The following is a 69,421-nucleotide window of genomic DNA, read 5'->3' on the forward strand; positions in this document are numbered from 1 at the left end:
TAACTGCTACTGCATACTCAAAATATTGCTAACCAGATGATGATACCTAAAGAGCTTGGATTTTTCTCTTTTTTCCTCAATGTGCGCCCATGAAGGGGTTGACGAGGACGAGGCGTTTGTCGTCCAAGAAGGTCAGGCCGCCGCAGGATGAAGGAAGAACAGGTGCGGAGATGAAGGGAGGAAACTGCGTTGGATTTGGTTGGACCCGGCCAGAAGGTGCGCGTACGTTAAAAGTCTCCTTCCGATCGGGCGGGTCTGGTGCCACGCACGCATCACGTCGTCCTCATTCTGATTTACACGCACGCACACCGCAAAGGAAGGAGGGAAAGTCAACCACGCACGCCACAATGCAAGCAGACCTCGCAGTACGTACGCTACTCTATCTAGTACACGTGTGTGTTGGTGTGTGTGTGTCTTGACGTCATGCTGCACACGTAGTACGTGCGTACCGGAACTCCGTGGCCAAAGCTCGACGCGCACGTGCACAACATAACATCTTTTCTTTCCTCCACCATGGCTGATATCTTGACACACACACAACTTAACGCACATAATGGGATGCAGGAAGAGTGTAATTACCTGGGAATGGTATGGCATCACCTCATCTCCTCTCCCCCGCATCATTGCAATAAGCGAGCACAAAGATGAGATCTCATCTTCCTCCTCCTCTCTCTCTCCTGCCGCATCACCGTCGCTCAAGTCCTAAGTCATAAGTCACACGCGCATCCCGCACACGGATAAATGAATCTTTCTAGTATATATAGCAACATAGATGGCCTTACAAGGAATGGTGGAGAGAAGGAGGAGGCCGCGGTGCCATGGATCAATGAGGTGGCACAAACAAGTCCATTAATTGCTTGATGACTCGTGGGCATCCCCAGGGCAATTAATCAAATGACGATGACGACCCGTTGGTTTCCAAGAAAGGGAATTATTAATCATGGCTTTGACAATAATCTCAAGAATGGAATGATGTACCGAGTTCGAGTTTCTCTACTTTTGAGCCAGCTTTCCAACTCAGTCAAGCTTTCTTCAAGGATTGTCAAGAAACAGACGAGCAGTTTGTTCATTTTAATGTTTCTAATGCTCAAGCCTTCTTGATTTCAAAAGAAGTCTCTTTTCTCTTTATGTTTCATAAGAAATACAAGCAAATGGATTTGGTAACATACCCATCCATCCATAGGCATGGATGGATCCTCAAACCAGGACAAACTGATTATGCGTGATCAACAATCCCTTTCGATCGTCAACTTAGATAGAAACATTATATTTGGTCTGAGTGCATCTTCCAAAGACATAGCAACGTTGCATGACATGGTAGACATTAATTCTCATCAACCTTATCCTCACATTTATTTGTTGGCACATGTCCGTAACAAGATATATAAATGGAGAACAACTCTCCAGAGACACATGCATCACCCCAGGAGCCAACGAGACAAAAGATAACTTCCATAAGTGATGAATCACACTTATTCTTTCCTGCGCGTGGTCAGGATGCAAATTTACACGAAACTAGTAAGTGTGCACGTGCAACGCACGTCTATTTGGACTAATAAGTGTGCACGTACAACACGTGTCTATTTGGATTAACACACTATACTAAACTTAATACAAGACAATTTATTCATAAATTTGAAATTTTCCTATAAAGTACACAATCTCTTATTCCCAACTTGTACAAATAATTTGAAATATTGTTTCTCCTTAATCAACATGCCTCCTGTATTAAAAGACCACCCACTTTTCACAATGTAGAAAACTCAAAATTATTTAGAAGATTTATCATGATTCTTCATATGCACACATTTATGCAAGTATAATCACACATGAAATTGCCACTTAGGACAAGCTAAGGAAGTGTTTCAGTGCCAACAAACTCCAATCAAGAATTATTATTACAATTAAGTGTCAGCCATAATAGTGGGAAGAGACATCTATGGTTTGTTGAAAAGAGGAAGCAATTGTCAGATAGAGAAGTGTAGAGATGTCTTGACTGCCTAGAATCAGCTATGAAACAAGACAAAAAAAATGCTAGTTGGACCATCCGATTCTACTATTGCACCACAAGTGTCGTAATGTCTGCAAGCAAGAAAAGTGACTTGCTTTATTATGAAAATAGAACATGTAAACCAAATAAAAATTACAGTGATAAATTGCATAATTATACTTGTTATTCACCTAACAAAATCATTAATATGACAACTTCGAACAGTTACTTGAGTACTACACATTTCTTTAAGGGCTCAACATTCTAAATTTTTGAGAATATAAGAAATATCCTGTCACTTTGTAGTAATAATGATACGAAGATAAATAATTTGGAAATGGTCTTCAACATGCGTAGGCTACCACTTGTAAGAATAACGGTGGCAAAAAGGCCAACAAATGCCGGTTTAGAAAGAAAAAAACTGCATACATGCTTCCAATTTTAGCAACTCTAGTGGATAAAACATACCTTACGTCTCAAGTCAGGAAATAGTCAAATGAAAAAATGTACTTCTTATAAGTATTAGAGATGAAGTCATAAGGATCATGATTCAAGATATTTGGAGAAACATGGTTGGTCTTTTCACTAAAACTTATGCAAACTTCTAGGTTTTTTCCAGTGAAACGTAATTTCATGACTGCAAGTAAGGTCTAGGTTCAGTGAATTTGTCTATGAGTTCACTGTGTAGTGGTGAGTTGGCCATGTAATAACTGGTAGTCAGTACTTAAGAAAACATGGATATCTATCACAGGTATGCGAAAATCAGAGAAAAAAAAGAAAAAAAGAAGGCATTGGTTGCCTGAAACCCAACTGTGTGTGCTCCAGCACTCCTCTGTTTCTCATTGCCTCATCTCTAGTTCTTGTACTTCTAGATGTATCACCACCGGCGAGGTAGCGATGACAGTAAAAAAACAACACTCGATACTTACCTGATTAGTGCATGCATGCGATGCGTTCACGTGAAGGCGAGCGTCTCCGTCGTTCAATCCTGCGAGCGGCCGCGGCGACCGTGTCCTCTCACCAGCTAGGTGGCGTTGTCAACGCAGGTGAGTCAGTCGTCCAACTTTGAGGCGGCGGCCTCCACGCACCAGGGCGTGGGGAGTTCCAACGTCCGACGAAGGTAGAATGTCTTTGGACGACGTCATCCACGCATGAGTACTGGACAAACGTGTTCAACGGAGCAGCACGCGTCAGAGTTGAGGGAGTCGGCGGTGGCTTCGGGCGAATGAGATGGGGCCGTGATTAGCTTCACCTGCTGCACAATGGCCGAGACCTGCGCCACCCTGGGGACGATGATGGTTGGCGACCAGGCGAATCTACATGCATGCCCGCTTATATTGGTCCAGGATACCCAGCGTTGCCCCCACTTGAAGGGCGTCGGCGGTGGGTGGTTGTTAGCGTGGGTGTTGTGGACGCAGCTGAAGTCGACGCGGATGCCGGTGGTTCCCGGAGAGCATGCCCAGGACGTAGGCGAAGTCGTTGCAGTCAGTAGAAGAATGACTTGGCCTCTAAGCAGAAGATGAAGGCGACGACGGATGTGTGTGTGTTCGGAGGAAGCCACAAATCCTCCTCGCGTGTCTCCCACTATGGCTTGCGTGGGTGGTGGGCTGGTGACGGCAGGCGACTCGCGATCGCGATTCCCTGATAGGAGACGATAGGATGCGCTCGCGATTAGTTTCCTACTAATAATTAGATGTGTTCGTGATTAGTTATCTAATAGGATGCGCCCGTGATTAGTTTCCTAATAATTAGATGCGTCCGTGATTAATTTCCTAATAGGATGCGCTTGTGATTATTTTCTAATAATAGGATGCATGCGTGATCATTTTCCTAATAATAGGATGTGTCCGTGATTAGTTTCCTAATAATAAGATACGTTTGTGATTAGTTTCCTAATAATTAGATGCGCTCGTGATTAGTTTCTTAATAGGATGTGTCCGTGATTATAGTTTCCTAATTGACCAGGCGCTTTCATATTTTCCTCTACGGTGAAGTACGGTCAGTCAATGTAAATTGCTAAGTGCACACAGAGAACATATTACGTTAAGGCTAGTCGTTAGATTGAGTTTAGTGGGACTAATCATGCGGTGGTCATGTATCCGTATACGTTTTGTGAGGTGCACTTAGAGAAAATAATGTTTGCTCTTTTATAAGTAGTATAGATAACATGGAACTCTCCTGTTAACCATATGTAATACACTAATACTACCTTCTACTCTTGTAGCTCATAGTTAAACCTCACGCCACACTTTTCTAATAGCTCATCGCTCCTTCACGCCATTCCTTGCATTTGTCAATTGACCGGTCGCACCACTACCTCCAAAAGCTCTCGTTGTTCCGAGCAGAGCATCCAATGCCTCCAGGGAGGAGGTCAAGAAGCTCCAATTGAAGAATCGGTCCTTCTGCGAGGATGATGCACAGTTCCTATGGGTTGAGCTCTACTGGCTGAGCGCTAGCCAGGTGCGGGCGTGTAGGCGAGGCCAGACGGCGGGGGCCGCTGCGATGGCGGGTGGCGGCGGGGGGGAGCGGGGGCGAGGGCCTCCTGTCCGCAGCGCGGCGCGACGGCGCCTGGTCAGCGCGGGCCACCCTGGCCGCGACCTGGCGCCGGAGCTCACCCTCCGGGGATGGGCTTCGGGGCCTCTTGCAGTCCTTGGAGCTGTGGCCGGGTCCACCACACCGGAAGCAAACGATGTCGTTCGTACAATCTCGTCGGAAGTGCCCCTCCTCGAAGCACCTGAAGCATAGGCCTGCGACCTTCGGCGTGACCTCCCTCCTCGGCCGTGCCGAGGTCTCCCCATGCGCAGCATGCCCCCGAACACTGAGTCAGCGCCTCCACATCTCCTTATTACGCGTCAGCAACGGCTGCCTCCAAGAAAGCCGCGTCGTCCAGCGCGACCACCGCACCTGTGGCCGGTGTGGGAGGGGGGGCACGACCCATCGCCTCCGAGCCCGCCGAGCTCGAGGATAGGCCGAGGCCGGCACCACCGGGCGCTCACCGGAGGGATGGAAGGTGGAGTTGACTGAGCGGGGGCTCGTCGCCATGGGAGCGAGGGGACGGACGGGGCGACGGTCAGGGGACTAGCGGAGTGGGCGGTGGCCGGCGGGGTCGAAGTGACCGACGACGGGAAAGGTGGACCTAAGGAAAATGGTAACCTAAGGATGCAAGGATAGCCTTTTTCTCGAGAAAGGAAAACGCGATTTTTTTCCATTCAACCACATGATATTATGATATTGTAACGATTACATCAAACATGTGTAGTTTTGTTTGAAAAAAAAACAGCGTCCACAATGTGGATCTAACTTTCGCGGGCCGATGGATGGATTTTGTAGGCCCATAAGGCCACCAACCCATATGGTGCCAAAAGGCGAGGACTGATTGTACAAGAAAGGCTAGAGGGAGAGCATGGAAGTGGTGATAACGCATCAGCATCGGGCAACACGGGTAGTGAATGGACTAAGTTATGGAAGACGGATGTGCCATCGAAGGTGAAGCTGTTTTTATGGCGTTTAGCACGCAGCTCTATCCCAAAAGCGGAACTACTCCACCATAGAAACATGTCGACTACTTCTACATGTGTGTTTTGCGGTGCCAGGGATTCATGGAGACATACTTTGCTTGAGTGCGCGATGGCAAGCAGTGTGTGGGCGCTATCTGACGATTCTCTTGTTGAACAGATGAGTCAGCATGATGGTGAGAATGCAAGGGAATGGATTTTTGCTCTGAAGGATGCTCTCTCGCATGAACGTTTTGTATGCATGACGGTTACCTTGTGGGCAGTGTGGGCAGCTAGAAGGAAAGCTATATATGAGGATATATTCCAGAGTCCGCATGCAACACACATATTCATTAACTCGTTCTTGAGCGATCTTCAAGTGATCAAGAACGTGACCAATACTGTTGTGCAGGCCAGAACGGCGCGACCAACTCATTGGCTGCAGCCGCCGTTGGGCACATCCAAAATTAATGTTGATGCAGCCTGCATGGAGAGTTCAAGTGTTGGTGAGGTAGCAGCGGTGTGCAGAAGCAGGGAGGGTATCTTTCTCGGTGCGTCCACTGTCGTGTTCAAGGGCATCTCTGACCCTACGACACTGGAAGCAATGGGAGTCAGGGAATCGATGGCACTAGCAGAGGATCTCCACTTACAAGCGATTCATGTGGCAACGGATTGCATGGACGTGGTGAACGGTATCAAGCAGAGGAGTAACCCGATCTATGGGGCCATTATACATGAGATCATAGAGTACTTTAGTAGCTTTAATTCTTGCACTTTTGTTCCTGAGTTTAGGAGCTTGAATGTCGAGGCTTACAATCTAGCGAAGCATGCTTTGGGAGTGGGGTTTGGTCGCCATATCTGGTTAGGCCACCCCGATGATCTTACTTTCGTTCCTATAAATATTGTGACGGTCTAATAAAAGCTTCGCTTGATTGTCTCAAAAAAAAACTTGAAATACTCCGGCTTGGCGCCCGAAGGTAACCGTCTCAACCAACCGAACAGCTTTGGCTTCCCATCTTCTCCCCGTCGCCGGAGCGCCAAGAAACCAAGAACCCACTCCCCGTCTCCAACGCGCAGAGCCCAAGCGACCGATGGAGCAGTTCCACGAAGGCCACCACGTTCGGCTGCGCAGCAGCCAGCTCGTCACGTACCTGTACGCCGACGACAACGGGCTTGGCGTCTCCCTCCACCACCGCCGGCGTCGGTGAACGCGGCGTGGGAGGTGCGCTTGCACCATGGCGAACACGAGGTCTATCTGTTTCTCTGCAGCGCCGCCTACGGGCTCTACCTCGCCGCCACGGCGCCGCGCGGCCGCCGTGCGCGCCGCGTCGTGCAGCACAACTACAACCATCCGGAGTTGGAGGCAAAGGTTTGGTCTGCCACCCTGTCAGAATCCGGGAACGAAGTCCTCCTCAACAACTTCGAGGGCGGCTGCCTCCGCGCCAACGCGACGGCGCCGTACCTCGACCGGAACAACAGCGTCAGCGTCCTCGACATCGGAAACGTCACCACGATGATGCACTGGGTCGTGGAGCCCATCCCCGCCAGGGAGGGCATGCCTCCCCTTCCACCTCCGACTGAGGTGAGTCCGCCATGCTCGCTTCTTGATTTCTCCCGAATTTGCACGAATTGGTCTCTTGGATGTTGTTAACATGCGTGATGCGTCGGAAGATTGCAATTTTGCAAATCGTGTTAATTTCATTCATCTCGGAGCCAAATCCTGTTAATTTCTTGGCTCTCTTCTTGCCAGATTTGAGATTCTTGGTTGCCAGTTGCCGCCACTGTTTCTTTGGCTTCTTGCGCCTCCGCATCTCAGATTCGGATTTGATATCTCCTGGCAAGAGATGGTTCTTTGCGACTCAACTGCAGGTTGCCTTCCCGGCCGCCGCCATGTTGCATCATTGGCGGGCGATCCAGTACGTGTGGCCGAACGTCGACCGCGGCTCGTTCTGGTTTTGGGGGAGGTCCGTGTTCCACCTGAGGAACGAGCTGGCCAGCCGGCTGGCCATCGACGTCGCCAACCTCGTCATGTGCCTCCGCACAGATATTGCCTGGGTTACCCCACTCCTCGTCGACCTGCCGAGAAACCACCAGACCCTCCTCATCGTCGTCGTCGTCGCGGGCACACCTGGTGAGACTCGTATATGCACACTAGTCTTGAAGTTGTCCACATGTTTTGGGTTTCAGTGCTAATCTGCATTGTGCTTTGGAAAGCGTTCCAACCTGTTGCAAATCTCAAAACAGTTTACTGAAACTTCTGCTTATCTGTTTCAGTTAGGAGTTAGAACCATTCGGAAATATTCTGAGCAGCATGATGTAGGATTACAGGCATCAGTAAAAGTTGCTGAATCAAATCCACACTGAACCACACTGAACATTGATATAGAAAGAACCACAGCACATTACATTGTTTTGATGTTTTGTACAGCAGCTTTCCTTTTGATATTCGTATTTAAACTTGTTTGACTATTTTTCTGCTAATTTCAGTCCATGCGGCGCTGCGGTACCCGGATGTCGATGCAGAGTAGAGAGATACCGGAGCCAGGACTCCTAGGAGTACGGTTTGCCTCTTCGGAAGTGTCAGCCGCCTACTGTTGAGATATGGGTTCAGGAGAACCTAGCAGTTCTTGTTTTTCTGCTAGCTAAACTTGACTTGTTCTCCCTGCAGTATAGGAAACCTATTTGCGCTGGCAGGCATCACGGTTCGAAAATTCTGAAACTGTTTGAACAACGGTGCGGTGATATTAGTCTGTAATGCATTTGACAATGGCCACTACTTCAACGTTGCTAGCTGCATTTCTCTTAGGTGTTGACACAGATGTGGTGGTTCTTGCAGTCATAGCTTAAAAAACCGGACCGGACCGGCGGTCGAACTGGAAAAAACAGAAACCGGGAGGCTCAACGGTTTTTTAAGCAAATAAGACCATTGTGCAATCAGACCGGAGAAAACCAGTCGAACCGGCCGGTTTTATGGAAAACCGGCAAAAAAACCGGGCCATTAAACCGGGAAAAAACAGGAAAATGTTTTAGTAGAAATTGGGAGAAGTGGAATTTGATCCCAGGTCGTGTGAGCAGTACGCGGGGCCTGCCCACGGCCCAATAAACAACTCAGTTGTGATACTTTGTTGTCCAGTACATGGAAATACTTTTATTTGACCATGTTTCACACTATATTAGCGCACATATTACTCAACATATATTATTTTATTGCTTAAAAAACCGATAAACGAACCGGTGAACCGGCGATCCGACCGATAAAAACCTGAACCGACAACCTTTTCGGTTCAATTTCCGGTTCGGTTTTTTAAACTATGCTTGCAGTGAGTTGAGCACTTGAGTTTTGTTATTCTGCTGAAAGTTACAGTCCATCAGCATAAAATAAATTTCTGATTCGACAACTATCCGAATTCTGAACATGGCGACCCTAATGCGCTTGGACACTCTGCCTATAAGTTTCAGTCTATTTTCACTAGCACCTACAATTCTGAACATGGTGATGCTGATGCACCTGCGATTACTCAATTGAAAGCAGAAAACCGAAACTGAAAATGCTACTGCACCTATCATCTGAATAACACGTGAACAAAGTTCAGGTTTTATACCTGGCCCTAACACTATAAGAATACTAATTTCTGCAGATTATATTGTTCTCATGCTTTGTGCATCAACTGTCCTGTTGATCTGACACTTTTGTTTAGCAAAATTATGAGATTTTTTTTATATGCAGCAATAGTTGAATGACAACTTTTGGTAAGAACTCGCGGAGCATCTTTTGCTTGCTTCTTGTTTCTCTCACAACTTTCAGTAAGAACACCGAACAGTCACAGGGGTTGTAAAAGCCACACGGATTTTGTCGTCATATTTTAAGTTCTATTTTCAACAGATTGACTACAGTTTGGTAGAAATTTAGGACAGTTGAAGGATAGTGTAAATTTTTCTAGAGTTCAAGGGATGACATATCGGATCGAGCCCCCATCATCCTCCGCCACTAGCCAACCGCCCCGCGCCTTCCACCGGGGATCGCCACTACTGCTAACTTTGGGACTTTAAAAGCAAAACCAGTCAGGCCGCCGGAGTTGCTAGGACTGCGGAGTGCTGCGAGCTGGTGCTGCCGGCTTTCTTCGATGCCATCGGAGTTTGGTACGCAGGCGAGAAAGTCTGGATCGCATGGTCTAGAAGGTGGATGTTGTTTTGATTTCCTACATCCGTGGAGCCTAGCTAGCAGCCGCCGGGGAGTAGAGTCAGATGGTGATGACCACCGTAGCTTTTTGATCCATCGGTCTCACATTCCAAATCTTGGCACGTATGCAAAATCTTTTAGACTTGTAGATGAAAGAGCTTCTTCCTAATGAAAAATATTTCCATTTCGCAATCTTTCATTATCACACACAGACACACATACAGACACACACACACGCAATAATTATCAAAGTCAAAAATAAAAAATTCATTCTATATTTTTCTGTAATTTCATGGTGCACCTGCTATCACCTAAAATTTCATCCGTTGGGAATAAAAAGAAGTGAAGTAAATATCGTATGTGGTATCATCTGTAGTGTCTATTCAGCTGCAAATCCTCTTGGCTGCTCGCTCGTTGGTGGTATCGGCTGTGGAGAGATGTTTCTGGGTCCGTATCGTCTCTAACAAGACATTCTCAAATTGTGTGACCGTCTCCTCATCTTCGGATGGAGGCGGTAGAAAGATGAGAGGCGAGAGTAGATTGGAACGGTAGCCACTATAAATTGCCCATCGACGGCAGATCTTTTGTGGAGTTGGCGGGAGTATGAGTTTCTGACTCCATTTCATAGGCTCCTTGTTGGCAATTAGCGAGTGGCCGCATATGTTGTACTTGTACAACGTGTCGCCTAACATGTAGCACAAGATCTCACCGTCTTCAAGCCAAGCGCCCCGGGGTGCATTGCTCCGAATGCCACGGGAAACTTTTTCAGAATCAAGGTCGAAGCTGTAGAGCAGATCCCAGTTTAGCTTGGTGTTATCGTCATTGGTGGTGGCGTCGAGCCAATCTAGCGGCGGCATGACCCGGAGCTGGACCTTGGGGTGGTGCTCCCATTCGCCGGTGTTCACGGCCAAGCACAACCGGCCACGTAGTTCGAAGGCGTTCACAGGCGTGTTGGCCTCGATGCGTGGGAGATGGTACGTGCAATGCATCTCGCTCGCCACGTCAATTGCCAGTATCCTGTGAGTCCGTCTGCCGTTTCCATTGTTCTTGTCAATCAACACATATAGCTCGCCGTTGACGAGCACCGGCAGATGGCTGCCGTGCACGGGGCTGAGCTGGGAGAGGTACGGGCGTCGACGCCACCCGCTGGACTCACCCAAGGTGTATACGTCCAGGTATTTATTATCAAGCGTCCTTGAGCCCGTACACCGGAACAGTTTGAGCTCCTTGGTGGTCGGACTGAATCCCAAGGCGACGAGATCGTCCAAGCCGTACCCAGGCGGCATGGGGAGTGCCAGCCTCTCGCCGGTGGCGGGGTTGCAGACAAACACCGGCGGCACCTCCCTGTTGATCGTCGCCGGCGCAAAGCAGAGGAAGGCCCCGCAGACGTTGGTAAGGCGGTACTCCGGCGGGAGGGTGAGTATGGGCGGCACATAGGCTTTGCCAGCGAGACGTTGAAGATGATGGCCTCGACCAAGCAGCAACGCTTCTCCTGACGCTCCGACACGAGCAGCACCTCCCACGGCGCGGCCACGACGGCATGGCTGGCAGCATGGAGTTTGCGGAAGGTGGAGTAAATTGCATGAAACCACCACTTTGAAAGCTAGCTTTGCAGAAAACACTATAATACATTTTTTTGGCAGAAAACACTACGTCTTCGATAATCTTTTTGCAAAAACCACTGATCGGCGGATCTAGCTCTGTTAAGCGTGTTTATGATAGATGGGGCCCATTTCCTGCTTACGTGGCACAACGGTTTAGGTTTAATGCAAAAACACCCTCCAACTTTCTCCCCCTGCTTCCTAGGCCCTCCAATCACGCCACAGCCCTTCCCCTCGCTCCCAACCTCTCTCCCTCCGCAGCCGGCAAGCGTGCACACGAGCTCAGTGCCGCCCCTCCATCCCCGTTGACCATGGGGCGGCGCCGGGATGAAGAAGAAAAGGCCAGGGTCAGCGCCAGAGCCCGACACCGGCAGGACGGCCGCCATTGGGAGTCGTCGTTGTCGATTGTCGTTCCTCCACAAGGACGCTGTGACTGAGGCAGTCGGGTCAGTGAGCGGAGGAGCAGGGGCATCCTGGGGAAGAAGAGGGCGGGAGGGCAAGGGAGACGACCTGGGAAAGAAGAGAGCGGGAGGGCAAAGACTGGAGCAGCAGGGGCGGTCACCGATGCACCAGGACGGCGTGTGCATCTAGCTGGCGGCCGGCAGGCCGGCGACGTCTACCACGGAGGAGCAGTTCCACCACTGATGCACCACGGCGTACTGTAGCACGACGGCAGGGCGGCGACGCCCACCATGACGGCAGGACGACGGTGCCCACCACGCCAGATCTCGTCGGGGAGGAGCAGTTTGACCATGAAGGAGGACGAGGACCCCCGATCCAGATCTCGTCGGGGAGGAGCGGTTCCACCACGGAGGAGGACGAGGACCCCCCGATCCAGATCCTCGTCGGGGAGGAGAAGCTTCACCACAGAGGAGCATTGGGGAGGAGAAGGACGACATGTGGTGGTGGGGAATCGCCGGTCGGCCATGGTCAACGTGAGGTCGAGGGCGGGATGAGGCTAATTTGCACGAGCTCCAGTGGTGGTCAATTGCGTTTTTCATTTTTTTTATTTGAGGGTGTTTGTGTAAAATTTGAGGGTCTAGTTTGTAATTTTAGATTAAAACCCATCTAACACAAAAAGTTACCCATCTAACAGAAAATGGGCCCCATCTGTCATAAACACTCTTAACAGAGCCAGATCCGCCGATCAGTGGTTTTGCAAAAAGATTACTGAAGATATAGTGTTTTTTGCAAAAAAAATAAAATAAGTATTGTAGTGTTTTTCGCAAACCTAACCTTCAAACTGGTGGTTTTTTACAATTTACTCCAGAAGGTGGGGTTTTTGACGACGAAGAACCATTGCCATGAGACAGAGGAACACCGCGTGACGTCCCTGGTGGGCAGCCTTAGTAGAATATCACGTAGGATCTCAGCAGGGATCTCCCGGTTGCCCTCGGCAGAGTTTGGTTCCGCCATCGATCAGATCGGCTCGTGCAGGGTGAACAGCAGAGCTCCTTATTTATGTCCTACTGTATTATATATAATGCGCAGGCGCCGCTGCTCTAATTTGTATCCGACAGATAATCGACTAATTGAGTCCGAAGGTAGCAGTGGCGGAGCTAGCGAGATATTACTGAGGGGGCAAATAGCCAAATATAACTGTCTGGAGAGGCCAAATACTATATTTATCTTACTTTATGTCATCCTAAACAGTGTTTCTTCACAAAATATTCATGGGCTGGGGGGCCATGGCACCTGCAGCACAACACATAGCTCCGCCGGTGGAAGGCAGCATGGGGCAAAATTATACTCCGTATATCCTTTTGTTTTTGACAGGTACAGTATTACTACTACTGAACGTGTAGATGATGTTGGCCTAGTCTCTGCGAGAAACGACTGGATTTCTGCAAAGCTCCGAACTATGGCCCAGTTTCCTGGAACACGGCACAAAACGTACGTAAAACAAGAGTATCATATAGATGCCACTGTTAGCTCCCCGAACAGCATGGACTGGCGCCTCACTTGCGTTTATGGGGAGGCCCAGGTCGGAGAGCGGTATAAAACTTGGGATACGCTAAAATCTTTGGTCTCGGCTATCCCTCTGCCCTGGCTGTGCTTAGGTGACTTCAATGAGGTATTACATGCCCATGAACATGTCGGATCAGAGCAAAGGCGTGCCACCCAGATAGCTGGCTTTCGGGATGCGATGGACGTCTGCGCTCTAGATGATTTGGGTTACCAAGGGCGACCCTGGACCTTTGAGAAGAAGACAGCAGGCGGCACATATTGCCGAGTACGGCTTGATCGTGCTATGGCAAACAGCGACTGGATTGCTATGTATCCTCATGTCATGTTATTTCATGAACATGCAGCCACTTCTGACCACTATCCCATCCGGCTGCAGCTAGAACCACGCCCTGTTCCTAGCCAGGGGAGAAAGATCTTCCGGTACGAACTGTATTGGGAGAGGCACGCTGATTATAAAGCCGCTCTTGACAGCCTATGGGCGCAGGAACCAGGAGCGAATACTGTGGCCGATTTGAATAAGAAGCTTACAAACTTGTCTGTTTCTCTGACCCAATGGAGTGGTGCCACGATTGGGCAAGTGTCCAGAGAAATTAAGAAACTGAAGAAAGCCCTTGCAAATTTCCAGAATGACCCCCAGAGAATCTCACCGTCGCATGCAGAGGTCAAGACGGTGGATAGGCTCGTCGAGCTTTTTCACATGGAAGAAATCATGCTCCGTCAGAGATCCCGGGTGGACTGGCTTACGGACAGCGACAAGAACACAAAGTACTTCCAACGCCGAGCTAGCATGCGGCGACGGAAGAACCAAATAAAAAATCTCCAACGTGACGATGGTTCGACGACGCAGGATGTGCCCGAGATGTCGAACTTGGTGAACTCTTTCTACAAAAACCTTTTCACCTCTGAGGGCACGTCGGGGATGAATGAGGTTCTGGATACTGTCCCGTATAAGGTAACAAGCGAGATGAATGAAAACCTGACCGCTCCGTACACATCGGAGGAGGTCAAGACGGCCCTGTTTCAAATGTATCCTACGAAGGCACCAGGACCAGATGGATATCCTGCTCACTTTTTTCAAAGGCATTGGGCTTTATGCGGTAATGAGGTGACCGATGTGGTTCTTCGGATTCTTCAGGGAGAGGAGAGCCCGGAGGTTATTAATGAAACTATTTTAGTTCTCATCCCAAAGGTAAAGGACCCTACACAGCTCACGCAATTCCGCCCCATAAGTCTTTGTAACGTTCTTTACAAGATTGCTTCAAAGGTTTTGTCCAATAGACTTAAAATCATTCTTTCTGATATTATCTCCAAGGAGCAATCTGCTTTTGTTCCAGGAAGATTGATCACCGACAATATCATAACGGCATATGAATGTTTGCACTTCATGAAAAGGAACAAGGCACAAAGAAACCGGTTTTGTGCAGTTAAGCTGGACATGATGAAAGCCTACGGTAGAGTCGAGTGGAGCTACCTGGAGGCTATAATGTTAAAGATGGGGTTTGCTCCCTCTTGGGTGGCTCTGATCATGAGAATGGTGAGTTCGGTAAAATTCTCAGTTTTATTCAATGGCAGCAAACTCGAAGAATTCTTGCCATCCAGAGGGATCCGATAGGGGGACCCAATTTCTCCATACCTATTCTTGATTGCAGCGGAGGGCCTTTCGTGCCTATTAAAAAATACAAATGAATCATCGCACCTCAGTGGTATTCGAGTAGCTCCATCGGCACCGCCGGTAAGCCACTTGCTTTTCGCAGATGATAGCCTGCTGTTTGTCAAGGCCAGTGTTGACGGAGCAAATGAGTTGTCCTCCTTGTTAGACTCTTATTGTCATGCCTCGGGTCAGAGAGTCAATCTTTCAAAATCTTCGGTATTCTTCAGTAAGGGATGCCCAAACAATATCAGAACCGAAGTAAAACAGGTACTCAATATAACCAACGAATCCCTATCAGAAAGATATTTGGGTATGCCCTCTGATGTAGGCAATAACAAGAATGGTACTTTCAAGTTTCTGAAGGATAGAGTGTGGAACAAAGTTAAAGGTTGGCTTGAAAAAATTCTTTCCGTAGGGGGGAAAGAATTCCTGATCAAATCAGTGGCTCAGGCCGTTCCGGTTTACTCAATGTCATGCTTCAAACTCCCTCGGGGACTTTGCGAGCATTTGAATTCTCTCATAAGGAAATTTTGGTGGGGCAGCAAGGACGGCAAGAGAAAGGCACACTGGGTGTCCTGGAGTACCATGACTAGGCCTAAGCAGTGCGGGGGTCTTGGCTTCCGAGATATCGAACTGTTTAACCTCGCCCTTCTCGCGAGACAGGCGTGGCGCATCTTATCGGAACCACACACCCTAAGCGTGAGGATTCTAAAGGCCAAATATTTCCCAACAACAGAATTTCTTCATGCTGAACTTGGATCTTCTCCATCGCAAGTGTGGAGAGCCATATTGGAAGGGAGGGACACATTGTCACAAGGTCTTATACAACGGATCGGAGACGGCGAGACTACGAAGATATGGCACCACAACTGGTTGCCGCGTGCCCACAATATGAGGCCGATCACGAGCAGGATCCCTAATCCACCGCAGCTAGTTGGTGAATTGATTTTGCCGGATGCGTCATGGGATAGACAGACTATCACTCAAGTTTTCCTGCCAACTGATGCAGCAGCCATCTTCTCAATCCCACTGTGCACCAAGCATATTGATGATTTCTGGTCTTGGGCTCATGAGAAAAACGGAGTTTTTTTTAGTCCGTTCGGCGTATCGCATGCTAGTCACCACAAAACACAGCCGCGAAGCTTGGCTGGAGGGGCGCTCAGATTCTTCCAACTCTGAAGGTGAACAAAAGTCATGGTCCAAGTTATGGAAAGTAGATGTGCCTTCAAAGGTCAAAATTTTCCTCTGGAGATTAGCCCAACAGTCGATTCCGACAGCGGACGTGTTACATCATCGGAACATGTCGACAGTGGACACTTGCGGGCTGTGCGGTGCAACAGATTCCTGGCAGCACTCCCTTCTTCATTGCCATGTTGCTCGTTCTGTTTGGGCTTTGCAACAGCCGGAGATTTTCCAGGTACTAACTGATGTTGGCTATCGTAGTAATTTCAAATTTTTCCTACGCACACGCAAGATCATGTGATGCATAGCAACGAGAAGGGGGAGTATGATCTACATACCTAGTAGATCGACAACGGAAGCGTTTGGTTGATATAGTCGTACGTCTTCACGATCCGACCGATCAAGCACCGAAACTACGGCACCTCCGAGTTCTAGCACACGTTCAGCTCGATGACGATCCCCGGACTCCGATCCAGCAAAGTGTCGGGGAAGAGTTCCGTCAGCACGACGGCGTGGTGACAATCTTGATGTGCTACTGCTGCAGGGCTTCGCCTAAGCACCGCTACAATATTATCGAGGACTATGGTGGCTGGGGGCGCCGCACACGGCTAAGGAATAGATCACGTGGATCAACTTGTGTGTTCTAGGGTGCCTCTGCCTCAGTATATAAAGGACCAAAGGGGGGAGGCTGGCCGGCCACATAGGGCGCGCCAGGAGAGTCCTACTCCCTCTGGGAGTAGGATTCCCCCCCCCCCCCAATCCTAGTTGGAATAGGACTTGTGGAGGGGGAAAAGAGAGAGAGGGGCCGGCCCCCTTTCCTTGTCCAATTCGGACCAAGGGAAGGGAGGGGCGCGCGGCCCATGTAGGGCTGCCTCTTCTCTTTTCCACTAAGGCCCATCATGGCCCATTCAGCTCCCGGGGGGGTTCCGGTAACCTCCCGGTACTCCGGTAAAATCCCGATTTCACCCGGAACACTTCCGATATCCAAACATAGGCTTCCAATATATCAATCTTTATGTCTTGACTATTTTGAGACTCCTCGTCATGTCCGTGATCACATCCGGGACTCCGAACAACCTTGGGTACATCAAAATGCATAAACTCATAATATAACTGTCATCGTAACCTTAAGCGTGCGGACCCTACGGGTTCGAGAACAATGTAGACATGACCGAGACATGTCTCCAGTCAATAACCAATAGCGGGACCTGGATGCCCATATTGGCTCCTACATATTCTACGAAGATCTTTATCGGTCAGACCGCATAACAACATACGTCGTTCCCTTTGTCATCGGTATGTTACTTGCCCGAGATTCGATCGTCGGTATTCCAATACCTAGTTCAATCTCGTTGCCGGCAAGTCTCTTTACTCGTTCTGTAATACATCATCCTGCAACTAACTCATTAGTTGCAATGCTTGCAAGGCTTAAGTGATGTGCATTACCGAGAGGGCCCAGAGATACCTCTCCGACAATCGGAGTGACAAAACCTAATCTCGAAATACACCAACCCAACATGTACCTTTGGAGACACATGTAGTACTCCTTTATAATCACCCAGTTACGTTGTGACGTTTGGTAGTACCCAAAGTGTTCCTCCGGTAAACGGGAGTTGCATAATCTCATAGTTATAGGAACATGTATAAGTCATGAAGAAAGCAATAGCAACATACTAAACGATCGGGTGTTAAGCTAATGGAATGGGTCATGTCAATCAGATCATTCACCTAATGATGTGATCCCGTTAATCAAATAACAACTCTTTGTCTATGGTTAGGAAACATAACCATCTTTGATTAACGAGCTAGTCAAGTAGAGGCATACTAGTGACACTCTGTTTGTCTATGTATTCACACATGTATTATGTTTCCGGTTAATACAATTATAGCATGAATAATAAACATTTATCATGAAATAAGGAAATAAATAATAACTTTATTATTGCCTCTAGGGCATATTTCCTTCAGTCTCCCACTTGCACTAGAGTCAATAATCTAGATCACATCACCATGTGATTAACTTCGATAGTTCACATCATCATGTGATTAACACCCATAGTTCACATCGCCATGTGACCAATACCCAAAGGGTTTACTAGATTCAGTAATCTAGTTCACATTGCTATGTGATTAACACCCAAAGAGTACTAAGGTGTGATCATGTTTTGCTTGTGAGAGAATCTTAGTCAACGGGTCTGCCACATTCAGATCCGCATGTATTTTGCAAATTTCTATGTCAACAATGCTCTGCTTGGAGCTACTCTAACTAATTGCTCCCACTTTCAATATGTATCTAGACCGAGACTTAGAGTCTTCTAGATCAGTGTCAAAAACTTGCATCGACGTAACCCTTTACGACGAACCCTTTTTTTCAAGTCCATAATCGAGAAACATATCCTTATTTCACTAAGGATAATTCTGACCGCTGTCCAGTGATCTACTCCTAGATCACTATTGTACTCCCTTGCCAAATCAGTGCAGGGTATACAATAGAACCACTACCCAAACCACTCACCTAAGCCTAACATCAAAAGCCGGAAGCCCCAGCTGAGCCACATACCGGGTCTGGGGCACAATCCGGTCAGACGCACTCGTGTGTCGTCGCCGCCATCTTCCACAGGTCCGTCTTTAGATCATATTGAGGTTTCTACCTTGTCTGGCCACTCTGCATCGACGTCACCATGACGCCAGACAGCTACCTCCTCCTGCGCGAGTCCATCTCCGCGCATCGGACGCCGAGCCTCCACAGCGCCATGCCGCCGATCTCCGCCGCCATCAATGTGTGAGATGACGTACCGCTCCACCATCCCCCAGCCATCATTTGCTCCAAAACGATGCCCCCGGGAGGGAAAGCGATAAAACGCCATCATCGTCCAATCCGGAATACCCAGATCTAGGGTTTCCCCCAGAGCATCCCGAGCCTGATGACGCAGACTGCAACGACGATGCCTCGACAAGGGAACGACATCTAAGACGCCGTCATCGTCCGCCATGACCGCAGCCAGCACGATTTTCATCGGCAGTTGCTCCACCAGACGTGCGCCACTGACGTCACTGGTCCCTTCAACCAGAATAAACTCCAAAACGATGCCCTAAAGAGGGACTACGACGCAAAATCGCCGTCATCGCTCGATCCCAAGGAGATCTAGAGTTCCCCCCGGAGTTGCCCGCGCTGTCAAGGAACAGACAAGGGTAGAATCCCAGCGGATCTGCCCAGCTGACGACGAGTCGCACCCGCCACCGTGCCGACGGCGGACCAACGATCAAGGCCCACGCTTGGGTATAGATCCGGCCGCGCCGCCGCGACCCGGTCCGGTCACGCCGCCGCCGTCCTTGATGACTGCGACGCACCAGATCGCGAGGGCTCCTGCCGCGGGGGAGTGAAGTCGCCGAGGCGCCGCCACCACCTGCCGTGGCGTCCGGCCCGCCGCCACGCTCCGGCCCAGGGGCGCCGGCCCGCGCCAGCCCCACGCGAGCGAGAGCTGTCAGACGCGATCCCATAACCCTCCTGCTGCCGATCTGATCGATGACAGGACATGGTGCAAACTCTGCCGACGGCAGGGATCCAGGGACGTCACGTGCTGCTCCGCCGTCTCATGGCAATGTTTCTTCGCCATCAAAAACCCCACCTTCCGCAGGCTGCACGCCGCCAGCCAAGCCGTCGCGACGGCGCCGTCGGAGGTGCTGCTCGTGTCGGAGCGTCAGGACAAGCACCGCTGCTTCGTCAAGACCAGCATCAACGTCTCGCTGCAAAAGCCCATGTGCCGCATTTCCTTGCCACCGGAGTACCGCCTTACCAACGGCTGCGGGTGTTCCTCTGCTTTGCGCCAGCGACAATGCACATGGAGGGGTGGCCAGTGTTCATGTGCAACCCCATCACCGGCGAGAGGCTGCCACTCCCCAGGCCGCCTATGTGCCGCTTGGACGATCTTGTCGCCTTGGGATTCAGCCCGTCCACCCAGGAGCTCAAGCTGTTTCGGTATACTGGAACAGGGTTAATGACGACTGATAATAACAAATACCTGGACGTATACACCTTGGGAGAGCCCAGCGGGTGGCGCCAATGCCCCAACCTCTCCCGGCACAGCCCCGTGCATGGCAGCCATCGGCCGGTGCTCGTCGACGGCAAGCTATATGTGCTGATTGACAGGAACGATAGAGATGGCAGACGAACTTTGCAGGATACTGGTGATTGACGTGGCGAGCGAGACGCACTGCACGTACCGTCTCCCACGCATTGAGGTCAACGCGCCCATGAACGCCCTTGAACTACGTGGCCGGTTATGCATGGCTGTGAACACCGACAAATGGGAGTACCACCCCAAGGTCCAGCTCTGGGTCATGGCGCCGCCAGATTGGCTTGACGCCGCCACCACCAGTGACGACAACACCAATCTAAAATGGAATCTGCTCTACAGCTTCGACCTTGATTCCATAAAAGTTTCCCGCGAGCTTTGGAGGGGTGCACCCCGGGGCATCTGGCTTGAAGACAACCGTTAGCATTCATTCGTGTCATAGACAATCTAGGTGCATATTTGTTTTTCTTTTCTTGTACGTGTCCATGCCGTGGGCATGTTGCATAGCTGCGTGCGTGTGTGTAGCCCGGGTCGTGCGCTAGGCAGCCCGGGGCACTGGCCACTACCAGTTCAACGTGGGATGGCACGTTGTGCGTGCTGGGAGTGCCGGAAGTATAGGATCAGCTGTTAGCTTAGTCTGCATGTAGCTCAAGTTATAAGGAATAAGGAGAAAAACAGAAAAGCCGCAGGAAGTGTGCGCGGCACAAAAATCTCTTGTCATCGTGTTTCAGTTACAGAGAGCGTGAGAGTCCATCTTCAGTGAGAGAGAGAGAGAGATCGCCGGCGACGACAAGTGGCATCAGAGCCCCGTTGACATCCTGTGGACATGGCCGGCGGCAAGGCGGCCGGCAGCAAGGCGCCGGCTGATGCGGCCAAGGCGGGCGGCTCCAGGTCGAAGACGCCGCCACGGTCGCGGTCCCCGTCACGGTCGCCCTTGAGGCGCGGCCGGAGCCGCACGGTGCGCGGGCGCGAGCTCGCGGCACCTGTGGTGCAGAAGGTGATCCGGGAGTCCGGATCGACAAATTGGCCGATGCTCACGAAGACGAACTACAACGACTGGTCTCTGCTCATGAAAGTGAAGCTGGAGGCGCGTGGCTACTGGAACGCCATCGAGCGTGACGACGTCGACTTCCACGAGGACCGCATGGCGATGGAGGCCATACTTGGAGCAGTGCCGCCCGAGATGGTGGGGACACTGGACGTCAAGCCGACGACAAAGGCGGCGTGGGATGCGATCGCCACCATGCGCATCGGCGGTGACCGGGTGCGCGCGGCCAAGGCGCAGTCTCTAGCGCGGGAGTTCAAGACCATCGAATTCCGCGACGGCGAGTCCGTGGACGATTTCGCGATGCGGCTCGGGTCCATGATCACCAGCCTGAACGTCCTGGGCGACAAGGTCACCGAGGAGAAGGCGGTGCGCAAGTTCCTTCGTGTGGTGTCGCAGCGCTACGCACAAATTGCTATGTCCATTGAGATGCTTGTTGATCTCTCTACTTTGAGTATAGAGGATTTGACAGGGCGCCTCAAGGCTGTCGAGGAGCGCCTCGACCACGGGAGCGCCGGCCGCACCGGCGGGCAGCTGATGCTGACCCACGAGGAGTGGCTGGCACGCACTAAGTCACAGGCCCCAGGCGAGGGGTCATCTCGCGGCAAGCCATCAGGAAGAGGCGGCCGCGGCGGAGGCCGTGGAAACGGCCAGCGTGGCGGAAAAGGCAAAGATGGTGGCGTGTCCAGCGGCGGCGGGCAGGGCTCGTCGGGCGGCGGCCATCATTTCAAGGGGACTTGCCACAACTGTGGGATCCACGGGCACATGGCCCGGGATTGCTACAGGCCCAAGCGCGAGCGCAAGGAGGAGGCAAACCTCACGCAGGCTGCGGAGGAGCAGCCGGCTCTACTGATGGCAGTCCACGCTGGGCTGGTGCAGATCGCCGACGAGCCAGCGCACGAGCATGTCAACCTGAACGAGGAGAAGGTGATCCCTACGGCGAGCCCGACTGATGTGTGGTACCTCGATACGGGGGCCAGTAATCACATGACCGGAGACCGCAACATGTTCTCATCCATCGACGAGACCGTACTGGAACCGTCAAGTTCGGTGACGGGTCGGCCGTCGACATCCGCGGCAGAGGCTCCGTCATGTTCATGTGCAAGAACCAAGCACACCGCGTCCTCACGGAGGTATATTTGATTCCCGGATTGCAAAGTAACATTATAAGTCTAGGACAGCTTGATGAGGTGGGATGCAAGACCGTAGTTGAGGCCGGCGAGATGTGCATCTTCCACGCCGAGCGCATGTTGCTGGCGAGGGTGAGGCGATCACCCAATCGCCTGTACAAGTTGCAGCTGCAGATCACCTCCCCCGTCTGCCTCCTTGGGAAGGCGGACGACGCACTGTGGCGCTGGCATGCGCGCTACGGGCACCTGCACTTTCGTGCCCTGCACGACCTCGCCGCACGAGACATGGTCATAGGCATGCCCATGCTTGATCGGGAGCAGCAGCTGTGTGATGGGTGCGCCATCACGAAGATGCACAGGGCTCCGTTCCCGCGCACATCCTCATATCGCGCGGAGCAGGGGCTAGAGCTAGTCCACGGAGACCTGTGTGGCCCCATCTCACCGGCGACACCGAGCGGGAATCGGTTCTTCTTGCTGATCGTCGAGGACTACAGCCGGTTTATGTGGGTCGAGATGCTGCGCACCAAGGACGAGGCCTTTCGCTTCTTCCGCAAGATCAAGGCGCTCGCCGAGACGGAGCACCAAGTGAAGCTGAGGGCGTTCCGGAGTGATCGCGGTGGCGAGTTCAACTCCCTGGAGTTCAAAAGCTACTGCGATGAGAACGGCATCAAGCGGTACACGACGGCTCCCTACTCTCCGCAGCAAAATGGAGTGGTGGAGCGCCGCAACCAGATGGTGGTGGAGATGGCGAGAAGCCTACTCAAGTCTATGCAGGTTCCGGCGCGCTTCTGGGGTGAGGCGGTGAAGACCGCTGTGCACATTCTGAACCGGGCGCCGACGCGTGCGCTCTGCGGTGTCACACCGTACGAGGCATGGCATGGACGGAAGCCGTACGTCTCCTACCTGCGCACATTCGGCTGCACCGCATTCGTGAAGAAGGTCGGGCCGGGCGTCACAAAGCTCTCGGACAGAGCGGCGCCAATGGTGTTGGTGGGGTACGAAGACGGCAGCAAGGCATATCGGGTCTATGATCCGGCAACGCACAAGCTGCACGTCACCCGCGACGTCGTCTTCGACGAGGGCAGGCCATGGAGCTGGGAGACAGCGCCTACTGATGCTGTCGCAGCCGCGACACATGCTGCACCGAGCACTTTCACCGTGGAGTACACGATCACCGCGCCCTCCGACGACGACCCCGCAAGCGAGGCAGGGAGCGGTAGCGCGACACCGGCGACACCAGAAGAGCTGTGTATGCCGTCCCCTGGTACACCGGCTGCACCAAACGAGCCGGCGTTCATCATGCCTCCCACCGGCGAGTCTTACGACTCCGAGGGGTTGCCGCTCCGCTACCGCACGTATGAGGAGCTGATCGACAACACCGACCCGTACGAGCTGGAGTACAGCGGGCTGTGTCTCGTGGCGGCCGAGGAGCCAGCCACTGTCGATCTGGCGCTGGAAGAGGCGTGCTGGAAGCGCGCCATGGACGAGGAGATGAACTGCATAGAGGGCAACCAGACTTGGGAGCTCACCAATCTTCCTCAAGGACAGCATGCGATCGGGCTAAAGTGGGTATTTAAGGTGAAAAAAGACCCACAAGGTAACGTGATTAAGCACAAAGCTCGTTTAGTTGCAAAAGGCTATTCACAGAAACCAGGAGTGGACTTCGACGAGGTGTTTGCACCCGTGGCGCGCGTCTGTGCGGGTGCTCATCGCGCTCGCTGCTCGGGGCGGCTGGGAAGTCCATCACATGGACGTCAAGTCCGCGTTTTTGAATGGAGACCTTGCCGAGGAAGTGTATGTCCGGCAGCCGCCGGGCTACATCGACGACAAGAACAAGCACATGGTGCTCAAGCTGCGCAAGGCGCTGTATGGGCTTCATCAAGCTCCTCGCGCATGGAACGCGAAGTTGGACAGCTCTCTGGTGGAGCTCGGCTTCGAGCGGAGTCCCTTGGAGCACGCAGTCTACAGGAGGGCGAAGGAGAATGACTTCCTGATTGTGGGGGTGTACGTTGATGACTTGATCATCACCGGCTCCCGCGCGTATGACATCGTCGAGTTCAAGGAGCAAATGAAGGCGATGTACAGCATGAGCGATTTGGGCCTCCTCTCATATTACCTCGGCGTCGAGGTGAATCGGACGGAGGAGGCGATCACTTTGTGCTAGAGCAGCTACGCGCGGAAGATCGTCAAGTACGCGGGCCTGGAGGGTTGCAACCCTTGCCACACACCCATGGAGAACAGGCTGAAGTTGATGAAGAATGACGGCAGCGACGCCGTCGATCCCACTGAGTACCGGAGCATTGTTGGGAGCTTGTGGTACTTGGTGAATACCCGGCCGGACATCTGCTACGCTGTTGGACTCGTCAGCCGCTACATGGAAGCTCCAACAGCTCTGCACATGGCGGTTGTGAGGCATATACTGAGGTACGTCAGCGGCACGGCGACGTACGGCTGTCGTTATGAGCGGCATGGTTCGTCGCGTCCACGGGTGGTGGGCTACAGCGACATCGACTTCGCTGGTGATCCGGATGACCGCAAGAGCACCACCAGCACAGTTTTCTTCTTCGGCTCCAGCTGTGTACTTTGGGCATCACAGAAACAGAAGACGGTGGCTCTCTCGTCATGTGAGGCGGAGTATATTGCAGCAGCTACGACTGCCTGCCACGGTGTGTGGCTCGGCCGGCTGGTCGGAGAGCTCCAAGGCCAAGCACCCATGGAGGCCAAGCTCCTCGTCGACAACAAGTCCGCGATTACGCTGTGCAAGAATCCGGTTCACCATGACCGGAGCAAGCACATCGACACTCGCTATCATTTCATACGCGAGTGCGTCGAGGAGAAGAGGATCAATGTTCAGCACGTGAGGACGGAGGAATAGGTTGCTGACCTTCTGACCAAGTCGCTCGGGCATGCAAAGTTCGTTGAGTTCAGAAAGAAGCTCGGCATCGTCGACGTGAAAGGAGCAAGCCACGACTGAGGGGGTGATTTGTTAGCATTCATTCGTGTCATAGATAGTCTAGGTGCATATTTGTTTTTCTTTTCTTGTACGTGTCCATGCCGTGGGCATGTTGCATAGCTGCGTGCGTGTATGTAGCCCGGGTCGTTCGCTAGGCAGCCCGGGGCACTCGCCACTACCAGTTCAACGGGGGATGGCACGTTGTGCGTGTTGGGAGTGCCGGAAGTATAGGATCAGCTGTTAGCTTAGTCTACATGTAGCCCAAGTTATAAGGAATAAGGAGAAAAACAGAAAAGCTGCAGGAAGTGTGCGCGGCACAAAAATCTCTTGTCATCGTGTTTCAGTTTCAGAGAGCGTGAGAGTCCATCTTCAGTGAGAGAGAGAGATCGCCGGCGACGACAACAACGCGATCTTGTGCTACAGGTTGGGCGACACGTTGTACAAGTACGACACATGCGATCACTCGCTATTTGCTAGCAGTGCGCCTATCCAATGGAATCAGAAACTTCAGCTTCCCCCGACTCCACAAAAGATCTACCGTCGATGGGAAATTTATAGTGGCTATCATTCCAATCTACTCTCACCTCTCATCTTTCGACCGCCTCCGTCCGAGGAGGAGGAGAAGATCACACAATTTGATAATGTCTTGTTAGGGACACTACGACTCAATAAATCGAAAGGTCTCTCCACAGCCAATACCACCGATGAGCCAGCAGCCAAGAGGATTTGCAGCTGAATAGACACTACAGATGCTACCACGCCAGATATATACTTCACTCTTTCTATTCCCAATGGATGAAATTTTAGGTAACAAGAGGCGTTCCAGAAAATTAATAAAAATATAGAACGAAAATTTTATTGATGTCTTTGGTCATTATTATATACTATAGCACATATGCTTGTGAATTGTAACTGGAGAAAAAACATGTGTGTATTTAAATTTAGCTATAATTGTATGAGCAAAAGACAATGATAGTTCATGTGAAATTTAGTGCTTACCAAGAGGATCTATAGCAAAGTCCTATGTCCAAATACTACCAAGCAAAGACAAACTGCATTGTCTACTCTCCAAATCCATGACATTCAAATTGAACGCCGTGTGAAGGAGGAGCCGGCCACCCTGCCACGCCACCGCATGAAGGAGGAGCTGGCCTCGCAGCCTTGTTGCTAGCCAGGCAACCGGTGAATTTTTTTTTCATTGACACGTCCAAACTTGTCCGTGGATATTTGGTGATCTTCATTTCACGACCCTCGCTGGAGATGCCCTGAGGGCATAGATAGCCCAATATTCCGTGACCCTAGTCGTGGTGCTGGTCGCGGTCGCCACATCACTTGTATCCTTCTAATACATTGATGTGCAAAGCTTTTGTGTGTTTGAAAAAAAGAAAAAGAAAAACCCGACTTCCTTCTCTCGTAGCACAGTTGTCCATGAAAGCAACGCATGAGCTGCTGGTAGTGCCGGCATGATGTCCTCCTCCTCTCTGAAAGCAACGGATGTGCTGCTGGCAGGCATGCATGATGGCCTACGCGTGTGCCTAACCACCAGGACGGCGAAGGGGACCTAGTAGATTAGAATGGATAACATCACCAATCTGACGATTGTGGAAACGCTATATCTTCTTGTTTGAGCTCGTGGTCGTGTGGTGCAGCACTCATGGAAGGAGCCATCTCCAGCCGGCCAAACAAGAGGTTAGCCTACCTACCCATTCTTTGCTCTTGACGCCGCGATGTAGGTTTGCCTCGAAGCAGTATTGCTCATTTGCTCTGATCGGCGGCGCGTGGTTGCTAGGATCGCCGTCGTCACCGGCGGGAACAAGGGGATCGGCTTCGAGGTGTGCCGACAACTAGCCAGGGATGGAGGAGTCACGGTCGTTCTGACAGCTCGGGACGAGACGAGGGGCGCGGGGGCGGCCGAGAAGCTCAGAGCGCTGGGGGTCACCGACGTCGTCTTCCATCAGCTGGACATCACAGACGCTTCGAGCATTGCTACGTTAGTCGATTTCCTCGAGGCCCGTTTCGGGAAGCTGGACATCCTGGCAAGTTTTCCATTTGCTTTCTTCATGCTAATGCTCTGTCACCGAAGGTTTGAAGCAACCGTCCGGTGTAATTTGTAGGTCAATAATGCCGGCGTTGGTGGGGTTGAGTACCCCCAAGAACTCGATGCCAACGACGAGAAGGTGAGTTCACGTGGCTCTGTTGTTGTGCAGTTGCTCGGACATATATGCATCCTGGTTGAACAAGTTCATCTTATCTGTGCATCAGTTCGCCGGCCTCGACTCCAACCAGAGACTTGAATGGATGGTGAAGAATGTCCGGGAGCCCATCGACGCCGCAAGGAAAGCCGTGGAGACAAACTACTATGGCACCAAGCATGTAACCCAGGCCCTGCTGCCTCTGCTGCTGCAATCTTCCTCCCAGGGAAGGATAGTGAATGTCTCCTCCGAATATGGACTGCTAAGGGTAACTTAATCATGTTCTTTCCAATCTCCATCGATCATGCTATTGCTACACCGGTATTGAATCAAATATATAAAGGGAACTTTGATCTATCCATGCAGCTTATTAGGAACGAGGAGGTGAGGCGGGACCTCAACGATATCCACAACCTGACACAGGAGAGGCTAGACGAGGTGCTGGACAAGTTCTTGCAAGACTTCGAGGCCGATGCGCTCGAGGCGCACGGGTGGCCCACGGGGTTCTCGGCATACAAGGTGGCCATGGCCGCCACCAACGCCTACACGAGGATCTTGGCCAGGAGGCACCCCACGCTGCGCGTCAACTGCGCGCATCCGGGCTATGTCAAGACAGACATGAGCATGGGCTCAGGTGTCCTGACGCCCGAGGAGGGAGCACGCGGCGTGGTGAAGGTGGCGCTGCTGCTGGACGGTGGCCCAACCGGCAAGTACTTCACCAAGGGCGAGGAGGCGTCGTTCGTGTGAGGTGCTGGCTGGCGGTCGTGAGCTAGCTCGCCAGTTCGTCCGCCGTGCACTGTCCGGTTTGAGATTCAGAATAACAGACGGGATTTGCCATTTCCTTTAAATGAATAATAAGCTGATGCACTTTACCCTTGCATTGGAAAATGATAATAAAGCAGTAAATTATGCACGTAAGCAATGCTATGTTAACACTGCAACATGCCGAGGAAAATGCATGGTGGGGTTACTAACACGAAGTAGGCAGAGATATGCTGCAGAAAAACAGAAAAAGTTAATCGGATGATGCAGCTGGGTTCTCCAGCAACGTCAAAGATTAAAACTAGGGGGTATCAGCACCAAATTAGAAGAAGAAAAAACGGATCAAATAGAGCTCGTCGTGTCTCTAGTTGAACTCTTGAATCCGTATAATATTGTTGAATTCATTGCCAGTCACGCGGACAACTGAATTCGCCTTAGCTAAGCTGAATTCCTTCAGTACCGGCTCTCCTACCCACTGCCAACTGTTTGGTAATATCTTGTAATAGCACATATGCACACACACCGTTTTCATCACACAAAATTGTTCCCCAAAACCAGCCCTGGTGCGAGACAAAGAACCGAGCACTGCTACGCCTGGAGTAAATTGCACAAAACCATCACTTTGAAGGCTAGGTTTGCGAAAAACACTACAATACATTTTTTTTGTAAAAAACACCACGTCTACGGTAATCTTTTTCGCAAAAAACACTAATCGGCGGATCGGGCTCAGTTAATTGAGTCTATGACAAATGGGGCCCGCCAGTCAGGCTGACGTGGCACCAGTTTCTCACACCGTTACATGAAAACATTTGCTGAATGTGGGGCCCACTTGTCAGCCTATCAAGCCTCTCTTTGGCATTCCATCGAACAGTTTGAGTGCAGTGCACACGCCGGCGGACAAAGGTCGGCGTCGCGAGTCTCAGCCAGGCGAGGAAGGTCAAGGACGGCAAGGACCGTGGCGCCGGGATGCGGCGGCCGTGCTCAAGGATGGAATCCGTGGGGGAGCACTGGTGGCGGGGAGGTCTCTGCCTCGGCTGAGGGCAGACGAACGGCGGCATCTGCCTCGATGCGGCAACGACGATGGCAGGCTCTGCCTCGACGCAGACCTCGCGTGGCTCGCGAGGGCGCAGGGATCCCGTTGCCCCCTCGCAGTCCTCAACTCCTTCCCCAAGCCTCAGAGCTCCTCCCCCCTCCAATGGCCAAGGTGCCGCCGCCCGTCCCGTTGGACAAATTCCTGGCCAGCAGCCCTCCCCTCCCTTTCCTTTGGCGTAACCAACTCCTTTGGATGCCCTCGAACTGCTGCCGCCCCCGAGTTCCTCCAGGGAAGCCCTGCGGGCGCCGCCATCGCAGCTCTTCAACCGTCGCGGCTTGGCCCATGGCGGCAACGCTGCAGGCTGTCCCATTCGACCCCGCAGCCACCCCCCGGACGCGGCGCGGAGCGCCTGTTCCAGAGCCGTCACAGGCGAGCTCCCTCGGGCCCCAGTCGACTCCAGCGCCGGCGGCCACAGCGCTCCTCTGTCCAGCGGCGGGAGGTTGACGAGCACGGACCACCAGCTTTTTTTTCTTTTTTCTTTAGATGACAGGTAGACCTCACAGGGCCACACGGGATGATAACGTTTGCCAACGTCGCAATTACTTAGCCGGTGCCACGTCAGCCTGACTAGCGGGCCCAATCTGTCATAAACATGCTCAATCGAGTCAAATCCGCCGATCAGTGCTTTTGCAAAAACATTACCATAGAAGTGATGTTTTCTGCAAAAAAAAATGTAGTGTAGTGTTTTTCGCAAACCTAGCCTTCAAAGTGGTGGTTTTGTGCAATTTACTCCTACGCCTGGGAACAGAATTTGTCTGATACACCTTTTTCCAGCAAAACAAGCCTACAAGTACAATGCATGACAAAGTTGGAGGATACATTAATTTCTGCTACATCTTGTTTGATACGACAGAGGTTTTCCATTACATCGGCCGATGCAACATAACCGCCGCTCCCCATATAAGTAAACACCCTATACACTGCTAGGATTCTTTTTTCTCCTTTTTCTGATTTTTTTACTGCCCTAGACAATTTACTAGGAGCAGACGCAAGGAGCTAATTCCGGTGCTGCATATTGTGTTACTTCTCTTTACATGTCCCCGCGCACGAGCTTAATGAAAGAATTCGGATGGCATAATTTTCAACTCTGCTATTGTATTTTGTTAATACAACTCTGTTTTTCATACAGAAGTTGTGTGCTTGGAGTTGATTATCCGGCCTCTAGCTGATTTATGTTTTTGTAGATTTTAGAAAACTCGGTTAGTACAGCTCTGTTATCCAATACGAACTCAACCGTTTGGAACTGAATGTAAATGCTTTTGATTTGAGTACTGATTATTTGTTTTTTGCCTAATGCTTTCATGTTGTATTAATCCGATCTATTTCATAAATCAAGCATGAGATAGAAGGATCTGGGCTGGCTATTTTTCTTGAGATGTCAGATCTAGATGTTCGAGGCAAAGGCATGTGGCTGTTGACAATAAAAATGCCAAAACTGTGAATGAGAAGTCCAATTTTGAAGGTTTGAAGTCTATGATGACAAACTATTTTTATTTGGTAAAAATAGAAGTACATCAGTGAACATGAAAGTTGATACAACTGATGCAAGACTCGCGAATAAAGACCTGATATAGGGTTTCACAGTCTTCAGACTTGCATGCACTTCAATTGTTATTTGGCCCAGGTGGCCTACCCAATGATTTTATGTGGCATGTTTATATCATCACAATGTATCTCACAATTGTGGTGTCAAACATATTATTGTATGGCAATGTGGCTTACTCCCAAGTGTTTTATAAATTCCCAGTAAGTTGAGGGAAGTCTTAAAAAAACTAACATAAATAAATGGGTATATAGATTTACCATTCTCTACTTCTGAATTTAAAATCAATAGCTTCGTATCTGTGGCTGAAAATAGCAACAGACAGAATCGTGTAAAATAGGTGATCAGCTTTCTTTGCCCTAACAGAATGACTACTATGTACATCCAACATCCAATTCATAGAGCGAACTCTCAGTGTTTCAGAACAAGAATTACCTATAACAAGTCAAGAAATAAACAAACACATGTTCCAGCCAAATATACCAGTGAACGTCTCTTTTATAACTTCACCAATTCTCTCACCGGAAGATTTTAAATATATGAATTAATGAGCGTACCTTTTAAAAAAGCGTTCGAATAGTAGGGGGCAAGGAAGCAGGACTATAAACAAGAAACATACTAAGCAAGAAAGGAACAAACAAACATAAATCTAGGAAAATATATAGAAACTAATACACAAACATATTAGCGAAGCGTGGCGTGCTGCCGCGCACAGGCATGGCTAGTCACATGCAAACTGAGGAAAATCCTCGGTTCCACGGTAATGGATTATGGATCTTAGTAACACCCAAAGCAGCACCAAATTAAGCAAGCATCAAATTTAGCAAGTTCATGCGCAACCACATTACAAGTTCTACTACAACAGAAATACAGTACATTAACTACATCAAACTGTCGCCAGTACAACACAACACGTTACCTTCCAGATGAGTTCTGAGAATTTGATCCTAGAATACTTCGACCCACGCCAAACTGGAGCACCACCTGCAGGGTTGCCACAACCGCTAACTTTTCTGCTTCATAGTAGCGTCTTGGAGGTTTATAAGCCTTCCTTTCCATCACCAGCAACACCTGGACATCTTGATTTCACACAATTGCCTCCCATCCTCCTGGCATTCTATCAGCATAAAAGAAGTGATATGTGTTAACAATTAAGTAACTGCTACTGCATACTCAAAATATTGCTAACCAGATGATGATACCTAAAGAGCTTGGATTTTTCTCTTTTTTCCTCAATGTGCGCCCATGAAGGGGTTGACGAGGACGAGGCGTTTGTCGTCCAAGAAGGTCAGGCCGCCGCAGGATGAAGGAAGAACAGGTGCGGAGATGAAGGGAGGAAACTGCGTTGGATTTGGTTGGACCCGGCCAGAAGGTGCGCGTACGTTAAAAGTCTCCTTCCGATCGGGCGGGTCTGGTGCCACGCACGCATCACGTCGTCCTCATTCTGATTTACACGCACGCACACCGCAAAGGAAGGAGGGAAAGTCAACCACGCACGCCACAATGCAAGCAGACCTCGCAGTACGTACGCTACTCTATCTAGTACACGTGTGTGTTGGTGTGTGTGTGTCTTGACGTCATGCTGCACACGTAGTACGTGCGTACCGGAACTCCGTGGCCAAAGCTCGACGCGCACGTGCACAACATAACATCTTTTCTTTCCTCCACCATGGCTGATATCTTGACACACACACAACTTAACGCACATAATGGGATGCAGGAAGAGTGTAATTACCTGGGAATGGTATGGCATCACCTCATCTCCTCTCCCCCGCATCATTGCAATAAGCGAGCACAAAGATGAGATCTCATCTTCCTCCTCCTCTCTCTCTCCTGCCGCATCACCGTCGCTCAAGTCCTAAGTCATAAGTCACACGCGCATCCCGCACACGGATAAATGAATCTTTCTAGTATATATAGCAACATAGATGGCCTTACAAGGAATGGTGGAGAGAAGGAGGAGGCCGCGGTGCCATGGATCAATGAGGTGGCACAAACAAGTCCATTAATTGCTTGATGACTCGTGGGCATCCCCAGGGCAATTAATCAAATGACGATGACGACCCGTTGGTTTCCAAGAAAGGGAATTATTAATCATGGCTTTGACAATAATCTCAAGAATGGAATGATGTACCGAGTTCGAGTTTCTCTACTTTTGAGCCAGCTTTCCAACTCAGTCAAGCTTTCTTCAAGGATTGTCAAGAAACAGACGAGCAGTTTGTTCATTTTAATGTTTCTAATGCTCAAGCCTTCTTGATTTCAAAAGAAGTCTCTTTTCTCTTTATGTTTCATAAGAAATACAAGCAAATGGATTTGGTAACATACCCATCCATCCATAGGCATGGATGGATCCTCAAACCAGGACAAACTGATTATGCGTGATCAACAATCCCTTTCGATCGTCAACTTAGATAGAAACATTATATTTGGTCTGAGTGCATCTTCCAAAGACATAGCAACGTTGCATGACATGGTAGACATTAATTCTCATCAACCTTATCCTCACATTTATTTGTTGGCACATGTCCGTAACAAGATATATAAATGGAGAACAACTCTCCAGAGACACATGCATCACCCCAGGAGCCAACGAGACAAAAGATAACTTCCATAAGTGATGAATCACACTTATTCTTTCCTGCGCGTGGTCAGGATGCAAATTTACACGAAACTAGTAAGTGTGCACGTGCAACGCACGTCTATTTGGACTAATAAGTGTGCACGTACAACACGTGTCTATTTGGATTAACACACTATACTAAACTTAATACAAGACAATTTATTCATAAATTTGAAATTTTCCTATAAAGTACACAATCTCTTATTCCCAACTTGTACAAATAATTTGAAATATTGTTTCTCCTTAATCAACATGCCTCCTGTATTAAAAGACCACCCACTTTTCACAATGTAGAAAACTCAAAATTATTTAGAAGATTTATCATGATTCTTCATATGCACACATTTATGCAAGTATAATCACACATGAAATTGCCACTTAGGACAAGCTAAGGAAGTGTTTCAGTGCCAACAAACTCCAATCAAGAATTATTATTACAATTAAGTGTCAGCCATAATAGTGGGAAGAGACATCTATGGTTTGTTGAAAAGAGGAAGCAATTGTCAGATAGAGAAGTGTAGAGATGTCTTGACTGCCTAGAATCAGCTATGAAACAAGACAAAAAAAATGCTAGTTGGACCATCCGATTCTACTATTGCACCACAAGTGTCGTAATGTCTGCAAGCAAGAAAAGTGACTTGCTTTATTATGAAAATAGAACATGTAAACCAAATAAAAATTACAGTGATAAATTGCATAATTATACTTGTTATTCACCTAACAAAATCATTAATATGACAACTTCGAACAGTTACTTGAGTACTACACATTTCTTTAAGGGCTCAACATTCTAAATTTTTGAGAATATAAGAAATATCCTGTCACTTTGTAGTAATAATGATACGAAGATAAATAATTTGGAAATGGTCTTCAACATGCGTAGGCTACCACTTGTAAGAATAACGGTGGCAAAAAGGCCAACAAATGCCGGTTTAGAAAGAAAAAAACTGCATACATGCTTCCAATTTTAGCAACTCTAGTGGATAAAACATACCTTACGTCTCAAGTCAGGAAATAGTCAAATGAAAAAATGTACTTCTTATAAGTATTAGAGATGAAGTCATAAGGATCATGATTCAAGATATTTGGAGAAACATGGTTGGTCTTTTCACTAAAACTTATGCAAACTTCTAGGTTTTTTCCAGTGAAACGTAATTTCATGACTGCAAGTAAGGTCTAGGTTCAGTGAATTTGTCTATGAGTTCACTGTGTAGTGGTGAGTTGGCCATGTAATAACTGGTAGTCAGTACTTAAGAAAACATGGATATCTATCACAGGTATGCGAAAATCAGAGAAAAAAAAGAAAACAAGAAGGCATTGGTTGCCTGAAACCCAACTGTGTGTGCTCCAGCACTCCTCTGTTTCTCATTGCCTCATCTCTAGTTCTTGTACTTCTAGATGTATCACCACCGGCGAGGTAGCGATGACAGTAAAAAAACAACACTCGATACTTACCTGATTAGTGCATGCATGCGACGCGTTCACGTGAAGGCGAGCGTCTCCGTCGTTCAATCCTGCGAGCGGCCGCGGCGACCGTGTCCTCTCACCAGCTAGGTGGCGTTGTCAACGCAGGTGAGTCAGTCGTCCAACTTTGAGGCGGCGGCCTCCACGCACCAGGGCGTGGGGAGTTCCAACGTCCGACGAAGGTAGAATGTCTTTGGACGACGTCATCCACGCATGAGTACTGGACAAACGTGTTCAACGGAGCAGCACGCGTCAGAGTTGAGGGAGTCGGCGGTGGCTTCGGGCGAATGAGATGGGGCCGTGATTAGCTTCACCTGCTGCACAATGGCCGAGACCTGCGCCACCCTGGGGACGTTGATGGTTGGCGACCAGGCGAATCTACATGCATGGCCCGCTTATATTGGTCCAGGATACCCAGCGTTGCCCCCACTTGAAGGGCGTCGGCGGTGGGTGGTTGTTAGCGTGGGTGTTGTGGACGCAGCTGAAGTCGACGCGGATGCCGGTGGTTCCCGGAGAGCATGCCCAGGACGTAGGCGAAGTCGTTGCAGTCAGTAGAAGAGTGACTTGGCCTCTAAGCAGAAGATGAAGGCGACGACGGATGTGTGTGTGTTCGGAGGAAGCCACAAATCCTCCTCGCGTGTCTCCCACTGTGGCTTGCGTGGGTGGTGGGCTGGTGACGGCAGGCGACTCGCGATCGCGATTCCCTGATAGGAGACGATAGGATGCGCTCGCGATTAGTTTCCTACTAATAATTAGATGTGTTCGTGATTAGTTATCTAATAGGATGCGCCCGTGATTAGTTTCCTAATAATTAGATGCGTCCGTGATTAATTTCCTAATAGGATGCGCTTGTGATTATTTTCTAATAATAGGATGCATGCGTGATCATTTTCCTAATAATAGGATGTGTCCGTGATTAGTTTCCTAATAATAAGATGCGTTTGTGATTAGTTTCCTAATAATTAGATGCGCCCGTGATTAGTTTCTTAATAGGATGTGTCCGTAATTATAGTTTCCTAATTGACCAGGCGCTTTCATATTTTCCTCTACGGTGAAGTACGGTCAGTCAATGTAAATTGCTAAGTGCACACAGAGAACATATTACGTTAAGGCTAGCCGTTAGATTGAGTTTAGTGGGACTAATCATGCGGTGGTCATGTATCGTATACGTTTTGTGAGGTGCACTTAGAGAAAATAATGTTTGCTCTTTTATAAGTAGTATAGATAACATGGAACTCTCCTGTTAACCATATGTAATACACTAATACTACCTTCTACTCTTGTAGCTCATAGTTAAACCTCACGCCACACTTTTCTAATAGCTCATCGCTCCTTCACGCCATTCCTTGCATTTGTCAATTGACCGGTCGCACCACTACCTCCAAAAGCTCTCGTTGTTCCGAGCAGAGCATCCAATGCCTCCAGGGAGGAGGTCAAGAAGCTCCAATTGAAGAATCGGTCCTTCTGCGAGGATGATGCACAGTTCCTATGGGTTGAGCTCTACTGGCTGAGCGCTAGCCAGGTGCGGGCGTGTAGGCGAGGCCAGACGGCGGGGGCCGCTGCGATGGCGGGTGGCGGCGGGGGGGAGCGGGGGCGAGGGCCTCCTGTCCGCAGCGCGGCGCGACGGCGCCTGGTCAGCGCGGGCCACCCTGGCCGCGACCTGGCGCCGGAGCTCACCCTCCGGGGATGGGCTTCGGGGCCTCTTGCAGTCCTTGGAGCTGTGGCCAGGTCCACCACACCGGAAGCAAACGATGTCGTTCGTACAATCTCGTCGGAAGTGCCCCTCCTCGAAGCACCTGAAGCATAGGCCTGCGACCTTCGGCGAGACCTCCCTCCTCGGCCGTGCCGAGGTCTCCCCATGCGCAGCATGCCCCCGAACACTGAGTCAGCGCCTCCACATCTCCTTATTACGCGTCAGCAACGGCTGCCTCCAAGAAAGCCGCCGCGTCCGGCGCGACCACCGCACCTGTGACCGGGGTGGGAGGGGGGGCACGACCCATCGCCTCCAAGCCCGCCGAGCTCGAGGATAGGCCGAGGCCGGCACCACCGGGCGCTCACCGGAGGGATGGAAGGTGGAGTTGACTGAGCGGGGGCTCGTCGCCATGGGAGCGAGGGGACGGACGGGGCGACGGTCAGGGGACTAGCGGAGTGGGCGGTGGCCGGCGGGGTCGAAGTGACCGACGACGGGAAAGGTGGACCTAAGGAAAATGGTAACCTAAGGATGCAAGGATAGCCTTTTTCTCGAGAAAGGAAAACGCGATTTTTTTTCCATTCAACCACATGATATTATGATATTGTAACGATTACATCGAACATGTGTAGTTTTGTTTGAAAAAAAACAGCGTCCACAATGTGGATCTAACTTTCGCGGGCCGATGGATGGATTTTGTAGGCCCATAAGGCCACCAACCCAGATGGTGCCAAAAGGCGAGGACTGATTGTACAAGAAAGGCTAGAGGGAGAGCATGGAAGTGGTGATAACGCATCAGCATCGGGCAACGGGTAGTGAATGGACTAAGTTATGGAAGACGGATGTGCCATCGAAGGTGAAGCTGTTTTTATGGCGTTTAGCACGCAGCTCTATCCCAAAAGCGGAACTACTCCACCATAGAAACATGTCGACTACTTCTACATGTGTGTTTTGCGGTGCCAGGGATTCATGGAGACATGCTTTGCTTGAGTGCGCGATGGCAAGCAGTGTGTGGGCGCTATCTGACGATTCTCTTGTTGAACAGATGAGTCAGCATGATGGTGAGAATGCAAGGGAATGGATTTTTGCTCTGAAGGATGCTCTCTCGCATGAACGTTTTGTATGCATGACGGTTACCTTGTGGGCAGTGTGGGCAGCTAGAAGGAAAGCTATATATGAGGATATATTCCAGAGTCCGCATGCAACACACATATTCATTAACTCGTTCTTGAGCGATCTTCAAGTGATCAAGAACGTGACCAATACTGTTGTGCAGGCCAGAACGGCGCGACCAACTCATTGGCTGCAGCCGCCGTTGGGCACATCCAAAATTAATGTTGATGCAGCCTGCATGGAGAGTTCAAGTGTTGGTGAGGTAGCAGCGGTGTGCAGAAGCAGGGAGGGTATCTTTCTCGGTGCGTCCACTGTCGTGTTCAAGGGCATCTCTGACCCTACGACACTGGAAGCAATGGGAGTCAGGGAATCGATGGCACTAGCAGAGGATCTCCACTTACAAGCGATTCATGTGGCAACGGATTGCATGGACGTGGTGAACGGTATCAAGCAGAGGAGTAACCCGATCTATGGGGCCATTATACATGAGATCATAGAGTACTTTAGTAGCTTTAATTCTTGCACTTTTGTTCCTGAGTTTAGGAGCTTGAATGTCGAGGCTTACAATCTAGCGAAGCATGCTTTGGGAGTGGGGTTTGGTCGCCATATCTGGTTAGGCCACCCCGATGATCTTACTTTCGTTCCTATAAATATTGTGACGGTCTAATAAAAGCTTCGCTTGATTGTCTCAAAAAAAAACTTGAAATACTCCGGCTTGGCGCCCGAAGGTAACCGTCTCAACCAACCGAACAGCTTTGGCTTCCCATCTTCTCCCCGTCGCCGGAGCGCCAAGAAACCAAGAACCCACTCCCCGTCTCCAACGCGCAGAGCCCAAGCGACCGATGGAGCAGTTCCACGAAGGCCACCACGTTCGGCTGCGCAGCAGCCAGCTCGTCACGTACCTGTACGCCGACGACAACGGGCTTGGCGTCTCCCTCCACCACCGCCGGCGTCGGTGAACGCGGCGTGGGAGGTGCGCTTGCACCATGGCGAACACGAGGTCTATCTGTTTCTCTGCAGCGCCGCCTACGGGCTCTACCTCGCCGCCACGGCGCCGCGCGGCCGCCGTGCGCGCCGCGTCGTGCAGCACAACTACAACCATCCGGAGTTGGAGGCAAAGGTTTGGTCTGCCACCCTGTCAGAATCCGGGAACGAAGTCCTCCTCAACAACTTCGAGGGCGGCTGCCTCCGCGCCAACGCGACGGCGCCGTACCTCGACCGGAACAACAGCGTCAGCGTCCTCGACATCGGAAACGTCACCACGATGATGCACTGGGTCGTGGAGCCCATCCCCGCCAGGGAGGGCATGCCTCCCCTTCCACCTCCGACTGAGGTGAGTCCGCCATGCTCGCTTCTTGATTTCTCCCGAATTTGCACGAATTGGTCTCTTGGATGTTGTTAACATGCGTGATGCGTCGGAAGATTGCAATTTTGCAAATCGTGTTAATTTCATTCATCTCGGAGCCAAATCCTGTTAATTTCTTGGCTCTCTTCTTGCCAGATTTGAGATTCTTGGTTGCCAGTTGCCGCCACTGTTTCTTTGGCTTCTTGCGCCTCCGCATCTCAGATTCGGATTTGATATCTCCTGGCAAGAGATGGTTCTTTGCGACTCAACTGCAGGTTGCCTTCCCGGCCGCCGCCATGTTGCATCATTGGCGGGCGATCCAGTACGTGTGGCCGAACGTCGACCGCGGCTCGTTCTGGTTTTGGGGGAGGTCCGTGTTCCACCTGAGGAACGAGCTGGCCAGCCGGCTGGCCATCGACGTCGCCAACCTCGTCATGTGCCTCCGCACAGATATTGCCTGGGTTACCCCACTCCTCGTCGACCTGCCGAGAAACCACCAGACCCTCCTCATCGTCGTCGTCGTCGCGGGCACACCTGGTGAGACTCGTATATGCACACTAGTCTTGAAGTTGTCCACATGTTTTGGGTTTCAGTGCTAATCTGCATTGTGCTTTGGAAAGCGTTCCAACCTGTTGCAAATCTCAAAACAGTTTACTGAAACTTCTGCTTATCTGTTTCAGTTAGGAGTTAGAACCATTCGGAAATATTCTGAGCAGCATGATGTAGGATTACAGGTATCAGTAAAAGTTGCTGAATCAAATCCACACTGAACCACACTGAACATTGATATAGAAAGAACCACAGCACATTACATTGTTTTGATGTTTTGTACAGCAGCTTTCCTTTTGATATTCGTATTTAAACTTGTTTGACTATTTTTCTGCTAATTTCAGTCCATGCGGCGCTGCGGTACCCGGATGTCGATGCAGAGTAGAGAGATACCGGAGCCAGGACTCCTAGGAGTACGGTTTGCCTCTTCGGAAGTGTCAGCCGCCTACTGTTGAGATATGGGTTCAGGAGAACCTAGCAGTTCTTGTTTTTCTGCTAGCTAAACTTGACTTGTTCTCCCTGCAGTATAGGAAACCTATTTGCGCTGGCAGGCATCACGGTTCGAAAATTCTGAAACTGTTTGAACAACGGTGCGGTGATATTAGTCTGTAATGCATTTGACAATGGCCACTACTTCAACGTTGCTAGCTGCATTTCTCTTAGGTGTTGACACAGATGTGGTGGTTCTTGCAGTCATAGCTTAAAAAACCGGACCGGACCGGCGGTCGAACTGGAAAAAACAGAAACCGGGAGGCTCAACGATTTTTTAAGCAAATAAGACCGTTGTGCAATCAGACCGGAGAAAACCAGTCGAACCGGCCGGTTTTATGGAAAACCGGCAAAAATACCGGGCCATTAAACCGGGAAAAAACAGGAAAATGTTTTAGTAGAAATTGGGAGAAGTGGAATTTGATCCCAGGTCGTGTGAGCAGTACGCGGGGCCTGCCCACGGCCCAATAAACAACTCAGTTGTGATACTTTGTTGTCCAGTACATGGAAATACTTTTATTTGACCATGTTTCACACTATATTAGCGCACATATTACTCAACATATATTATTTTATTGCTTAAAAAACCGATAAACGAACCGGTGAACCGGCGATCCGACCGATAAAAACCTGAACCGACAACCTTTCGGTTCAATTTCCGGTTCGGTTTTTTAAACTATGCTTGCAGTGAGTTGAGCACTTGAGTTTTGTTATTCTGCTGAAAGTTACAGTCCATCAGCATAAAATAAATTTCTGATTCGACAACTATCCGAATTCTGAACATGGCGACCCTAATGCGCTTGGACACTCTGCCTATAAGTTTCAGTCTATTTTCACTAGCACCTACAATTCTGAACATGGTGATGCTGATGCACCTGCGATTACTCAATTGAAAGCAGAAAACCGAAACTGAAAATGCTACTGCACCTATCATCTGAATAACACGTGAACAAAGTTCAGGTTTTATACCTGGCCCTAACACTATAAGAATACTAATTTCTGCAGATTATATTGTTCTCATGCTTTGTGCATCAACTGTCCTGTTGATCTGACACTTTTGTTTAGCAAAATTATGAGATTTTTTTTATATGCAGCAATAGTTGAATGACAACTTTTGGTAAGAACTCGCGGAGCATCTTTTGCTTGCTTCTTGTTTCTCTCACAACTTTCAGTAAGAACACCGAACAGTCACAGGGGTTGTAAAAGCCACACGGATTTTGTCGTCATATTTTAAGTTCTATTTTCAACAGATTGACTACAGTTTGGTAGAAATTTAGGACAGTTGAAGGATAGTGTAAATTTTTCTAGAGTTCAAGGGATGACATATCGGATCGAGCCCCCATCATCCTCCGCCACTAGCCAACCGCCCCGCGCCTTCCACCGGGGATCGCCACTACTGCTAACTTTGGGACTTTAAAAGCAAAACCAGTCAGGCCGCCGGAGTTGCTAGGACTGCGGAGTGCTGCGAGCTGGTGCTGCCGGCTTTCTTCGATGCCATCGGAGTTTGGTACGCAGGCGAGAAAGTCTGGATCGCATGGTCTAGAAGGTGGATGTTGTTTTGATTTCCTACATCCGTGGAGCCTAGCTAGCAGCCGCCGGGGAGTAGAGTCAGATGGTGATGACCACCGTAGCTTTTTGATCCATCGGTCTCACATTCCAAATCTTGGCACGTATGCAAAATCTTTTAGACTTGTAGATGAAAGAGCTTCTTCCTAATGAAAAATATTTCCATTTCGCAATCTTTCATTATCACACACAGACACACATACAGACACACACACACGCAATAATTATCAAAGTCAAAAATAAAAAATTCATTCTATATTTTTCTGTAATTTCATGGTGCACCTGCTATCACCTAAAATTTCATCCGTTGGGAATAAAAAGAAGTGAAGTAAATATCGTATGTGGTATCATCTGTAGTGTCTATTCAGCTGCAAATCCTCTTGGCTGCTCGCTCGTTGGTGGTATCGGCTGTGGAGAGATGTTTCTGGGTCCGTATCGTCTCTAACAAGACATTCTCAAATTGTGTGACCGTCTCCTCATCTTCGGATGGAGGCGGTAGAAAGATGAGAGGCGAGAGTAGATTGGAACGGTAGCCACTATAAATTGCCCATCGACGGCAGATCTTTTGTGGAGTTGGCGGGAGTATGAGTTTCTGACTCCATTTCATAGGCTCCTTGTTGGCAATTAGCGAGTGGCCGCATATGTCGTACTTGTACAACATGTCGCCTAACATGTAGCACAAGATCTCACCGTCTTCAAGCCAAGCGCCCCGGGGTGCATTGCTCCGAATGCCACGGGAAACTTTTTCAGAATCAAGGTCGAAGTTGTAGAGCAGATCCCAGTTTAGCTTGGTGTTATCGTCATTGGTGGTGGCGTCGAGCCAATCTAGCGGCGGCATGACCCGGAGCTGGACCTTGGGGTGGTGCTCCCATTCGCCGGTGTTCACGGCCAAGCACAACCGGCCACGTAGTTCGAAGGCGTTCACAGGCGTGTTGGCCTCGATGCGTGGGAGATGGTACGTGCAATGCATCTCGCTCGCCACGTCAATTGCCAGTATCCTGTGAGTCCGTCTGCCGTTTCCATTGTTCTTGTCAATCAACACATATAGCTCGCCGTTGACGAGCACCGGCAGATGGCTGCCGTGCACGGGGCTGAGCTGGGAGAGGTACGGGCGTCGACGCCACCCGCTGGACTCACCCAAGGTGTATACGTCCAGGTATTTATTATCAAGCGTCCTTGAGCCCGTACACCGGAACAGTTTGAGCTCCTTGGTGGTCGGACTGAATCCCAAGGCGACGAGATCGTCCAAGCCGTACCCAGGCGGCATGGGGAGTGCCAGCCTCTCGCCGGTGGCGGGGTTGCAGACAAACACCGGCGGCACCTCCCTGTTGATCGTCGCCGGCGCAAAGCAGAGGAAGGCCCCGCAGACGTTGGTAAGGCGGTACTCCGGCGGGAGGGTGAGTATGGGCGGCACATAGGCTTTGCCAGCGAGACGTTGAAGATGATGGCCTCGACCAAGCAGCAACGCTTCTCCTGACGCTCCGACACGAGCAGCACCTCCCACGGCGCGGCCACGACGGCATGGCTGGCAGCATGGAGTTTGCGGAAGGTGGAGTAAATTGCATGAAACCACCACTTTGAAAGCTAGCTTTGCAGAAAACACTATAATACATTTTTTTGGCAGAAAACACTACGTCTTCGATAATCTTTTTGCAAAAACCACTGATCGGCGGATCTAGCTCTGTTAAGCGTGTTTATGATAGATGGGGCCCATTTCCTGCTTACGTGGCATAACGGTTTAGGTTTAATGCAAAAACACCCTCCAACTTTCTCCCCCTGCTTCCTAGGCCCTCCAATCACGCCACAGCCCTTCCCCTCGCTCCCAACCTCTCTCCCTCCGCAGCCGGCAAGCGTGCACACGAGCTCAGTGCCGCCCCTCCATCCCCGTTGACCATGGGACGGCGCCGGGATGAAGAAGAAAAGGCCAGGGTCAGCGCCAGAGCCCGACACCGGCAGGACGGCCGCCATTGGGAGTCGTCGTTGTCGATTGTCGTTCCTCCACAAGGACGCTGTGACTGAGGCAGTCGGGTCAGTGAGCGGAGGAGCAGGGGCATCCTGGGGAAGAAGAGGGCGGGAGGGCAAGGGAGACGACCTGGGAAAGAAGAGAGCGGGAGGGCAAAGACTGGAGCAGCAGGGGCGGTCACCGATGCACCAGGACGGCGTGTGCATCTAGCTGGCGGCCGGCAGGCCGGCGACGTCTACCACGGAGGAGCAGTTCCACCACTGATGCACCACGGCGTACTGTAGCACGACGGCAGGGCGGCGACGCCCACCATGACGGCAGGACGACGGTGCCCACCACGCCAGATCTCGTCGGGGAGGAGCAGTTTGACCATGAAGGAGGACGAGGACCCCCGATCCAGATCTCGTCGGGGAGGAGCGGTTCCACCACGGAGGAGGACGAGGACCCCCCGATCCAGATCCTCGTCGGGGAGGAGAAGCTTCACCACAGAGGAGCATTGGGGAGGAGAAGGACGACATGTGGTGGTGGGGAATCGCCGGTCGGCCATGGTCAACGTGAGGTCGAGGGCGGGATGAGGCTAATTTGCACGAGCTCCAGTGGTGGTCAATTGCGTTTTTCATTTTTTTTATTTGAGGGTGTTTGTGTAAAATTTGAGGGTCTAGTTTGTAATTTTAGATTAAAACCCATCTAACACAAAAAGTTACCCATCTAACAGAAAATGGGCCCCATCTGTCATAAACACTCTTAACAGAGCCAGATCCGCCGATCAGTGGTTTTGCAAAAAGATTACTGAAGATATAGTGTTTTTTGCAAAAAAAAAATAAGTATTGTAGTGTTTTTCGCAAACCTAACCTTCAAACTGGTGGTTTTTTACAATTTACTCCAGAAGGTGGGGTTTTTGACGACGAAGAACCATTGCCATGAGACAGAGGAACACCGCGTGACGTCCCTGGTGGGCAGCCTTAGTAGAATATCACGTAGGATCTCAGCAGGGATCTCCCGGTTGCCCTCGGCAGAGTTTGGTTCCGCCATCGATCAGATCGGCTCGTGCAGGGTGAACAGCAGAGCTCCTTATTTATGTCCTACTGTATTATATATAATGCGCAGGCGCCGCTGCTCTAATTTGTATCCGACAGATAATCGACTAATTGAGTCCGAAGGTAGCAGTGGCGGAGCTAGCGAGATATTACTGAGGGGGCAAATAGCCAAATATAACTGTCTGGAGAGGCCAAATACTATATTTATCTTACTTTATGTCATCCTAAACAGTGTTTCTTCACAAAATATTCATGGGCTGGGGGGCCATGGCACCTGCAGCACAACACATAGCTCCGCCGGTGGAAGGCAGCATGGGGCAAAATTATACTCCGTATATCCTTTTGTTTTTGACAGGTACAGTATTACTACTACTGAACGTGTAGATGATGTTGGCCTAGTCTCTGCGAGAAACGACTGGATTTCTGCAAAGCTCCGAACTATGGCCCAGTTTCCTGGAACACGGCACAAAACGTACGTAAAACAAGAGTATCATATAGATGCCACTGTTAGCTCCCCGAACAGCATGGACTGGCGCCTCACTTGCGTTTATGGGGAGGCCCAGGTCGGAGAGCGGTATAAAACTTGGGATACGCTAAAATCTTTGGTCTCGGCTATCCCTCTGCCCTGGCTGTGCTTAGGTGACTTCAATGAGGTATTACATGCCCATGAACATGTCGGATCAGAGCAAAGGCGTGCCACCCAGATAGCTGGCTTTCGGGATGCGATGGACGTCTGCGCTCTAGATGATTTGGGTTACCAAGGGCGACCCTGGACCTTTGAGAAGAAGACAGCAGGCGGCACATATTGCCGAGTACGGCTTGATCGTGCTATGGCAAACAGCGACTGGATTGCTATGTATCCTCATGTCATGTTATTTCATGAACATGCAGCCACTTCTGACCACTATCCCATCCGGCTGCAGCTAGAACCACGCCCTGTTCCTAGCCAGGGGAGAAAGATCTTCCGGTACGAACTGTATTGGGAGAGGCACGCTGATTATAAAGCCGCTCTTGACAGCCTATGGGCGCAGGAACCAGGAGCGAATACTGTGGCCGATTTGAATAAGAAGCTTACAAACTTGTCTGTTTCTCTGACCCAATGGAGTGGTGCCACGATTGGGCAAGTGTCCAGAGAAATTAAGAAACTGAAGAAAGCCCTTGCAAATTTCCAGAATGACCCCCAGAGAATCTCGCCGTCGCATGCAGAGGTCAAGACGGTGGATAGGCTCGTCGAGCTTTTTCACATGGAAGAAATCATGCTCCGTCAGAGATCCCGGGTGGACTGGCTTACGGACAGCGACAAGAACACAAAGTACTTCCAACGCCGAGCTAGCATGCGGCGACGGAAGAACCAAATAAAAAATCTCCAACGTGACGATGGTTCGACGACGCAGGATGTGCCCGAGATGTCGAACTTGGTGAACTCTTTCTACAAAAACCTTTTCACCTCTGAGGGCACGTCGGGGATGAATGAGGTTCTGGATACTGTCCCGTATAAGGTAACAAGCGAGATGAATGAAAACCTGACCGCTCCGTACACATCGGAGGAGGTCAAGACGGCCCTGTTTCAAATGTATCCTACGAAGGCACCAGGACCAGATGGATATCCTGCTCACTTTTTTCAAAGGCATTGGGCTTTATGCGGTAATGAGGTGACCGATGTGGTTCTTCGGATTCTTCAGGGAGAGGAGAGCCCGGAGGTTATTAATGAAACTATTTTAGTTCTCATCCCAAAGGTAAAGGACCCTACACAGCTCACGCAATTCCGCCCCATAAGTCTTTGTAACGTTCTTTACAAGATTGCTTCAAAGGTTTTGTCCAATAGACTTAAAATCATTCTTTCTGATATTATCTCCAAGGAGCAATCTGCTTTTGTTCCAGGAAGATTGATCACCGACAATATCATAACGGCATATGAATGTTTGCACTTCATGAAAAGGAACAAGGCACAAAGAAACCGGTTTTGTGCAGTTAAGCTGGACATGATGAAAGCCTACGGTAGAGTCGAGTGGAGCTACCTGGAGGCTATAATGTTAAAGATGGGGTTTGCTCCCTCTTGGGTGGCTCTGATCATGAGAATGGTGAGTTCGGTAAAATTCTCAGTTTTATTCAATGGCAGCAAACTCGAAGAATTCTTGCCATCCAGAGGGATCCGATAGGGGGACCCAATTTCTCCATACCTATTCTTGATTGCAGCGGAGGGCCTTTCGTGCCTATTAAAAAATACAAATGAATCATCGCACCTCAGTGGTATTCGAGTAGCTCCATCGGCACCGCCGGTAAGCCACTTGCTTTTCGCAGATGATAGCCTGCTGTTTGTCAAGGCCAGTGTTGACGGAGCAAATGAGTTGTCCTCCTTGTTAGACTCTTATTGTCATGCCTCGGGTCAGAGAGTCAATCTTTCAAAATCTTCGGTATTCTTCAGTAAGGGATGCCCAAACAATATCAGAACCGAAGTAAAACAGGTACTCAATATAACCAACGAATCCCTATCAGAAAGATATTTGGGTATGCCCTCTGATGTAGGCAATAACAAGAATGGTACTTTCAAGTTTCTGAAGGATAGAGTGTGGAACAAAGTTAAAGGTTGGCTTGAAAAAATTCTTTCCGTAGGGGGGAAAGAATTCCTGATCAAATCAGTGGCTCAGGCCGTTCCGGTTTACTCAATGTCATGCTTCAAACTCCCTCGGGGACTTTGCGAGCATTTGAATTCTCTCATAAGGAAATTTTGGTGGGGCAGCAAGGACGGCAAGAGAAAGGCACACTGGGTGTCCTGGAGTACCATGACTAGGCCTAAGCAGTGCGGGGGTCTTGGCTTCCGAGATATCGAACTGTTTAACCTCGCCCTTCTCGCGAGACAGGCGTGGCGCATCTTATCGGAACCACACACCCTAAGCGTGAGGATTCTAAAGGCCAAATATTTCCCAACAACAGAATTTCTTCATGCTGAACTTGGATCTTCTCCATCGCAAGTGTGGAGAGCCATATTGGAAGGGAGGGACACATTGTCACAAGGTCTTATACAACGGATCGGAGACGGCGAGACTACGAAGATATGGCACCACAACTGGTTGCCGCGTGCCCACAATATGAGGCCGATCACGAGCAGGATCCCTAATCCACCGCAGCTAGTTGGTGAATTGATTTTGCCGGATGCGTCATGGGATAGACAGACTATCACTCAAGTTTTCCTGCCAACTGATGCAGCAGCCATCTTCTCAATCCCACTGTGCACCAAGCATATTGATGATTTCTGGTCTTGGGCTCATGAGAAAAACGGAGTTTTTTTTAGTCCGTTCGGCGTATCGCATGCTAGTCACCACAAAACACAGCCGCGAAGCTTGGCTGGAGGGGCGCTCAGATTCTTCCAACTCTAAAGGTGAACAAAAGTCATGGTCCAAGTTATGGAAAGTAGATGTGCCTTCAAAGGTCAAAATTTTCCTCTGGAGATTAGCCCAACAGTCGATTCCGACAGCGGACGTGTTACATCATCGGAACATGTCGACAGTGGACACTTGCGGGCTGTGCGGTGCAACAGATTCCTGGCAGCACTCCCTTCTTCATTGCCATGTTGCTCGTTCTGTTTGGGCTTTGCAACAGCCGGAGATTTTCCAGGTACTAACTGATGTTGGCTATCGTAGTAATTTCAAATTTTTCCTACGCACACGCAAGATCATGTGATGCATAGCAACGAGAAGGGGGAGTATGATCTACATACCTAGTAGATCGACAACGGAAGCGTTTGGTTGATATAGTCGTACGTCTTCACGATCCGACCGATCAAGCACCGAAACTACGGCACCTCCGAGTTCTAGCACACGTTCAGCTCGATGACGATCCCCGGACTCCGATCCAGCAAAGTGTCGGGGAAGAGTTCCGTCAGCACGATGGCGTGGTGACAATCTTGATGTGCTACTGCTGCAGGGCTTCGCCTAAGCACCGCTACAATATTATCGAGGACTATGGTGGCTGGGGGCGCCGCACACGGCTAAGGAATAGATCACGTGGATCAACTTGTGTGTTCTAGGGTGCCTCTGCCTCAGTATATAAAGGACCAAAGGGGGGAGGCTGGCCGGCCACATAGGGCGCGCCAGGAGAGTCCTACTCCCTCTGGGAGTAGGATTCCCCCCCCCCCCCCAATCCTAGTTGGAATAGGACTTGTGGAGGGGGAAAAGAGAGAGAGGGGCCGGCCCCCTTTCCTTGTCCAATTCGGACCAAGGGAAGGGAGGGGCGCGCGGCCCATGTAGGGCTGCCTCTTCTCTTTTCCACTAAGGCCCATCATGGCCCATTCAGCTCCCGGGGGGGTTCCGGTAACCTCCCGGTACTCCGGTAAAATCCCGATTTCACCCGGAACACTTCCGATATCCAAACATAGGCTTCCAATATATCAATCTTTATGTCTTGACTATTTTGAGACTCCTCGTCATGTCCGTGATCACATCCGGGACTCCGAACAACCTTCGGTACATCAAAATGCATAAACTCATAATATAACTGTCATCGTAACCTTAAGCGTGCGGACCCTACGGGTTCGAGAACAATGTAGACATGACCGAGACATGTCTCCAGTCAATAACCAATAGCAGGACCTGGATGCCCATATTGGCTCCTACATATTCTACGAAGATCTTTATCGGTCAGACCGCATAACAACATACGTCGTTCCCTTTGTCATCGGTATGTTACTTGCCCGAGATTCGATCGTCGGTATTCCAATACCTAGTTCAATCTCGTTGCCGGCAAGTCTCTTTACTCGTTCTGTAATACATCATCCTGCAACTAACTCATTAGTTGCAATGCTTGCAAGGCTTAAGTGATGTGCATTACCGAGAGGGCCCAGAGATACCTCTCCGACAATCGGAGTGACAAAACCTAATCTCGAAATACACCAACCCAACATGTACCTTTGGAGACACATGTAGTACTCCTTTATAATCACCCAGTTACGTTGTGACGTTTGGTAGTACCCAAAGTGTTCCTCCGGTAAACGGGAGTTGCATAATCTCATAGTTATAGGAACATGTATAAGTCATGAAGAAAGCAATAGCAACATACTAAACGATCGGGTGTTAAGCTAATGGAATGGGTCATGTCAATCAGATCATTCACCTAATGATGTGATCCCGTTAATCAAATAACAACTCTTTGTCTATGGTTAGGAAACATAACCATCTTTGATTAACGAGCTAGTCAAGTAGAGGCATACTAGTGACACTCTGTTTGTCTATGTATTCACACATGTATTATGTTTCCGGTTAATACAATTATAGCATGAATAATAAACATTTATCATGAAATAAGGAAATAAATAATAACTTTATTATTGCCTCTAGGGCATATTTCCTTCAGTCTCCCACTTGCACTAGAGTCAATAATCTAGATCACATCACCATGTGATTAACTTCGATAGTTCACATCATCATGTGATTAACACCCATAGTTCACATCGCCATGTGACCAATACCCAAAGGGTTTACTAGATTCAGTAATCTAGTTCACATTGCTATGTGATTAACACCCAAAGAGTACTAAGGTGTGATCATGTTTTGCTTGTGAGAGAATCTTAGTCAACGGGTCTGCCACATTCAGATCCGCATGTATTTTGCAAATTTCTATGTCAACAATGCTCTGCTTGGAGCTACTCTAACTAATTGCTCCCACTTTCAATATGTATCTAGACCGAGACTTAGAGTCTTCTAGATCAGTGTCAAAAACTTGCATCGACGTAACCCTTTACGACGAACCCTTTTTTTCAAGTCCATAATCGAGAAACATATCCTTATTTCACTAAGGATAATTCTGACCGCTGTCCAGTGATCTACTCCTAGATCACTATTGTACTCCCTTGCCAAATCAGTGCAGGGTATACAATAGAACCACTACCCAAACCACTCACCTAAGCCTAACATCAAAAGCCGGAAGCCCCAGCTGAGCCACATACCGGGTCTGGGGCACAATCCGGTCAGACGCACTCGTGTGTCGTCGCCGCCATCTTCCACAGGTCCGTCTTTAGATCATATTGAGGTTTCTACCTTGTCTGGCCACTCTGCATCGACGTCACCATGACGCCAGACAGCTACCTCCTCCTGCGCGAGTCCATCTCCGCGCATCGGACGCCGAGCCTCCACAGCGCCATGCCGCCGATCTCCGCCGCCATCAATGTGTGAGATGACGTACCGCTCCACCATCCCCCAGCCATCATTTGCTCCAAAACGATGCCCCCGGGAGGGAAAGCGATAAAACGCCATCATCGTCCAATCCGGAATACCCAGATCTAGGGTTTCCCCCAGAGCATCCCGAGCCTGATGACGCAGACTGCAACGACGATGCCTCGACAAGGGAACGACATCTAAGACGCCGTCATCGTCCGCCATGACCGCAGCCAGCACGATTTTCATCGGCAGTTGCTCCACCAGACGTGCGCCACTGACGTCACTGGTCCCTTCAACCAGAATAAACTCCAAAACGATGCCCTAAAGAGGGACTACGACGCAAAATCGCCGTCATCGCTCGATCCCAAGGAGATCTAGAGTTCCCCCCGGTGTTGCCCGCGCTGTCAAGGAACAGACAAGGGTAGAATCCCAGCGGATCTGCCCAGCTGACGACGAGTCGCACCCGCCACCGTGCCGACGGCGGACCAACGATCAAGGCCCACGCTTGGGTATAGATCCGGCCGCGCCGCCGCGACCCGGTCCGGTCACGCCGCCGCCGTCCTTGATGACTGCGACGCACCAGATCGCGAGGGCTCCTGCCGCGGGGGAGTGAAGTCGCCGAGGCGCCGCCACCACCTGCCGTGGCGTCCGGCCCGCCGCCACGCTCCGGCCCAGGGGCGCCGGCCCGCGCCAGCCCCACGCGAGCGAGAGCTGTCAGACGCGATCCCATAACCCTCCTGCTGCCGATCTGATCGATGACAGGACATGGTGCAAACTCTGCCGACGGCAGGGATCCAGGGACGTCACGTGCTGCTCCGCCGTCTCATGGCAATGTTTCTTCGCCATCAAAAACCCCACCTTCCGCAGGCTGCACGCCGCCAGCCAAGCCGTCGCGACGGCGCCGTCGGAGGTGCTGCTCGTGTCGGAGCGTCAGGACAAGCACCGCTGCTTCGTCAAGACCAGCATCAACGTCTCGCTGCAAAAGCCCATGTGCCGCATTTCCTTGCCACCGGAGTACCGCCTTACCAACGGCTGCGGGTGTTCCTCTGCTTTGCGCCAGCGACAATGCACATGGAGGGGTGGCCAGTGTTCATGTGCAACCCCATCACCGGCGAGAGGCTGCCACTCCCCAGGCCGCCTATGTGCCGCTTGGACGATCTTGTCGCCTTGGGATTCAGCCCGTCCACCCAGGAGCTCAAGCTGTTTCGGTATACTGGAACAGGGTTAATGACGACTGATAATAACAAATACCTGGACGTATACACCTTGGGAGAGCCCAGCGGGTGGCGCCAATGCCCCAACCTCTCCCGGCACAGCCCCGTGCATGGCAGCCATCGGCCGGTGCTCGTCGACGGCAAGCTATATGTGCTGATTGACAGGAACGATAGAGATGGCAGACGAACTTTGCAGGATACTGGTGATTGACGTGGCGAGCGAGACGCACTGCACGTACCGTCTCCCACGCATTGAGGTCAACGCGCCCATGAACGCCCTTGAACTACGTGGCCGGTTATGCATGGCTGTGAACACCGACAAATGGGAGTACCACCCCAAGGTCCAGCTCTGGGTCATGGCGCCGCCAGATTGGCTTGACGCCGCCACCACCAGTGACGACAACACCAATCTAAAATGGAATCTGCTCTACAGCTTCGACCTTGATTCCATAAAAGTTTCCCGCGAGCTTTGGAGGGGTGCACCCCGGGGCATCTGGCTTGAAGACAACCGTTAGCATTCATTCGTGTCATAGACAATCTAGGTGCATATTTGTTTTTCTTTTCTTGTACGTGTCCATGCCGTGGGCATGTTGCATAGCTGCGTGCGTGTGTGTAGCCCGGGTCGTGCGCTAGGCAGCCCGGGGCACTGGCCACTACCAGTTCAACGTGGGATGGCACGTTGTGCGTGCTGGGAGTGCCGGAAGTATAGGATCAGCTGTTAGCTTAGTCTGCATGTAGCTCAAGTTATAAGGAATAAGGAGAAAAACAGAAAAGCCGCAGGAAGTGTGCGCGGCACAAAAATCTCTTGTCATCGTGTTTCAGTTACAGAGAGCGTGAGAGTCCATCTTCAGTGAGAGAGAGAGAGAGATCGCCGGCGACGACAAGTGGCATCAGAGCCCCGTTGACATCCTGTGGACATGGCCGGCGGCAAGGCGGCCGGCAGCAAGGCGCCGGCTGATGCGGCCAAGGCGGGCGGCTCCAGGTCGAAGACGCCGCCACGGTCGCGGTCCCCGTCACGGTCGCCCTTGAGGCGCGGCCGGAGCCGCACGGTGCGCGGGCGCGAGCTCGCGGCACCTGTGGTGCAGAAGGTGATCCGGGAGTCCGGATCGACAAATTGGCCGATGCTCACGAAGACGAACTACAACGACTGGTCTCTGCTCATGAAAGTGAAGCTGGAGGCGCGTGGCTACTGGAACGCCATCGAGCGCGACGACGTCGACTTCCACGAGGACCGCATGGCGATGGAGGCCATACTTGGAGCAGTGCCGCCCGAGATGGTGGGGACACTGGACGTCAAGCCGACGACAAAGGCGGCGTGGGATGCGATCGCCACCATGCGCATCGGCGGTGACCGGGTGCGCGCGGCCAAGGCGCAGTCTCTAGCGCGGGAGTTCAAGACCATCGAATTCCGCGACGGCGAGTCCGTGGACGATTTCGCGATGCGGCTCGGGTCCATGATCACCAGCCTGAACGTCCTGGGCGACAAGGTCACCGAGGAGAAGGCGGTGCGCAAGTTCCTTCGTGTGGTGTCGCAGCGCTACGCACAAATTGCTATGTCCATTGAGATGCTTGTTGATCTCTCTACTTTGAGTATAGAGGATTTGACAGGGCGCCTCAAGGCTGTCGAGGAGCGCCTCGACCACGGGAGCGCCGGCCGCACCGGCGGGCAGCTGATGCTGACCCACGAGGAGTGGCTGGCACGCACTAAGTCACAGGCCCCAGGCGAGGGGTCATCTCGCGGCAAGCCATCAGGAAGAGGCGGCCGCGGCGGAGGCCGTGGAAACGGCCAGCGTGGCGGAAAAGGCAAAGATGGTGGCGTGTCCAGCGGCGGCGGGCAGGGCTCGTCGGGCGGCGGCCATCATTTCAAGGGGACTTGCCACAACTGTGGGATCCACGGGCACATGGCCCGGGATTGCTACAGGCCCAAGCGCGAGCGCAAGGAGGAGGCAAACCTCACGCAGGCTGCGGAGGAGCAGCCGGCTCTACTGATGGCAGTCCACGCTGGGCTGGTGCAGATCGCCGACGAGCCAGCGCACGAGCATGTCAACCTGAACGAGGAGAAGGTGATCCCTACGGCGAGCCCGACTGATGTGTGGTACCTCGATACGGGGGCCAGTAATCACATGACCGGAGACCGCAACATGTTCTCATCCATCGACGAGACCGTACTGGAACCGTCAAGTTCGGTGACGGGTCGGCCGTCGACATCCGCGGCAGAGGCTCCGTCATGTTCATGTGCAAGAACCAAGCACACCGCGTCCTCACGGAGGTATATTTGATTCCCGGATTGCAAAGTAACATTATAAGTCTAGGACAGCTTGATGAGGTGGGATGCAAGACCGTAGTTGAGGCCGGCGAGATGTGCATCTTCCACGCCGAGCGCATGTTGCTGGCGAGGGTGAGGCGATCACCCAATCGCCTGTACAAGTTGCAGCTGCAGATCACCTCCCCCGTCTGCCTCCTTGGGAAGGCGGACGACGCACTGTGGCGCTGGCATGCGCGCTACGGGCACCTGCACTTTCGTGCCCTGCACGACCTCGCCGCACGAGACATGGTCATAGGCATGCCCATGCTTGATCGGGAGCAGCAGCTGTGTGATGGGTGCGCCATCACGAAGATGCACAGGGCTCCGTTCCCGCGCACATCCTCATATCGCGCGGAGCAGGGGCTAGAGCTAGTCCACGGAGACCTGTGTGGCCCCATCTCACCGGCGACACCGAGCGGGAATCGGTTCTTCTTGCTGATCGTCGAGGACTACAGCCGGTTTATGTGGGTCGAGATGCTGCGCACCAAGGACGAGGCCTTTCGCTTCTTCCGCAAGATCAAGGCGCTCGCCGAGACGGAGCACCAAGTGAAGCTGAGGGCGTTCCGGAGTGATCGCGGTGGCGAGTTCAACTCCCTGGAGTTCAAAAGCTACTGCGACGAGAACGGCATCAAGCGGTACACGACGGCTCCCTACTCTCCGCAGCAAAATGGAGTGGTGGAGCGCCGCAACCAGATGGTGGTGGAGATGGCGAGAAGCCTACTCAAGTCTATGCAGGTTCCGGCGCGCTTCTGGGGTGAGGCGGTGAAGACCGCTGTGCACATTCTGAACCGGGCGCCGACGCGTGCGCTCTGCGGTGTCACACCGTACGAGGCATGGCATGGACGGAAGCCGTACGTCTCCTACCTGCGCACATTCGGCTGCACCGCATTCGTGAAGAAGGTCGGGCCGGGCGTCACAAAGCTCTCGGACAGAGCGGCGCCAATGGTGTTGGTGGGGTACGAAGACGGCAGCAAGGCATATCGGGTCTATGATCCGGCAACGCACAAGCTGCACGTCACCCGCGACGTCGTCTTCGACGAGGGCAGGCCATGGAGCTGGGAGACAGCGCCTACTGATGCTGTCGCAGCCGCGACACATGCTGCACCGAGCACTTTCACCGTGGAGTACACGATCACCGCGCCCTCCGACGACGACCCCGCAAGCGAGGCAGGGAGCGGTAGCGCGACACCGGCGACACCAGAAGAGCTGTGTATGCCGTCCCCTGGTACACCGGCTGCACCAAACGAGCCGGCGTTCATCATGCCTCCCACCGGCGAGTCTTACGACTCCGAGGGGTTGCCGCTCCGCTACCGCACGTATGAGGAGCTGATCGACAACACCGACCCGTACGAGCTGGAGTACAGCGGGCTGTGTCTCGTGGCGGCCGAGGAGCCAGCCACTGTCGATCTGGCGCTGGAAGAGGCGTGCTGGAAGCGCGCCATGGACGAGGAGATGAACTGCATAGAGGGCAACCAGACTTGGGAGCTCACCAATCTTCCTCAAGGACAGCATGCGATCGGGCTAAAGTGGGTATTTAAGGTGAAAAAAGACCCACAAGGTAACGTGATTAAGCACAAAGCTCGTTTAGTTGCAAAAGGCTATTCACAGAAACCAGGAGTGGACTTCGACGAGGTGTTTGCACCCGTGGCGCGCGTCTGTGCGGGTGCTCATCACGCTCGCTGCTCGGGGCGGCTGGGAAGTCCATCACATGGACGTCAAGTCCGCGTTTTTGAATGGAGACCTTGCCGAGGAAGTGTATGTCCGGCAGCCGCCGGGCTACATCGACGACAAGAACAAGCACATGGTGCTCAAGCTGCGCAAGGCGCTGTATGGGCTTCATCAAGCTCCTCGCGCATGGAACGCGAAGTTGGACAGCTCTCTGGTGGAGCTCGGCTTCGAGCGGAGTCCCTTGGAGCACGCAGTCTACAGGAGGGCGAAGGAGAATGACTTCCTGATTGTGGGGGTGTACGTTGATGACTTGATCATCACCGGCTCCCGCGCGTATGACATCGTCGAGTTCAAGGAGCAAATGAAGGCGATGTACAGCATGAGCGATTTGGGCCTCCTCTCATATTACCTCGGCGTCGAGGTGAATCGGACGGAGGAGGCGATCACTTTGTGCTAGAGCAGCTACGCGCGGAAGATCGTCAAGTACGCGGGCCTGGAGGGTTGCAACCCTTGCCACACACCCATGGAGAACAGGCTGAAGTTGATGAAGAATGACGGCAGCGACGCCGTCGATCCCACTGAGTACCGGAGCATTGTTGGGAGCTTGTGGTACTTGGTGAATACCCGGCCGGACATCTGCTACGCTGTTGGACTCGTCAGCCGCTACATGGAAGCTCCAACAGCTCTGCACATGGCGGTTGTGAGGCATATACTGAGGTACGTCAGCGGCACGGCGACGTACGGCTGTCGTTATGAGCGGCATGGTTCGTCGCGTCCACGGGTGGTGGGCTACAGCGACATCGACTTCGCTGGTGATCCGGATGACCGCAAGAGCACCACCAGCACAGTTTTCTTCTTCGGCTCCAGCTGTGTACTTTGGGCATCACAGAAACAGAAGACGGTGGCTCTCTCGTCATGTGAGGCGGAGTATATTGCAGCAGCTACGACTGCCTGCCACGGTGTGTGGCTCGGCCGGCTGGTCGGAGAGCTCCAAGGCCAAGCACCCATGGAGGCCAAGCTCCTCGTCGACAACAAGTCCGCGATTACGCTGTGCAAGAATCCGGTTCACCATGACCGGAGCAAGCACATCGACACTCGCTATCATTTCATACGCGAGTGCGTCGAGGAGAAGAGGATCAATGTTCAGCACGTGAGGACGGAGGAATAGGTTGCTGACCTTCTGACCAAGTCGCTCGGGCATGCAAAGTTCGTTGAGTTCAGAAAGAAGCTCGGCATCGTCGACGTGAAAGGAGCAAGCCACGACTGAGGGGGTGATTTGTTAGCATTCATTCGTGTCATAGATAGTCTAGGTGCATATTTGTTTTTCTTTTCTTGTACGTGTCCATGCCGTGGGCATGTTGCATAGCTGCGTGCGTGTATGTAGCCCGGGTCGTTCGCTAGGCAGCCCGGGGCACTCGCCACTACCAGTTCAACGGGGGATGGCACGTTGTGCGTGTTGGGAGTGCCGGAAGTATAGGATCAGCTGTTAGCTTAGTCTACATGTAGCCCAAGTTATAAGGAATAAGGAGAAAAACAGAAAAGCTGCAGGAAGTGTGCGCGGCACAAAAATCTCTTGTCATCGTGTTTCAGTTTCAGAGAGCGTGAGAGTCCATCTTCAGTGAGAGAGAGAGAGATCGCCGGCGACGACAACAACGCGATCTTGTGCTACAGGTTGGGCGACACGTTGTACAAGTACGACACATGCGATCACTCGCTATTTGCTAGCAGTGCGCCTATCCAATGGAATCAGAAACTTCAGCTTCCCCCGACTCCACAAAAGATCTACCGTCGATGGGAAATTTATAGTGGCTATCATTCCAATCTACTCTCACCTCTCATCTTTCGACCGCCTCCGTCCGAGGAGGAGGAGAAGATCACACAATTTGATAATGTCTTGTTAGGGACACTACGACTCAATAAATCGAAAGGTCTCTCCACAGCCAATACCACCGATGAGCCAGCAGCCAAGAGGATTTGCAGCTGAATAGACACTACAGATGCTACCACGCCAGATATATACTTCACTCTTTCTATTCCCAATGGATGAAATTTTAGGTAACAAGAGGCGTTCCAGAAAATTAATAAAAATATAGAACGAAAATTTTATTGATGTCTTTGGTCATTATTATATACTATAGCACATATGCTTGTGAATTGTAACTGGAGAAAAAACATGTGTGTATTTAAATTTAGCTATAATTGTATGAGCAAAAGACAATGATAGTTCATGTGAAATTTAGTGCTTACCAAGAGGATCTATAGCAAAGTCCTATGTCCAAATACTACCAAGCAAAGACAAACTGCATTGTCTACTCTCCAAATCCATGACATTCAAATTGAACGCCGTGTGAAGGAGGAGCCGGCCACCCTGCCACGCCACCGCATGAAGGAGGAGCTGGCCTCGCAGCCTTGTTGCTAGCCAGGCAACCGGTGAATTTTTTTTTCATTGACACGTCCAAACTTGTCCGTGGATATTTGGTGATCTTCATTTCACGACCCTCGCTGGAGATGCCCTGAGGGCATAGATAGCCCAATATTCCGTGACCCTAGTCGTGGTGCTGGTCGCGGTCGCCACATCACTTGTATCCTTCTAATACATTGATGTGCAAAGCTTTTGTGTGTTTGAAAAAAAGAAAAAGAAAAACCCGACTTCCTTCTCTCGTAGCACAGTTGTCCATGAAAGCAACGCATGAGCTGCTGGTAGTGCCGGCATGATGTCCTCCTCCTCTCTGAAAGCAACGGATGTGCTGCTGGCAGGCATGCATGATGGCCTACGCGTGTGCCTAACCACCAGGACGGCGAAGGGGACCTAGTAGATTAGAATGGATAACATCACCAATCTGACGATTGTGGAAACGCTATATCTTCTTGTTTGAGCTCGTGGTCGTGTGGTGCAGCACTCATGGAAGGAGCCATCTCCAGCCGGCCAAACAAGAGGTTAGCCTACCTACCCATTCTTTGCTCTTGACGCCGCGATGTAGGTTTGCCTCGAAGCAGTATTGCTCATTTGCTCTGATCGGCGGCGCGTGGTTGCTAGGATCGCCGTCGTCACCGGCGGGAACAAGGGGATCGGCTTCGAGGTGTGCCGACAACTAGCCAGGGATGGAGGAGTCACGGTCGTTCTGACAGCTCGGGACGAGACGAGGGGCGCGGGGGCGGCCGAGAAGCTCAGAGCGCTGGGGGTCACCGACGTCGTCTTCCATCAGCTGGACATCACAGACGCTTCGAGCATTGCTACGTTAGTCGATTTCCTCGAGGCCCGTTTCGGGAAGCTGGACATCCTGGCAAGTTTTCCATTTGCTTTCTTCATGCTAATGCTCTGTCACCGAAGGTTTGAAGCAACCGTCCGGTGTAATTTGTAGGTCAATAATGCCGGCGTTGGTGGGGTTGAGTACCCCCAAGAACTCGATGCCAACGACGAGAAGGTGAGTTCACGTGGCTCTGTTGTTGTGCAGTTGCTCGGACATATATGCATCCTGGTTGAACAAGTTCATCTTATCTGTGCATCAGTTCGCCGGCCTCGACTCCAACCAGAGACTTGAATGGATGGTGAAGAATGTCCGGGAGCCCATCGACGCCGCAAGGAAAGCCGTGGAGACAAACTACTATGGCACCAAGCATGTAACCCAGGCCCTGCTGCCTCTGCTGCTGCAATCTTCCTCCCAGGGAAGGATAGTGAATGTCTCCTCCGAATATGGACTGCTAAGGGTAACTTAATCATGTTCTTTCCAATCTCCATCGATCATGCTATTGCTACACCGGTATTGAATCAAATATATAAAGGGAACTTTGATCTATCCATGCAGCTTATTAGGAACGAGGAGGTGAGGCGGGACCTCAACGATATCCACAACCTGACACAGGAGAGGCTAGACGAGGTGCTGGACAAGTTCTTGCAAGACTTCGAGGCCGATGCGCTCGAGGCGCACGGGTGGCCCACGGGGTTCTCGGCATACAAGGTGGCCATGGCCGCCACCAACGCCTACACGAGGATCTTGGCCAGGAGGCACCCCACGCTGCGCGTCAACTGCGCGCATCCGGGCTATGTCAAGACAGACATGAGCATGGGCTCAGGTGTCCTGACGCCCGAGGAGGGAGCACGCGGCGTGGTGAAGGTGGCGCTGCTGCTGGACGGTGGCCCAACCGGCAAGTACTTCACCAAGGGCGAGGAGGCGTCGTTCGTGTGAGGTGCTGGCTGGCGGTCGTGAGCTAGCTCGCCAGTTCGTCCGCCGTGCACTGTCCGGTTTGAGATTCAGAATAACAGACGGGATTTGCCATTTCCTTTAAATGAATAATAAGCTGATGCACTTTACCCTTGCATTGGAAAATGATAATAAAGCAGTAAATTATGCACGTAAGCAATGCTATGTTAACACTGCAACATGCCGAGGAAAATGCATGGTGGGGTTACTAACACGAAGTAGGCAGAGATATGCTGCAGAAAAACAGAAAAAGTTAATCGGATGATGCAGCTGGGTTCTCCAGCAACGTCAAAGATTAAAACTAGGGGGTATCAGCACCAAATTAGAAGAAGAAAAAACGGATCAAATAGAGCTCGTCGTGTCTCTAGTTGAACTCTTGAATCCGTATAATATTGTTGAATTCATTGCCAGTCACGCGGACAACTGAATTCGCCTTAGCTAAGCTGAATTCCTTCAGTACCGGCTCTCCTACCCACTGCCAACTGTTTGGTAATATCTTGTAATAGCACATATGCACACACACCGTTTTCATCACACAAAATTGTTCCCCAAAACCAGCCCTGGTGCGAGACAAAGAACCGAGCACTGCTACGCCTGGAGTAAATTGCACAAAACCATCACTTTGAAGGCTAGGTTTGCGAAAAACACTACAATACATTTTTTTTGTAAAAAACACCACGTCTACGGTAATCTTTTTCGCAAAAAACACTAATCGGCGGATCGGGCTCAGTTAATTGAGTCTATGACAAATGGGGCCCGCCAGTCAGGCTGACGTGGCACCAGTTTCTCACACCGTTACATGAAAACATTTGCTGAATGTGGGGCCCACTTGTCAGCCTATCAAGCCTCTCTTTGGCATTCCATCGAACAGTTTGAGTGCAGTGCACACGCCGGCGGACAAAGGTCGGCGTCGCGAGTCTCAGCCAGGCGAGGAAGGTCAAGGACGGCAAGGACCGTGGCGCCGGGATGCGGCGGCCGTGCTCAAGGATGGAATCCGTGGGGGAGCACTGGTGGCGGGGAGGTCTCTGCCTCGGCTGAGGGCAGACGAACGGCGGCATCTGCCTCGATGCGGCAACGACGATGGCAGGCTCTGCCTCGACGCAGACCTCGCGTGGCTCGCGAGGGCGCAGGGATCCCGTTGCCCCCTCGCAGTCCTCAACTCCTTCCCCAAGCCTCAGAGCTCCTCCCCCCTCCAATGGCCAAGGTGCCGCCACCCGTCCCGTTGGACAAATTCCTGGCCAGCAGCCCTCCCCTCCCTTTCCTTTGGCGTAACCAACTCCTTTGGATGCCCTCGAACTGCTGCCGCCCCCGAGTTCCTCCAGGGAAGCCCTGCGGGCGCCGCCATCGCAGCTCTTCAACCGTCGCGGCTTGGCCCATGGCGGCAACGCTGCAGGCTGTCCCATTCGACCCCGCAGCCACCCCCCGGACGCGGCGCGGAGCGCCTGTTCCAGAGCCGTCACCGGCGAGCTCCCTCGGGCCCCAGTCGACTCCAGCGCCGGCGGCCACAGCGCTCCTCTGTCCAGCGGCGGGAGGTTGACGAGCACGGACCACCAGCTTTTTTTTCTTTTTTCTTTAGATGACAGGTAGACCTCACAGGGCCACACGGGATGATAACGTTTGCCAACGTCGCAATTACTTAGCCGGTGCCACGTCAGCCTGACTAGCGGGCCCAATCTGTCATAAACATGCTCAATCGAGTCAAATCCGCCGATCAGTGCTTTTGCAAAAACATTACCATAGAAGTGATGTTTTCTGCAAAAAAAAATGTAGTGTAGTGTTTTTCGCAAACCTAGCCTTCAAAGTGGTGGTTTTGTGCAATTTACTCCTACGCCTGGGAACAGAATTTGTCTGATACACCTTTTTCCAGCAAAACAAGCCTACAAGTACAATGCATGACAAAGTTGGAGGATACATTAATTTCTGCTACATCTTGTTTGATACGACAGAGGTTTTCCATTACATCGGCCGATGCAACATAACCGCCGCTCCCCATATAAGTAAACACCCTATACACTGCTAGGATTCTTTTTTCTCCTTTTTCTGATTTTTTTACTGCCCTAGACAATTTACTAGGAGCAGACGCAAGGAGCTAATTCCGGTGCTGCATATTGTGTTACTTCTCTTTACATGTCCCCGCGCACGAGCTTAATGAAAGAATTCGGATGGCATAATTTTCAACTCTGCTATTGTATTTTGTTAATACAACTCTGTTTTTCATACAGAAGTTGTGTGCTTGGAGTTGATTATCCGGCCTCTAGCTGATTTATGTTTTTGTAGATTTTAGAAAACTCGGTTAGTACAGCTCTGTTATCCAATACGAACTCAACCGTTTGGAACTGAATGTAAATGCTTTTGATTTGAGTACTGATTATTTGTTTTTTGCCTAATGCTTTCATGTTGTATTAATCCGATCTATTTCATAAATCAAGCATGAGATAGAAGGATCTGGGCTGGCTATTTTTCTTGAGATGTCAGATCTAGATGTTCGAGGCAAAGGCATGTGGCTGTTGACAATAAAAATGCCAAAACTGTGAATGAGAAGTCCAATTTTGAAGGTTTGAAGTCTATGATGACAAACTATTTTTATTTGGTAAAAATAGAAGTACATCAGTGAACATGAAAGTTGATACAACTGATGCAAGACTCGCGAATAAAGACCTGATATAGGGTTTCACAGTCTTCAGACTTGCATGCACTTCAATTGTTATTTGGCCCAGGTGGCCTACCCAATGATTTTATGTGGCATGTTTATATCATCACAATGTATCTCACAATTGTGGTGTCAAACATATTATTGTATGGCAATGTGGCTTACTCCCAAGTGTTTTATAAATTCCCAGTAAGTTGAGGGAAGTCTTAAAAAAACTAACATAAATAAATGGGTATATAGATTTACCATTCTCTACTTCTGAATTTAAAATCAATAGCTTCGTATCTGTGGCTGAAAATAGCAACAGACAGAATCGTGTAAAATAGGTGATCAGCTTTCTTTGCCCTAACAGAATGACTACTATGTACATCCAACATCCAATTCATAGAGCGAACTCTCAGTGTTTCAGAACAAGAATTACCTATAACAAGTCAAGAAATAAACAAACACATGTTCCAGCCAAATATACCAGTGAACGTCTCTTTTATAACTTCACCAATTCTCTCACCGGAAGATTTTAAATATATGAATTAATGAGCGTACCTTTTAAAAAAGCGTTCGAATAGTAGGGGGCAAGGAAGCAGGACTATAAACAAGAAACATACTAAGCAAGAAAGGAACAAACAAACATAAATCTAGGAAAATATATAGAAACTAATACACAAACATATTAGCGAAGCGTGGCGTGCTGCCGCGCACAGGCATGGCTAGTCACATGCAAACTGAGGAAAATCCTCGGTTCCACGGTAATGGATTATGGATCTTAGTAACACCCAAAGCAGCACCAAATTAAGCAAGCATCAAATTTAGCAAGTTCATGCGCAACCACATTACAAGTTCTACTACAACAGAAATACAGTACATTAACTACATCAAACTGTCGCCAGTACAACACAACACGTTACCTTCCAGATGAGTTCTGAGAATTTGATCCTAGAATACTTCGACCCACGCCAAACTGGAGCACCACCTGCAGGGTTGCCACAACCGCTAACTTTTCTGCTTCATAGTAGCGTCTTGGAGGTTTATAAGCCTTCCTTTCCATCACCAGCAACACCTGGACATCTTGATTTCACACAATTGCCTCCCATCCTCCTGGCATTCTATCAGCATAAAAGAAGTGATATGTGTTAACAATTAAGTAACTGCTACTGCATACTCAAAATATTGCTAACCAGATGATGATACCTAAAGAGCTTGGATTTTTCTCTTTTTTCCTCAATGTGCGCCCATGAAGGGGTTGACGAGGACGAGGCGTTTGTCGTCCAAGAAGGTCAGGCCGCCGCAGGATGAAGGAAGAACAGGTGCGGAGATGAAGGGAGGAAACTGCGTTGGATTTGGTTGGACCCGGCCAGAAGGTGCGCGTACGTTAAAAGTCTCCTTCCGATCGGGCGGGTCTGGTGCCACGCACGCATCACGTCGTCCTCATTCTGATTTACACGCACGCACACCGCAAAGGAAGGAGGGAAAGTCAACCACGCACGCCACAATGCAAGCAGACCTCGCAGTACGTACGCTACTCTATCTAGTACACGTGTGTGTTGGTGTGTGTGTGTCTTGACGTCATGCTGCACACGTAGTACGTGCGTACCGGAACTCCGTGGCCAAAGCTCGACGCGCACGTGCACAACATAACATCTTTTCTTTCCTCCACCATGGCTGATATCTTGACACACACACAACTTAACGCACATAATGGGATGCAGGAAGAGTGTAATTACCTGGGAATGGTATGGCATCACCTCATCTCCTCTCCCCCGCATCATTGCAATAAGCGAGCACAAAGATGAGATCTCATCTTCCTCCTCCTCTCTCTCTCCTGCCGCATCACCGTCGCTCAAGTCCTAAGTCATAAGTCACACGCGCATCCCGCACACGGATAAATGAATCTTTCTAGTATATATAGCAACATAGATGGCCTTACAAGGAATGGTGGAGAGAAGGAGGAGGCCGCGGTGCCATGGATCAATGAGGTGGCACAAACAAGTCCATTAATTGCTTGATGACTCGTGGGCATCCCCAGGGCAATTAATCAAATGACGATGACGACCCGTTGGTTTCCAAGAAAGGGAATTATTAATCATGGCTTTGACAATAATCTCAAGAATGGAATGATGTACCGAGTTCGAGTTTCTCTACTTTTGAGCCAGCTTTCCAACTCAGTGAAGCTTTCTTCAAGGATTGTCAAGAAACAGACGAGCAGTTTGTTCATTTTAATGTTTCTAATGCTCAAGCCTTCTTGATTTCAAAAGAAGTCTCTTTTCTCTTTATGTTTCATAAGAAATACAAGCAAATGGATTTGGTAACATACCCATCCATCCATAGGCATGGATGGATCCTCAAACCAGGACAAACTGATTATGCGTGATCAACAATCCCTTTCGATCGTCAACTTAGATAGAAACATTATATTTGGTCTGAGTGCATCTTCCAAAGACATAGCAACGTTGCATGACATGGTAGACATTAATTCTCATCAACCTTATCCTCACATTTATTTGTTGGCACATGTCCGTAACAAGATATATAAATGGAGAACAACTCTCCAGAGACACATGCATCACCCCAGGAGCCAACGAGACAAAAGATAACTTCCATAAGTGATGAATCACACTTATTCTTTCCTGCGCGTGGTCAGGATGCAAATTTACACGAAACTAGTAAGTGTGCACGTGCAACGCACGTCTATTTGGACTAATAAGTGTGCACGTACAACACGTGTCTATTTGGATTAACACACTATACTAAACTTAATACAAGACAATTTATTCATAAATTTGAAATTTTCCTATAAAGTACACAATCTCTTATTCCCAACTTGTACAAATAATTTGAAATATTGTTTCTCCTTAATCAACATGCCTCCTGTATTAAAAGACCACCCACTTTTCACAATGTAGAAAACTCAAAATTATTTAGAAGATTTATCATGATTCTTCATATGCACACATTTATGCAAGTATAATCACACATGAAATTGCCACTTAGGACAAGCTAAGGAAGTGTTTCAGTGCCAACAAACTCCAATCAAGAATTATTATTACAATTAAGTGTCAGCCATAATAGTGGGAAGAGACATCTATGGTTTGTTGAAAAGAGGAAGCAATTGTCAGATAGAGAAGTGTAGAGATGTCTTGACTGCCTAGAATCAGCTATGAAACAAGACAAAAAAAATGCTAGTTGGACCATCCGATTCTACTATTGCACCACAAGTGTCGTAATGTCTGCAAGCAAGAAAAGTGACTTGCTTTATTATGAAAATAGAACATGTAAACCAAATAAAAATTACAGTGATAAATTGCATAATTATACTTGTTATTCACCTAACAAAATCATTAATATGACAACTTCGAACAGTTACTTGAGTACTACACATTTCTTTAAGGGCTCAACATTCTAAATTTTTGAGAATATAAGAAATATCATGTCACTTTGTAGTAATAATGATACGAAGATAAATAATTTGGAAATGGTCTTCAACATGCGTAGGCTACCACTTGTAAGAATAACGGTGGCAAAAAGGCCAACAAATGCCGGTTTAGAAAGAAAAAAACTGCATACATGCTTCCAATTTTAGCAACTCTAGTGGATAAAACATACCTTACGTCTCAAGTCAGGAAATAGTCAAATGAAAAAATGTACTTCTTATAAGTATTAGAGATGAAGTCATAAGGATCATGATTCAAGATATTTGGAGAAACATGGTTGGTCTTTTCACTAAAACTTATGCAAACTTCTAGGTTTTTTCCAGTGAAACGTAATTTCATGACTGCAAGTAAGGTCTAGGTTCAGTGAATTTGTCTATGAGTTCACTGTGTAGTGGTGAGTTGGCCATGTAATAACTGGTAGTCAGTACTTAAGAAAACATGGATATCTATCACAGGTATGCGAAAATCAGAGAAAAAAAAGAAAACAAGAAGGCATTGGTTGCCTGAAACCCAACTGTGTGTGCTCCAGCACTCCTCTGTTTCTCATTGCCTCATCTCTAGTTCTTGTACTTCTAGATGTATCACCACCGGCGAGGTAGCGATGACAGTAAAAAAACAACACTCGATACTTACCTGATTAGTGCATGCATGCGACGCGTTCACGTGAAGGCGAGCGTCTCCGTCGTTCAATCCTGCGAGCGGCCGCGGCGACCGTGTCCTCTCACCAGCTAGGTGGCGTTGTCAACGCAGGTGAGTCAGTCGTCCAACTTTGAGGCGGCGGCCTCCACGCACCAGGGCGTGGGGAGTTCCAACGTCCGACGAAGGTAGAATGTCTTTGGACGACGTCATCCACGCATGAGTACTGGACAAACGTGTTCAACGGAGCAGCACGCGTCAGAGTTGAGGGAGTCGGCGGTGGCTTCGGGCGAATGAGATGGGGCCGTGATTAGCTTCACCTGCTGCACAATGGCCGAGACCTGCGCCACCCTGGGGACGATGATGGTTGGCGACCAGGCGAATCTACATGCATGGCCCGCTTATATTGGTCCAGGATACCCAGCGTTGCCCCCACTTGAAGGGCGTCGGCGGTGGGTGGTTGTTAGCGTGGGTGTTGTGGACGCAGCTGAAGTCGACGCGGATGCCGGTGGTTCCCGGAGAGCATGCCCAGGACGTAGGCGAAGTCGTTGCAGTCAGTAGAAGAGTGACTTGGCCTCTAAGCAGAAGATGAAGGCGACGACGGATGTGTGTGTGTTCGGAGGAAGCCACAAATCCTCCTCGCGTGTCTCCCACTGTGGCTTGCGTGGGTGGTGGGCTGGTGACGGCAGGCGACTCGCGATCGCGATTCCCTGATAGGAGACGATAGGATGCGCTCGCGATTAGTTTCCTACTAATAATTAGATGTGTTCGTGATTAGTTATCTAATAGGATGCGCCCGTGATTAGTTTCCTAATAATTAGATGCGTCCGTGATTAATTTCCTAATAGGATGCGCTTGTGATTATTTTCTAATAATAGGATGCATGCGTGATCATTTTCCTAATAATAGGATGTGTCCGTGATTAGTTTCCTAATAATAAGATGCGTTTGTGATTAGTTTCCTAATAATTAGATGCGCCCGTGATTAGTTTCTTAATAGGATGTGTCCGTAATTATAGTTTCCTAATTGACCAGGCGCTTTCATATTTTCCTCTACGGTGAAGTACGGTCAGTCAATGTAAATTGCTAAGTGCACACAGAGAACATATTACGTTAAGGCTAGCCGTTAGATTGAGTTTAGTGGGACTAATCATGCGGTGGTCATGTATCGTATACGTTTTGTGAGGTGCACTTAGAGAAAATAATGTTTGCTTTTTTATAAGTAGTATAGATAACATGGAACTCTCCTGTTAACCATATGTAATACACTAATACTACCTTCTACTCTTGTAGCTCATAGTTAAACCTCACGCCACACTTTTCTAATAGCTCATCGCTCCTTCACGCCATTCCTTGCATTTGTCAATTGACCGGTCGCACCACTACCTCCAAAAGCTCTCGTTGTTCCGAGCAGAGCATCCAATGCCTCCAGGGAGGAGGTCAAGAAGCTCCAATTGAAGAATCGGTCCTTCTGCGAGGATGATGCACAGTTCCTATGGGTTGAGCTCTACTGGCTGAGCGCTAGCCAGGTGCGGGCGTGTAGGCGAGGCCAGACGGCGGGGGCCGCTGCGATGGCGGGTGGCGGCGGGGGGGAGCGGGGGCGAGGGCCTCCTGTCCGCAGCGCGGCGCGACGGCGCCTGGTCAGCGCGGGCCACCCTGGCCGCGACCTGGCGCCGGAGCTCACCCTCCGGGGATGGGCTTCGGGGCCTCTTGCAGTCCTTGGAGCTGTGGCCAGGTCCACCACACCGGAAGCAAACGATGTCGTTCGTACAATCTCGTCGGAAGTGCCCCTCCTCGAAGCACCTGAAGCATAGGCCTGCGACCTTCGGCGAGACCTCCCTCCTCGGCCGTGCCGAGGTCTCCCCATGCGCAGCATGCCCCCGAACACTGAGTCAGCGCCTCCACATCTCCTTATTACGCGTCAGCAACGGCTGCCTCCAAGAAAGCCGCCGCGTCCGGCGCGACCACCGCACCTGTGACCGGGGTGGGAGGGGGGGCACGACCCATCGCCTCCAAGCCCGCCGAGCTCGAGGATAGGCCGAGGCCGGCACCACCGGGCGCTCACCGGAGGGATGGAAGGTGGAGTTGACTGAGCGGGGGCTCGTCGCCATGGGAGCGAGGGGACGGACGGGGCGACGGTCAGGGGACTAGCGGAGTGGGCGGTGGCCGGCGGGGTCGAAGTGACCGACGACGGGAAAGGTGGACCTAAGGAAAATGGTAACCTAAGGATGCAAGGATAGCCTTTTTCTCGAGAAAGGAAAACGCGATTTTTTTTCCATTCAACCACATGATATTATGATATTGTAACGATTACATCGAACATGTGTAGTTTTGTTTGAAAAAAAACAGCGTCCACAATGTGGATCTAACTTTCGCGGGCCGATGGATGGATTTTGTAGGCCCATAAGGCCACCAACCCAGATGGTGCCAAAAGGCGAGGACTGATTGTACAAGAAAGGCTAGAGGGAGAG

General features: G+C 50.5%; 4 protein-coding genes and 2 pseudogenes across 4 annotated transcripts; all 6 read left to right on the forward strand.

Annotated features, from left to right (window-relative positions):
* The first annotated feature begins 5,617 nt into the window (after positions 1 to 5,617).
* LOC147958104 (uncharacterized) lies at positions 5,618 to 8,012 on the forward strand. The gene is made up of 4 exons (XM_087531956.1): positions 5,618 to 6,176; positions 6,462 to 7,066; positions 7,354 to 7,615; positions 7,972 to 8,012. The coding sequence occupies exons 1-4, from the start codon at positions 5,618 to 5,620 to the stop codon at positions 8,010 to 8,012; spliced, it is 1,467 nt and encodes a 488-aa protein (XP_087388082.1).
* A 16,535-nt stretch (positions 8,013 to 24,547) lies between these two features.
* Positions 24,548 to 25,192, forward strand: LOC147958105 (secreted RxLR effector protein 161 pseudogene; annotated as a pseudogene).
* A 1,660-nt stretch (positions 25,193 to 26,852) lies between these two features.
* LOC147958106 (short-chain dehydrogenase/reductase 1-like) lies at positions 26,853 to 28,366 on the forward strand. Its single transcript, XM_087534705.1, has 5 exons — positions 26,853 to 26,959; positions 27,060 to 27,306; positions 27,385 to 27,447; positions 27,533 to 27,730; positions 27,829 to 28,366. Exons 1-5 carry the CDS (start codon positions 26,925 to 26,927, stop codon positions 28,207 to 28,209), a joined length of 924 nt encoding a protein of 307 aa, XP_087390831.1. The 5' UTR covers positions 26,853 to 26,924; the 3' UTR covers positions 28,210 to 28,366.
* A 9,265-nt stretch (positions 28,367 to 37,631) lies between these two features.
* LOC147958107 (uncharacterized) lies at positions 37,632 to 40,026 on the forward strand. Its single transcript, XM_087531957.1, has 4 exons — positions 37,632 to 38,190; positions 38,476 to 39,080; positions 39,368 to 39,629; positions 39,986 to 40,026. The coding sequence occupies exons 1-4, from the start codon at positions 37,632 to 37,634 to the stop codon at positions 40,024 to 40,026; spliced, it is 1,467 nt and encodes a 488-aa protein (XP_087388083.1).
* A 16,532-nt stretch (positions 40,027 to 56,558) lies between these two features.
* On the forward strand, positions 56,559 to 57,203 carry LOC147958108 (secreted RxLR effector protein 161 pseudogene; annotated as a pseudogene).
* A 1,662-nt stretch (positions 57,204 to 58,865) lies between these two features.
* On the forward strand, positions 58,866 to 60,379 carry LOC147958109 (short-chain dehydrogenase/reductase 1-like). Its single transcript, XM_087534521.1, has 5 exons — positions 58,866 to 58,972; positions 59,073 to 59,319; positions 59,398 to 59,460; positions 59,546 to 59,743; positions 59,842 to 60,379. Exons 1-5 carry the CDS (start codon positions 58,938 to 58,940, stop codon positions 60,220 to 60,222), a joined length of 924 nt encoding a protein of 307 aa, XP_087390647.1. The 5' UTR covers positions 58,866 to 58,937; the 3' UTR covers positions 60,223 to 60,379.
* The last annotated feature ends 9,042 nt before the right edge of the window (positions 60,380 to 69,421 follow it).

This window comes from Triticum urartu, chromosome 7A (assembly GCF_056163025.1).
Source record: "Triticum urartu cultivar PI428250 chromosome 7A, HENAU_Tu73, whole genome shotgun sequence".
Classification (NCBI taxonomy): Eukaryota; Viridiplantae; Streptophyta; class Magnoliopsida; order Poales; family Poaceae; genus Triticum; species Triticum urartu.

Excerpts from the sequence above, each read along its gene's own strand:
- LOC147958106 (XM_087534705.1), top strand. The coding sequence starts at position 26,925 with ATGGAAGGAGCCATCTCCAGCCGGCCAAACAAGAG. Across the intron at positions 27,307-27,384 it reads TCGGGAAGCTGGACATCCTG|GTCAATAATGCCGGCGTTGG; the intron begins GCAAGTTTTCCA and ends TGTAATTTGTAG. Across the intron at positions 27,448-27,532 it reads TCGATGCCAACGACGAGAAG|TTCGCCGGCCTCGACTCCAA; the intron begins GTGAGTTCACGT and ends TCTGTGCATCAG.
- LOC147958104 (XM_087531956.1), top strand. The coding sequence starts at position 5,618 with ATGGCAAGCAGTGTGTGGGCGCTATCTGACGATTCTCTTGTTGAACAG. Across the intron at positions 7,067-7,353 it reads CCCTTCCACCTCCGACTGAG|GTTGCCTTCCCGGCCGCCGC; the intron begins GTGAGTCCGCCA and ends ACTCAACTGCAG. Across the intron at positions 7,616-7,971 it reads CGTCGTCGCGGGCACACCTG|TCCATGCGGCGCTGCGGTAC; the intron begins GTGAGACTCGTA and ends TGCTAATTTCAG.
- LOC147958109 (XM_087534521.1), top strand. The coding sequence starts at position 58,938 with ATGGAAGGAGCCATCTCCAGCCGGCCAAACAAGAG. Across the intron at positions 58,973-59,072 it reads TCCAGCCGGCCAAACAAGAG|GATCGCCGTCGTCACCGGCG; the intron begins GTTAGCCTACCT and ends CGTGGTTGCTAG. Across the intron at positions 59,461-59,545 it reads TCGATGCCAACGACGAGAAG|TTCGCCGGCCTCGACTCCAA; the intron begins GTGAGTTCACGT and ends TCTGTGCATCAG.
- LOC147958107 (XM_087531957.1), top strand. The coding sequence starts at position 37,632 with ATGGCAAGCAGTGTGTGGGCGCTATCTGACGATTCTCTTGTTGAACAG. Across the intron at positions 38,191-38,475 it reads TTGCATGGACGTGGTGAACG|GTAACCGTCTCAACCAACCG; the intron begins GTATCAAGCAGA and ends TGGCGCCCGAAG. Across the intron at positions 39,081-39,367 it reads CCCTTCCACCTCCGACTGAG|GTTGCCTTCCCGGCCGCCGC; the intron begins GTGAGTCCGCCA and ends ACTCAACTGCAG.